Raw genomic sequence first — 65,137 nt, 5'->3', positions numbered from 1 at the left:
GGAGGGGTTCTGGGAGTGAGTCTGGACCAATGGGATATAGGCTGAAGTGACCTGTGCCACTCTCAGGCCTGGCCCTGAAGCCTCTCCTGTGCCATCCTCCAGCCTTCTCTTCCCCGGTACTGCAGCCTTGGAAGTTATGGGATCCAGGTGGCGAGGCTACAAAACAGAGGCAGGCTTCGTGACCTGCCATGGGGACAAGAGTGGTAAACCTCCTGAAGGAGTTCCCTGGTGGCTTAGCAGTTAAAGATTCAGTGTTTCCACTGCTGTGGTTCAAGTTCAATCCCTGGCCCAGGAACTTCTGTATGCTGTGGGCACAGCCAATCAATCAATCGAACAATAAGCTTTCTGTAAAGCCACTGAGTTTGGGTGGTTATTTGTTACTATCGTAGCCTCACCAAGAAAGCCCTGTTCTCCAGGGAAGTTCTGCTTCCTGCCAGTGAGACACTCTCTAAGTCTCTTGAGATAGATCCTGAGGCCAGGTGCATCAGCTGCCACCACCACTGAGTGGCTGGCTGTGCCATCGCCCTTCTTGAAGCCATGGCCCTCTAGGCACATTACTTGCAACCCACTGCGATGAAGACCAGAGAGTGAATTTTCTGCATAAATATCTACAGAATAAATACTTTTGCTTATGCTTGTATCCTTCAGGATTCTTTCCAAATGATGATTAAAAAACCCTTTATCATTCATTCCAAAAGGATTTGCCTTGCACTCACAGTAGTTTGGCTGTGCATAAAGCATTGAAGACTGGGGGAAGGATGTGTAAGCAAAATCTGAAAAACTTTTTTTCTTCCTTTCTTCCTTCCTTCCTTCCTTCCTTTCTTGCTTTTAGGGCCACACCCGCAGCACATGGAAGTTCCCAGGCTAGGAGTCCAATCAGAGCTACAGCTGCCGGCCTACACCACAGCCACAGCAAAGTGGGATCTGAGCCTCATCTACCACCTATACCACAGCTCACGGCAACGCCAGATCCTTAATCCACTGAGCCGGGCCAGGAATCAAACTGGCATCCCCATGGACACTAGTTGGACTCATTTTCACTGAGCCACAATGGGAACTCCCTTTCCTTTCTTTCTTTTTTTTTTCTTTTTTTGTTTTTTTTTTTTTTAGGGCCTCACCTGTAGCACATGGAAGTACCGAGGCTAGGTGTCGAATCAGAGCTACAGCTGCCAGCCTATGCCATAGCCATAGCCATAGCAACTTGGGATCTGTGTCACATCTGTGATCTATACCACAGCTCATGGCAACACCAGATCCTTAACCCACTGAGTGAGGCTAGGAATCATACCTGAGTCCTCATGGATACTAGTCAGGTTTGTTATTGCTGAGCCACAATGGGAACTCCAGAAAAACATTTTTTTCTTGATCTTTGGTTGAGAGCAGAGAAAAATATCTTTCAAAATTCTCCATCCTTATTTTCTTTTTAAAGCTTCAATTTATTATTAAAGACAGAGCTGTGAAGTTTTGCAATAAAAACCCCAACTCCCTTAGCTCATTTATTTAAATTCCCCTCCAAATCAACAATTATCCTAGTGTTTCACTTTTCACAAAATGTTCTAAGAATGGTATACTTAATTAAATAATGTGAAGTAAAGTTTTTTTAATGTGTCTGAAAGAGCCAGGAGAGGTGGGAAGGCTTCCATCAGTGCCCAGGTTTGGGGTGTCACCTGGTTGTGCCTAGGCAGACAGCCACTGTCCCTTCCACAGCACCACCTGCCCTCACTTCCCTCTCCTGAGGGGTCAGGGCATTTGGAGGAGGGATATTTGGCAGGTAGCCCAAAACAACCAATTCTGCATTGGATTCATTAATCTTCACTCTTAGGGATCTCTCTTAGTGTCATTTATTGCCTTGTAATGACAGTCAACTTCCTTCATAATTTCTTAACCCATTTTATTATTTTCTAAAATTGGAGAGAGAAACACATGGAAACCCAGCTTTGCTTTTTCTCTATGTGTCTCACTCACAGATATCTCAGCTGACTGAGCAGTGACTACTTCCTTTAAAAAGGCTGGGGACTCTAGGCGTTCCCATTGTGGCACAGGGGAAATGAGTCTAACTAGTATTCATGAGGATGTGGGTTCGATCCCTGGCTTGCTCAGTGGATTAAGGATCTGGTATTGCTGTGAGCCATGGTGTAGGTCACAGACATGGCTCACATCTAGCATTGCTGTGGCTGTGGTGTAGACCAGCAGCTGTGGCTCTGGTTCTATCCCTAGCCTGGGAATTTCCACATGTCATGCACAGGTACAGCCCTAAAAAAAAAAAAAAAAAAAAAAGCCAGTACTTTACATGATTTCAAAGGAATAGACAAAGCAGTTTCATTTCTAGATTTGTTCTTTCTCTTCTAATGTGACAGAATGTTTCCATCCTTTCTCTGGCCTCCCTCAATTACCTCACAGCACAGCTATGGCCAAACCCACAGGTATGGAAGGAGTTGGGTGAGCAAAATGGCCTGAGTGGAGATGGTTCCGATTGTGTTTACAAACACATTTCTCTGCAAGAAGCTCACTTCAAGCCTTCTTATCTCTCTCCTGCCTTGCTTCCAGCCATTCTGTGAATCACATTAAAGTTCTTTATCTCATGAAACACATGCAGGTCAATAGCTACACTTTCTCACGTGTTTAATGTCTTCTGAGGAAAGCTGCAGGGACTACTGACTGTGGGTACGCTGGCCCTCAGTTGTGGCAGGAGATGCAAAATGAATTCCCGGGAACCCTACCATTGGATTCAAGGTGACAGCTCTCTCAGCCTCATCTCATCTGACTGGTGTTTTTCTTATGAGGTAGTCCCATAGCACATCCAAAGCGTCCTATTTTCAGAGGATTCCTAAAGAAATTTCCTTCCAGTCTTGATCTGTTGTTCTTCTTCCAAAGAACCACGGTTCATTGTTTGTTTCAATGATGGTATCACCCCTCGCCCCCTACCTGTACTTTATTCATTGAAAAGCCTAAAGCCACAATTGTGGCATCTAGGATTTCAAGGATACATGTTGTGTCCTAAACACTAGCCTTATCCCTGCCTGGGTTTGGATTCCAATGATTTTTTTAAAAAATTTTAAACATATTTACCTGTTGCTTCCACTTCTGTTTTGTAATCATTTTATGAATTGTATATTAATTTAGAAGTTGCTTTAAGTTTTTTTTTTTTTAATAAAAGTGGGATATAAATTTTACAAATCCATGTCCTTTCATCATCCTAGGACCACAAGAGCATAAGGAGAGATATAAATAAAATATAACCCAATCTTCAAAATGCTCTCACTGTAAATCAATTCTGTTTTGTCCACTGTTGAATCCCTCATCCCTAGAACAAGGCCTGACATGTGCTATACCCTCGATAAATCTTTGTTGAATGATGAGGGCCAATTTTCAACCCTTCTTTCTATTCCAGAGTCCTGACTGCTGCTAATTTCTACCGAAGTCCCTACTCTCAGTCCCCTTCCTACCATCATGCATGTACCCTTCCCCTTGGTCTCCATCTAACCATAAATCTACCAGGCCTTTCACTCCTTCATTTGAGGAACGGAGGGTGATGCTGAGACACGAAGTCTACTGTACTGCCACAGCTTTCCAATACTTTGCCAGTAACTGCCTTCCACACTCAGGAGATGCTGATGCTGGTTCCATGAATGAATCAAATGGCTCATAAGATATTAATTAAGCTTCAACCACGTGCCCTACAGGAACAACATTCAGGGCATTGACCCTGCTCTTAGAACTTCAATCAGTTTCCTAAAATCACTGGAACTATGCTGCCGCTGACATATAGATCATTTTCTCAGTAAGTGAATGAAAATTGAACCAGCTCGTTGCAGTGGGAAAGAGATTTGGTTTAAGCCCAAACTCTCTCTCTCCCTCTCACCCGTTCTATAATGTTGGGGCAGCCCCTGACTTTCCCTGACCTTTGTTTTCTGATCTAAAGCCTATCTAGCCATCCCAGACTCCCCTGGTACATGAACATAAATAACAATCATATTAGATTTAGTTTCCCAATTTCAATGACTCTTCATAGTCAGCCCCCTGTCAAAGAGAGAACCAAGGCCTTTGCTCCCTACCCTAACCTCTCGCCCAAGTCCCTCCTACTTCATTCTGGAAGTTTGTAAGTCCTCCTGTTTCCTAAGGAACAAATCTGCTATTCCAGCACCCACACCAAGGCAGCTCATAGCTTACTTGCCTCTGAGGCCTCTGTGCCATGACTGCTTTCACAGTAGTCAGCCCCCTGCCAAAGAGAGAACCAAGACATTGCTCCAGCCCTGCCATAGGCTCTAAAATGCATCAGCCTGTGGTAGACTGAGGGCATGCGTAGAGAAGAAAACATTCTGCCATCTGTGCCTCCAACTAGCCTTGTGCCTGTCATGTCACACATTTTTCAGAAAAGCCTCAAACCAGACCCGCAAGCTGAATGCAACCCAAAAGCCACACATGGGATGGCATTCCCTCTTCTCTCCTCTCACAAATCCCTCTTCTCTCCTCTCTGGGTACCCACCTACAAAATGTCCTCCTCTGACCCAAAAGGTCATGCTTTTCAGCTGGGTCAGTGTCTCCTTCATGCATCCAGAAGGGACTCTGGCCTATGATCTGGAGAGTCGGGACTGAATCCAAAATTTCATTGCACCTGAAAGACCATCCACTCAAAAGCTCTCTCCAATCCCTCGTGACTAAAACAGCTAATGATTTGAAGGAACCCAGTGCTTCCTGGAGAGCACAGTCAGGCCAGGTAGGGCAGTATGTCACTGGGAGCTCAGGATCTGGCTGTGCAGGGCTGAGCAGGAGACACCAGGACCTGTCCGAACCTGATGGCCCCATATCACTGGCATTTGCAAGTCTGTTCTGAACAAGGCCCCGCCATGCAGACCAAAGAGCCAAGTTATAGCAGTACTACTCCTCGTTTTTCTTTAAGCAGTGAAAGGTTTCCGGCATATTTATTAAATGGCTCCTTTGGAAATTGAAATTTTCTGTGTAGGGCAGCTTAGGAGCTTGCTAAATCTGCTCCCCCCTCAGACAGTTCAAAGCTGCATTTTCAACACTTTTTGAGTTACAAATACTCCAGATTCCACAATAAATTAATCAACGCCTTCAGCTGGGATATCCCCCTGGCCCCTGTTAAAGGTAAGGAGCGCTATATTGACTCAGCAAGGTCACAGGGCCAGAGGAAGGCCAGTGCGGGCTGATTTAGGTCTGCAGGCTGGCCATGGAGAGGTGCTTAGGGACCTGAGGAGGCCAGCTCTGTGGGGGTGGGTGGAGGAAGCAAGCATCCATCCTGGGGAGGGCAGGCGCCTTGTGTGCAGGAATTTCACAGCAGATTATTGAAATGAAATGTCATGGCTGGACTGATGTTAAGGAGGGAATGCTGGGGCCTGTTAAGAAGGGCTAGGAACAGAGACTGGGCAACCAACAAGGACATTTTACAGAAACTCACCCAGGAGATGAGAGTCTGACTCAGGCACTGGAGAGGTGCAGAAGTGTTTGTGGCAAACTATCCAAGGTCTGATGATTGACCCAAGGAGTGAGGAGTGAGCAACAGGCTATCTGGGCAGTATTCAGAGTTGAGTTAAGTTCTACAGCGAAGTCTCTCTCCCCTATTGCAGTGGCTTGAATAAAATCTCTCTTACCTCTTTTAAGAAATGTCAGGTGAAAAATTTTTTTCTGTGTGGCCGAAGACTAACCACCCAATACTATGAAGGGGGTGAGGTGTGAGAAGACAGACGTAGGACCAGAGCCTCAGAGGTCGTGCCCATAGTTGAGTGAGGGCAGTCAGAGGAGCCGTGTTGGAGAGATAAATGCTTGGGAGGTGTCTCAAGGAGGTGAGAAGAAATAGCTGGGTAAACATACAAGAGGCCAGGTCTTCTGCCTTCAAATCCAGCAGAGCTAAGCTTGCTTGTGATTGCAGAGAGTATGGTGTGGATAAGTGCAAGTGGGGAAATGCACACCCGTGGACACACTCACAAGCAAACTAGGCAGCCACCTGTGTGGTACAGTGTTAAATGGAGGTGGAGAGGGTTGAAAACTCCTCCTTTCCTCCAGAAAGTCGACTTTCTCATTTCTTTTCTGACATATGAAATTCTTTTATTAGGAAAAAAATGCTTTATTATATAATTAGAATTAAGGCTTATATGGTCACTCTGGGAGAGGTATATATCTACATATAGACACTTTTTTTTTTACAGTGTCAATAATTGCTGTTGGAGCCTTTTTTAATGGCCAGTTGTGATTAGGAAAGAACATGGAAATCGAAAGGAACCACAATTCACTTTTCTCTTTGAGAGGGTGAAAGGGCACAGATTTATTAGATGGGCATCAAGTGTTAATCTGCCAATAACAGAGTTGCTTAGTTGAGGTTTTTGTAAGGAAAAGAAACCACTCTGGCAAACTGAAGCAAAGAAATGGAATTTATTGAAAGAATGAAGCATCTTACAGAGCACAAAAATCTTACTGACCTCCACAATCCAAGAAAGACTCAAGGACTCCAGGACCCCAGGGTTTGTGATTAGTCCCTACAGACCTCAACCACTAATTGGATTCTCTCACTGTCATATGACCATGCAGTCCAAATACATATTCCCCAAATAAACAATCAAGCCTGTTTGGGACAAGATGCCTGAGTCAACCTGCTATAACTGTGATGGGGTCATGGCAGACGGATGGCCTCTAGGAACTCTCTATGTGAAAACGGCAGTGTGATCAGATCTGGAGAAGGTATAGTACACCTGGGCTCCTTCCATACATTACTCCCCAGCCATGTGGCTCTTCACCATTTATAAGCCAAGCACCTTCCCACAGCTATTCTCAACCTCACAGTTATCAAATAAGAAGGCTAAGCAGGGACTCTTTCTTAGGATGTAGTGATGCCAGGTGAGGAAGATGAGGCTTACAAAGCTTAGTGGACTGACCCAAGGTCAGAGATAGACTAAGTAGTGTAGGCAAAGACTTAAACCTATGTCTCCTGAGCTGCGAAACCAAATATGTGAGTGTGGGTATGGGAGAGATAAGTGACTACATGGGTAGGAATGCTTGAGTAATGGGTGAGCGGTGTCTGGATCAGAACCACCAGAAGCTATTTACAGTCCCCTCAAAGGCTAGTCTCCCCCTTATAATACAGTAAAAACATTCCTAGTAGAATAAATGGCTACCCAGCTAAGGGTTACATTTTCAACCTCCCTTCCTAGTAGTGGTCACACATGAGTCTAGCCTATAGGGTGTGAGCAAAAGTGACATATGCAAATGCCATGTCATGCTCTTACCCCTTTCCCCTTTACCCCTTTCTCCTTTCTACAGTCTGGAATGCAGAGTTAATGGCAGGAGGTGAAGCAGCCATATAGGACCATGACGTGCAAACCAAGAATGAGGATGGCAGAGACACAAAACGGACAAAGCCTGGGTTCCTAATGATTAAGAAGCCGCATCTGCAACCTACACCACAGCTCACGGCAATGCTGGATCTCCTTGGCCCACTGAGCAAGGCCAGGGATCGAACTCTCAACCTCATGGTTCCTAGTCGGATTCGTTAACCACTGTGCCACGACGGGAACTCCAGACTTTTTGTTTTCTTTTTAAAGCCACGCTAACAGCATATGAAGTTTCCTGGGCTAGGGATCAAATCCAAACTGCACCTAAAGGCCTGTGCCACAGCAATGCCAGATTACAAGCCACACCTGCAAACTATGCCACAGCTTGCAGCAACACTGGATCTTTAACCCACTGGATGAGGCCCTGGATTGAATTCACATCATCGCAGACATTTTTTTGGGTTCTTAACCCATTGAGTCACAATGGGAACTCCAGAAGATTATCTTTTAAACACTTTGGATGACATGGCATTAACTTTTAGACCAATATTTTTTCTCATGTATGTCTCAAAAATGTTGTGTCTCCACTGCTATACCTTAAGAAAGACCCATTGAATAGTCTTCTCTCATTTTAACAGACCTTAAGTAATATGAAGGATTATGACTTTTTTTAAAATCTTACACATTTTCTACTTCATATTATTCTTAAAATCCACCCATTGAATAGTCTTCTCTCATTTTAACAGACCTTAAATAATATGAAGGATTATGACTTTTTTTTAAATCTTACACATTTTCTACTTCATATTATTCTTAAAATCCAGCACAATTTGTATTTTCTCAATAGCTATTCGTTATTGTCATATAAGACATAATTGAGAAAAAGATATCACTTATATTTGGAATCTAATATATGGCACAAATGAACCTTCCCACAGAAAAGAAAACCATGGACTTGGAGAATAGACTTGTGGTTGCCAAGAAGGTGGCGGTGGGAGTGGGAAGGATTGGGAGCTTGGGGTTAATAGATGCAGACTATTGCCTTTGGAATGGATTAGCAATGAGATACTGCTGTGTAGCACTGGGAACTATGTCTAGTCACTTATGACAGAACATGATAATGTGAGAAAAAAATGTATACATGTATGTGTAACTGGGTCACCATGGGGTACAGTAGAAAATAAATAATGTATTGGGGAAATAAAAAAATTAAAATAAAATAAAAGACTTTCTTAATTAAAAAAGGAAAAAAAAAAAGCCACCATACAAATCAGTGCCAACCGAGACTTATTTTCAAGTCCAAGAAATAATTTTATTACATTTGTATTGGAGAAATAATATAATGCCATGCATCGTGCAGTATCATAGTAAGAACTGATAAATGCTAAATATTTTCATGATCGATATTCAGGCCAAAAAAAAAAACCAAACATAAGGAATTAGTGATAATTTATGCCTTCATCTATTTAAAAAATTTTAGTGGTTATATATCAATAGTGAAATTATTAATAAACTATATTCCATCAATTGAAAACTTTAAATGTTTACGACTTTTGATACAATTATTCCTCTTTGAGGAATTTTTTTTTCCTCATAGGGAAATTTTTAACAGAAATTTCTATCAAACACACAGCTACAATGACTGTAATTATATATTTTTGGATCTTATATGAGATTTTTCATAGACTAAATTCCTTTACAATGCAAATTTTAAATTGCTGGTTATGAACATTAAATATTTTTAACTTTTTATTGTGGTAAATTTCAAATATATACATAACTAGAGAAAGTAATACAATGAACCCCTCTATACTTATTACACATCTTCAGCTACTAACTCCTGATCAATTTTGTTTCATCTTTAGGGTCTTATCCACTTCCAATCCTCCCCAAGTGGATTATTTTGAGGCAAATTACAGATATCATTTCATCCATAAATATTTTAGTATATATCTCATAGTAAGGATTTTTTTTTAAACATGATCACAATACCATTCTTTTTTGTTATCATCAAACATACTATGCTTAAATTTCCCCTATTAGCTCATAAACATTTTGGCAGGATCCAAATAAATTCCATACATTACAATCAGTTGCTGCATCTCTTTTAGTGTATAGGTTACCTGGATTGTTATGGGAAGGACCAGCAATCTTCTGGTTTGTTTAAGTCATTGTTTTTTGTTTTTTGTTTTTTTTGCTATTTCTTGGGCCGATCCCGCGGCATATGGAGGTTCCCAGGCTAGGGGTCTAAACAAAGCTGCAGCCACCGGCCTATGCCAGAGCCACAGCAACGTGGGATCTGAGCCGCGTCTGCAACCTACACCACAGCTCACGGCAACACCGGATCCTTAACCCACTGAGCAAGGCCAGGGACCGAACCTGTAACCTCATGGTTCCTAGTTGGATTCGTTAACCCCTGAGCCACGAGGGGAACTCCCCTTAGGTCACTGTTACTTGCAGTCTCTCTGCCCCAGCAAGGACCTCCTAACACCTCATCTCCCCACTGGACCTGCAGGGGCTGGAGTCCAGAACACTGCAGGCCCCGTTTCTCTGGGCAAGCTCGTGATTCATTACCCTGGTCCCCAGGCCAGGGCTGACCCAGACAGGAGCGGGGCAGAGTCCAGCCCCCAATCTGTCTTCGTCCCAGATGTTACTAGTCCTTTTCAGTCCACCCATCAGCCGGGGCAGCAATCAGGACGTGTTGGAAGTACCAGACTTCCTCCAGAAGCAGTCCAGGCCTGGCTCACCTAAAGCCTGAATTTTTTCCCCAGGTTGCAAAGGTGCTATGCTAAGAATTACTCAGTTTGTAAATTGGCGAAGAGACCACCTAGATCAGGAGTCAGAAAACTTTTTCTTTTCTTTTTGTCTTTTTTTTTTTTTGTCTTTTTGCCATTTCTTGGGCCGCTCCCGCGGCATATGGAGGTTCCCAGGCTAGGGGTTGAATCGGAGCTGTAGCTGCCAGCCTACGCCAGAGCCACAGCAACGCGGGATCCGAGCCGTGTCTGCGACCTACACCACAGCTCATGGCAACGCCGGATCGCTAACCCGCTGAGCAAGGGCAGGGATCTAACCTGCAACCTCATTGTTCCTAGTCAGATTCGTTAACCACTGTGCCACGACGGGAACTCCAGAAAACTTTTTCTGTAAAGGGCTAGATAGTAATTATTTTAGGCTTATCTGGTCATGTGATCTCTATCACAACTACTCATCTCTGCTGTTGAGTGTGAAAGCAGCCACGGACAGCATGTAAACAAATGAATGTGGTTATGTTCCAATAAAGCTTTATTTATGGACACAAATTTGGATTTCATATGATTTTTATAAATATAGCATACATAATTACATAGTATATCTTAGCGTCTCAGGATATCTTGGTATCTTAGTACATGTTAGTGTGTCTTAATGTATACTATTATACAGTATATCTTAGTATAACATAGTGAATTGTTATACTATGGAATAGTTAAAATATCTTGTGTCATGAAATATTGTTATTCTTTTGTTTTCAACTTTTTTTTGGCCATGCCCATGGAACGCAAAATTCCTGGGCCAGGGCTCAATCCCACACCACAGCAACAACACAAGCCACAGCGGTGCCAACACCAGATCCTTAACCCACTGAGCCAGTGGGAAACTCCTGTTTTCAACCATTTAAAAATGTAAAAACCATTCTTAGCTTGTTGGCCATACATAAAAAGATGGCAGACCAGATTGGTTGGTCCATGGGCTGTAATTTGCCAAGCCTGGAGTTAGCCTAACCTTCTCATCTCTTTTAGAATTAAACTGAGGCCCAGAGAGGTGAATTAATTCACACAAAGTCACACAGTAAGTTGATGTCAGAGGCCAAATTAGAACCCTAAAGTTACCAAAGAGTAGAATAGGCAAGAACAATGTATTCAAGAACTGTTTGAAAGGCCAAAGACAGGGAACCAGAGCTTATACTCAATGCCATATGGATACATAATGACAATAGACGACAGCCTGACTGCAGTGCCCGTTTCCTAGTAACCACAGCCTCTCTGATGAAAGATTGCTCCCACTTGTTATTTATAACTTATTTCCCAATAGGGAGGGTGAGTGATTTTTTTTTTTTTATATTTAGTTACAAGAGCCAGGGAAATCCTGATCTACCATCTTAGTATAGACACAAACCTTACAGCCACAGCTGCCAGGAGATGGGAGAAAGCAAAGAAAGCTGCAATGTACTGTGTTGTCCCTGTTACCAACAACAAGGGTCACATATAGCAATTACTGACTGCTTGACACAAATAACAGATGGTGTGAGGGGAGATGGGAGGGAAGGGATGCATTCCTATTTATACTCTACGGAGGCAGTCATTATGAAAAACCTTTCTGCACCTTGTTCATTACTGGGAGCATCTGTTAATTTTGCCTGCCTTTTGACTTTGATAGAATTACTTTGCTTCTGGTTCCTAGAATTAGGCTCCTGAGAATGAATTCTGCTGTCTCTGAAGGGGCTTTCTTGATTCCATAGAAAATTGGATGATCTAAAGTCTGGGTAGAGAGCACAAAGCATTACAAAACCACAAAACTAGAAATAGAGCTGAGTTCATGGACCTGAGTCAAGAGATGCCACGTGAGGTTGAGCAGAACGACAAATTAGGCCAAAATTAGAGAATGTATGCACAGAAGGGGCTATCTAGAGATTACCTAGTGTTGTCTAACCCCTTATTTTACTTTTTCAGGCTCAGAGAGGGTAAGTGAATTTTGTAAGACCACACAGCAGATTAAGTGCACGTATATTATTACTAGCTGCCCCATGACCTTTCTCTTGCCATAACAGCCTCTAAAACAAGTCAGAAAATATCTCAAAGCAAGTAGAAGTGAAGCACCAACATTTTGATGTAGAGCCTTCACTTCCTTCCATTCACAAATGTAAATAGACAATTATGTGTCGTTGCACAATCTTTGTTAAAAGAGAGGAAGACAAACCCTAATACCAATAACTCATCTCTATTTGTGTGGTTCTTTTCAGTTGACAGAGACCTTGTATCCTCCTGAGTTTTGTAACAACTCTAACAGGTCAACTAGGCATGAATTATTATCCTTATTTTGAAGAGAAACCACTAAAAGTCATAAATACCTGTTATGGAACACTGTTCTAGATGCTTTTTGGGTATTAATGAATACCTTATTGTGACCCAGTGATATGGTTACAATTATTATCACCATTTTTCAATAGGAACTAAAGCACACAAACTCATAGACATGGAGAACAGACTTGTTGAGACTTTGCTGAGGGGGAAGGGGAGGTAGCGGGATGGACTGGGAGTTAGGGGTTAGCAGATGCAAACTATTGCATTTGGAGTGGATAAGCAATGAGATCCTGCTGTATAGACAGGGACCTGTATCTAATCACTTGTGATGGAACATGGTGGAGGATAGTATGAGAAAAAGAATGTATATATATACATATACATATACATATACATGGGTCTCTTAGCTATATAGCCAAAATTGACAGAACATTGTAAATAAACTATAATAAAACAATTTTTAATGAAAATTTTAAAAAGAAAGAAACTAAAGCACAGATAGATGAAATGATGGGCCCAAGAGCCATGCCAGTATCTAGATATGGTGGTCACACCCTTGGGTGACCCTTCCCACAAGTCAAATTTCTATGTAATACCTTCCCCTTGAAGGTGGGATTGTAAATTGCTTCTTATCAACAGAATATGAGATTAAGAGAGCCATTACGGAGTTCCTGTTGCGGCAAGCAGAAACGAATCCAACTAGGAACCATGAGGTTGTGGGTTCAATCCCCGGCCTTGCTTAGTGGGCTAAGGATCCAGCATTGCCCTGAGATGCAGGTCGGGTCTGGCATTGCTATGGCTCTGGCGTAGATCGGCAGCTACAGCTCCGATTGGACCCCTAACCTAGGAACCTCCATATGCTGTGTGTGGCCCTAATAAGACGAAAGACCAAAAAAAAAGAGAGAGAGAGAGAGCGAGCCATTACATAATGGGGTCAATTCTCCAAGAATATATAACAATTCTTAACGTGTGTGCATAACAACAGAGCATCAAACTTCATGAGGCAAAAACTGATAGAACCGTGAGGAGAAATAGATGAATTCACTATCATAGTTGGAGATTTCAACATCCCTCTCTCAGAAATGGGCAGACCTAGCAGGTGGACAATCAGAAAGGACCCAGTTCAATTCAACAGTGCCATCAAATCAATTGGATATAACTAACATATAGGATATTTCATCCAACCAAAAACAGAATATATATTTTTCTCAAACTCATATAAATCTTCATCAAGATAGACCACATCCTGGGCCATAAAACATACCTAATGTAGTATAAGATGTTAGGTTGGTGCCCACATTCTGGTCCATGAAACAAATCTATCTAACTGGTTAACCAGTTGAACTCAGGGTTGTTAAAAAACCTAACAAATTCAAAAAAATAGAAATTACAATGTCTACTCTTAGGCTACAATGGAATTAAACTAGAAATCAATAACAGAAAGATAACTGGGAAATCCCCAAATACGTGGAGATTAAACACACACTTCTAAACAGCATGAAGAGTCAAAGAAAAAAATCTCAAGATAAAAGTTAAAACATTTTAAACTAAATGAAAATAAAATGCAACTTATCAAAATTTGTGGAATGTAGCAAAAGCAGTACTTTTTGCCACGGTTTCGTCTAAGCACTGCTTTTGCTACATTCCACAAATTTTGATAAGTTGCATTTTATTTTCATTTAGTTTAAATAAGAAAAAAAGAGAGGGTACAAATGACTATTATCAGAAATGAAAGAGCGGACATCACTACAGATCTCATGGACATGAAAAGGATAATAAAGGAATACCACAGTATAAGCAATGAGATCCTGCTGTATAGCACTGGGAACTATATCTAGTCACTTATGATGGAGCATGTTGGAGGATAATGTGAGAAAAAGAATGTTTATGTGTATGTGTGACTGGGTCAATTTGCTGCACAGTAGAAATTTGACAGAACACTGTAAACCAACTATAATGGAAAAAATTAAAATCATTTTAAATAAATAAATAAAGGAATACTACAAACAACTCTATGCTCACAAATTTGATACCTTAAATGGAATTGACCAATTTCCTGAAAGATACAATCTTCCAAAATTTACCCAAGAAAGTGACCATCTGAAAAAGCAAACAGACTACGACCAGCTGAGAGGGTATCACTCTCATGATTGTTCCTTATAGGGTAAAGGTGAAGAAACTTTGCAAGTGTAAGTAAAGTCTCTAATCATTTTGACTTTCAGTTAATCAATAGGGAGATTATTCTGGGTGGGCCTGACCTAATCAAGATAGTTCTAAGAGAGCTTAGGCTTTTCCCAAGATTAGAGACTTGAAGCAGCAGAGACACCATTTTTCCTGTTGGTCTTGAAGAAACAAGTTCTGTCAGCTTAGAAGAGGACCCTGAGCCTGGATGTGAACTCAAGGTCTAGCCAACACCTTGATAATAGTCTTGTGTGATCCTGAGCAGAGGATGCTAAACCATGTCTGGACTCCTGACACATAGAGACTGTGAGATAATAAATAGGTGTAGTTTTAGGTTGGTAAGTTTGTATTGTATGCAGCAATAGATAACTAATAAAGGAGAGGAGCAAAGATTCCTACCCAGTCTGATTCCAGATTCCTCCAATCTGTCTTTAAATGCTGGCTCTCAGATTCTTTCTGACACCAAATGAAAAGATTCCCCTCCCCATCCCCCAAACCAACTTATTCTCCAGTATTTCTCCAATACTACCTAGGTGTTCTGCAGTTGAATTTTAACTACCTGGAGTTAGACTCCACAGGTATAAGATCTCATCCCACCATACCACTTTCACTTCAGACATCAGTAGCAAGAAAGCATCAAGTCAACCGTACTCCTAAGGAACCAGCTATAAATTAAGTGTTCCTCAACACCCCCCCCATAGGTTCAGCAATTTGCTAGAATAGCTCATAGGACACCCCCCCCCCCAAATACTTTACTTCTGCTTCCCAGTTTATTATAAAGGAAGGGTCAGGTGAAAAGGTATGTAGGATGAGGTCCAGAAGTGTCCCAAGTATGGGAGTCTCTACCCCAGTGGAGTTGGGGTGTGCCATCCTTCTGGCACATGGATGTGTTTGCAAACTGGGAAACTCCCCATATCTCATTGTTTAGGGGTTTTTATGTGGGTTTCATTACATAGTCATGATTGATCAAATCACTGGCCATTGGTGATAAGCTCAATCTCTAGGCTATCTCCTGGAAATCAGAAGGTAATGCTGAAATTTCCAGGCTTATCATCAAGGACCAGTTTTTCTGGCGACCATCCTCCATTCTGAAGCCATCCAGGGGCCCAGCCAAGCCTTGTTAGAATAAAAGATGGTCCTATCATTCTTGATAGGCAGGAAATTCCAAGGGTTTTAGGAGTTCTATGACCTGAGTTGGGGACAAAGATACAATATGTATTTTCCCATATGCCACACTGGTCTTTAAGATCTTTCGGAATAGGGCTGGGGCCCATACCATGGACTAAGTGACCAACCAAAGACCATATGGCCAGTGACCAAGGGACTGAGTCAGGACAAATGTCCCAGTCTTCACACTTTAGGACTTTTGACTTCCAGCTCTATCTCAGGCCTGGGCTGCCACCCCTAAAATACATAAAGGCAGAAAAGGTAAAACTTCTATTTTTATTTTTATTTATTTTTAAATGATTTTTATTTTTCAATTATAGTTGGTTTACAGTGTTCTGTCAATTTCTACTGTACAGCAAAGTGACCTAATCATACATATATATATACATTCTTTTTCTCACATTATCCTCCATCATGTTCCATCACAAGTGACTAGATATAGTTCTGATACTGGAAAGATGATACCAGAATCCAGGTTCTTGTTCATAGCAGTCTAAGAATGAACTCTGCAAACACATAGGTAGCAAGCAAGCAAAGCCTCTATTAAAGGAAAGCAAATAGCTCCCAGGGCTGCTGGGAGGGGGGAGAAGAGCCACCATTCTCTATTGTCCTATAGGGGTTTTTTTATTCCTTAAAGGTGGGGAGGGTACTAACATGGGGTCCAGAAAGATGCGGTTTTTTTCTCCCATTGGCCTTGCTCAATTACCTGTATCAGTCCTTGTCCAATAGGGTCTTAAGGGTGGAAATGTCCTCATAGGTCTCAGAGTTTCTTTGCCCTTTTCTTCCCAGAAACAGAGTCACAGGGGATTAGGGATTAATGTCCATCTGGGCGTAGGTACACTCCTTATAGAAAACAAGGAGTGGGGATGCTACTCCCTGGGTCTTTTAAGACACAAATGTTAATCAATGGCCATATCAAAGAATGGACAAAGCCCATGCTCCTACCCTGACTACCTGAGTTAATATTCTACCTCAGTTTCCTGTGCTATAGAGCAGGATCTCACTGCTTATCTACTCCAAATGCAATAGTCTATTAACCCCAAACTCCCAGTCCATCCCACTCCCTTATTTGTTTTTTGGCCAAGCCCACCACATGCGGAAGTTCCAGGGACAGGGATGGAACCTACACCACAGCAATGACAACACCTGAACCTTAACCTGCTGCACCACCAGGGAATTCCAGAGGAGAATTTTTAATACATAAGATGCAAGAAAACATTGGTTAAAGGTTAAGAAGTTTCACGCATGTCATATTCATTATGATTCTATGACATAAGTCAAAGGAGAAACAAAATGAAGCTTAGAGAAACTAAATGAATTCTCAAAGTACAGTCCTGGGGGAGGATGAGTTGACTCTGGACTGGACACCCTTTTTCTCTTCCTTCCCACACCACCAAAGAACCAAAGGGGAATATATCAGCTATCTTCTAGTTTCCAGTGGATTGGCAGAATTCTTTAAGGATGGACAATAATCAGGAAATTTCCATCTCCACAGAAAGAAGAACTAAAGAAAATGAATGATAATTAAAGCATAAAGGATTTAACTTAATCCTAAGGAAGAGCTTTCCACGGGTAAGGTTAATTAAACACTAACGAGATCTTGCTTAAGGAAAAAAAAATCAAAAGGCTCTGAAATAACTGCTTCCAGATTTCTGTTTATAAAGTCTTACGAAAACAGCAAGAAAGATTGGGGATTTTGCAAACTGGTCAAAATACTTGCAAGCCCAAGGTTTTCAAATTTGACTATAAGGCTGAATTGAGTAAAAGACTATAAAGATCAGTCATAGTTTTCTGGGAAACTATAGCAAATGCTAATAACATTAAATGTTTACATGTTAGTTTCCAAGTTTGGAATAAAAATTAGCTTTCTCAGGAAATCATTGGTATTAGTTTTCAAAATTATCAACAAAGAAAGCAAACAGATTTCAGGCATAGGTTTCTACAATTATACAGTGGGTTTCCTTTATAAGTAAATGATTTCAGACCCTCCACCATCCCCTCTGCCCCGTCACAAAATTTTCCTCCTCCTCCATAGCTCCAGCTTTATACTTTCTCTTTCCTTTTGCTGCTGCAGATCCAACTGCTGCATGAGACCAAGTATTCAGATTTTTTGATGCACCAGGGGCAGGCTTGTGACAGGGGATTTAGCTGATGTCAGGTGCCATGGGGTGGGGGCAAAGGTATTGCAAAGTGAGGGGGACAACTCCCAATTCTAATATGTCTGTATCCGTCTCCAGCCCTATTTCTCCACATCTGGCCCAGAATCCCCCAATCCAATCTTTTCTTTCTACCCTATTTCTTACCTCCATGCTCCCACCCTAAGGGGGACAAAATACCCAAGAGAGTGGTGGTTTCCTCTGGAAGTAGCTGAATCGCTTTATTAACTCCTGGGAGAGTCCGGAGACCAGCTCCTTCCAATTTTTTTTTTTTGTCTTTTTGCCTTTTCTAGGGCCGCTCCCATGGCAGTATGGGGGTTCCCAGGCTAGGGGTCTAATCAGAGCCGTAGCCACCAGCCTACGCCAGAGCCACAGCAACGCAGGATCCGAGCCGTGTCTGCAACCTACACCACAGCTCACGGCAACGCTGGGTCCTTAACCTACTGAGCAAGGCCAGGGACTGAACCTGCAACCTCATGGTTCCTAGTCAGATTCATTAAACCACTGAGCCATGACGGGAACTCCCAGCTCTTTGCGTTTTTAGACTACTTATCAACATCGAACTGAAAAGGGTAAAGGAAGGGAAGTAAAGACAGCACTTTATTTATTTATTTATTTATTTAGTCACTGGAGCGTATGCTTCTACCTTTACAGAATTCTCTGCAAACCAGGACACAGACAGCCCCAAATATACGTACTTAATGATTCTTAAGAAAAAAAATGTTAAAAAAAAGAAAAAAGAAAAGAAAAGAAAAAAATGTTTCTCTCAGTTATTCCACTTTCCTGGTTTAGGGTTGTTAAATTATTTAAATGACAGATCCAGAATTAATTTTTAATATGACCTTCTAAATAGGAAATTCTAAAGCATTTCTCACCTTTACATTATTTGAGGGCAAGGGTCAAATAATTTTTTTTTATGGTTTTTCTATACTAGGGATTGGGAGAGTGCTCAATAAATACTAAATACTAATGCTACCATTAAAAGTATAAAATTATAAAGCGGAAAGCAGACGAAATCTTTTCTTTTTAAAAGAGGATTTCTGGTTAGGGCAGGGGAATAAAAAAGGATTTCTTTATGCCTTTTAAAAATACTTCATTTGATGGAAAAATCTTTATGGCACCTGTGAATATGAAATGGCTAAACAACCACCAAGAATTATTTTGAGAAACTGGAGGTAGAGCATATTCCCAAGCACAATTGTTGTCATCTAAAACCACCTCTGGTTGATGCAGTGACTTGCAGTGCTCCAAGGTCTTTACAATATCACATATAACCAATCCCTTCAACCCTGATCATAATAAGCCCATATAAATCTTTGCTTTACCTGCTTAGCTTCCCCAGAATTTTACAAAATTCATAATTAGAAAAGTCATAAAGTAACTTCCTGTTTGAAAGGTTCAATTTCAGATTCAACTAAGTCAGAAGAGACAGAGATCCTTTTACTGGTAACCGGTATTTGTTTTGGATAAACACCATTGTGTTACTCAGGGTTCTCCAGAGAAACAGAACCTATTACGTATGTGGATCTTTCTCTCCGCCTCTCATATATATCACATGTAAGAGATTTATTTTAAGGAATTTGCCGCATGACTGGGGGACTGGCAAGGCTGAAATGCGCAGGGCAGGCTGGAGACCCAGGGAAGAGTTGATGTGGCAGCTCCAGTCTGGAGGCTGCTTAGAGGCCAACTTCTTTTTCCCCTCAGTCTTTTTTCTTAAGGCCTTCAACTAATTGGATGAGGCTCACCCACCTTACAAAGAATAATTTGCTTTACTCAAAATCTACTATTTAACTGTTAATCACATCTAAAAAAAATACCTTTATAGCAACATCTGGTATTTGACCAAAAACTGAGTATCATAGCCTAGCAAGTTGACACATAAAATTAACCATCACAACCATCAGTAATTTTTAAAATTTTTTCTTTTCTAATGGCTGCACCCACAGCATATGGAAGTTCCCAGGTCAGGGATTGAATCTGAGCCACAGCCAAGGCCTACGCCATAGCTGTGGCAACACCGGATCCTTTAACCCCTTCGCCAGGCCAGGGATCACAAACCGCTGCAGTCAGATTCTTTTTTTTTTTTCTTTTTTTCTTTTTTACCTTTTTAGGGCTGCACCTGTGGCATATGGAGGTTCCCAGGCTAGGGGTTGGATTGGAGCGGTAGCCGCCAGCCTACTCCACATCCACAGCAACCGCAGATGCGAGCTGAGTCTTCAACCTACATACACCACAGCTCACGGCAACACCACATCCTTAACCCACTGAGCAAGGCCAGGGATTGAACCTGTGTCCTCATGGATACTAGTCATATTAGTTTCCACGGAGCCACGATGAGAACTACTGCAGTCCGATTCTTAACCCACTGTATCACAGCAGGAACTCCACCACCAATAATCTTTATTATGCTAGTTATTACAGTTATAATTCATACAGCTAACATGAGGAGACATACTTTAAATTTCTCCCCAAAACAAATCAAACCAGTTCTTCAAATCATGTAAGATTCCTGTGTGCTAAAATCTATACAGATATTTGTCTGCCGGCCAGTTTCTTCTTTAGCCTGCATACTACCCAACAGTAGTTGATATCCTTTATTGGTATCAACATGATGGCTTTTATTCTCTTTGACTACGTATTTCCAAGGAGGCACCACAGTGTAAAGTGCTATCACATTCCACCAACATGATACCTCTCATCAGTTAAATTATCCCCGTTGCTTTGATACAGGTAAGTAATTGCCATCCCTTTGTTTATAAATCTGTGTCTTGGATTAAACATTCATAGCATCTCTACAGTGAAGAAAAATACAAAAGGATTCCACCTCTAATGAAAGTTTAATCATGATCTGATAGCAGGGGCTTACCAAGAGCCCAGAGCCTCAACTGTGTGGCGTGATCTCCTCACTGGTCAGAAGCAGGGGTTACACACACATCCCCTGGGCATATGTGCAGCCATCTCACCTCACTGCCAGACCACTCTCTCCCAGCTGTACGAATTCCTTCTTCCAATTCCTTACATCATGGAAATGGCTATGGAGCCCTTGGACCAGGAACAAAGCTCCCAAGAGCTAGATTTGGAGGAGGTAGCTAGGAAGATTTCACTGCTTGACAGATGGAGGGAAATCTTTAGCTATCACCGGTAAGATGTTCTCATTGTCTCATTTTTCCGGAACCAGAGGGATTTTAGGCATTTAAGTAATCAGCTTTTATGCTTGTCATGTAAGAAGTCTCCATTACAGATTTGCATTGACAATGCTTCAGGTGTAACTATTTGCAGAAAGAGACATCACTAGCAAGGTTGAGGTTAAGGAGGATTGAGGGTGGAATTCAGTGAATAATTTTCGTGATATTTTCTCTTTCACTTATAGGTTGGGAACCAATAACACAACTTCTCAGGTAATTACTTTTCTCAAAGACTATGTGTTTTCCTCTAGTTGCTTCTTCAAACAATCACATTAACAGCATAATCTGCATTTATTCTCTGTGCATGCCACTCAGACATCCAGCATTTAATGTGTGAAATCATAAACCTAGAAAGCATATTGAAGATTTTTTCTCGTGCTTTCTTTTTTCATAAAAAAAACCCTTTTCCTACTTTTAAGAGCTACTTTTTTTCATCATTAAAAGCACCATATGGTTATTATTTTAGGAAAAAAATGAAATATAGAGTTCCTACACTTGTGAAATAAGACTAGATTCTGACATCAAGCGCTTCAGTGATCCTGAAGAAAAGTAGTTCTGAAAATAGTTATCATCTTGATTCAGCTTCTGAAAAATTGTTTTCCTTTGCCATCTTCAAATAAGGAAAAGATGACTGAATTCAGGTGTTAAAAGGTATTTTTAAATCTGTTATACAATATAGGATGAAAGATACTTTCTCTCCTGTCACCTGAAAAGGTTAGAAGGTAAAGATATTATATTTCAGATATTAATTCAACCACCGAATCAACACAGCACAAGGTGTGAAGGTGATTTTCCTGGCACTAATGTACGATATAATCAAACAACTGAATTATTAATATTTTAACTATAATACTGAAGCACCTCGTTCCAAGTAACCTGTGATCAGAAGCCTTATTATTTGTGCTGAGACTCTCATAGCCAGTCTACATTAGAATCAGGGAGATAATGCTTCTATTTTAGTCCTGTAAGTATTCAATGGAGCTACCGATCATTTGGAGGAATAGACTAGTCAAAAGATAAAACAATCTTTACAAAGAAAAAAATAAATGTCAAGTTCTGCTTTACAAAAAGTGGGGGGGAGGGGAGACCCACTGCCGCAAATGTAAAGATTTTCCATGCGATTTGCAAAATGCATCTTATCCCATCACTTGTCTGTGACTTGGATGCTGTGTTTCTGAGATAAGAAAGCACCTTAGCCTCTAGGAATCCAGAACAACTAGGAGGGCAGTTTCCTTCATGTTTCAGCTACCAATGGGGCAGATTTGTTTCATGACATTAGGATAGAAGTTAAGTAAAATGGAAGAAGAAATGATGCTAACTTATATTTAAATGCTATAAGAATCAGTTAAGAAAAGTAAAAATCAATTTTTTCCTTAAAGGTAGGGGGTGGATTTTTTTTTAAAAGAAGAAAATTATTCTACTCACTTGCTAGAGGACAGGAATCTGAGAAAATTAAAAGGAGGCAACCTGACTTTGTTTATTGGCCAGTTAACAAGGTAAATGAGAAACACCTCATATAGACTAGAGTCACTCACTGTTTATAAAATGTTGTCTTCTCAAAACAACAGACAGTGACATTTACATTCTTCTATAAACATAATTTCAAGCCAAGGTCTTGATAGCATTAATTATGTTTCCATAGTTACACTTAACCTCTCCGAGTCACAGAAAACTTAGGCGAAACCCCTTTGACACAGACACTGGGGTTTTTCTGCCTCTTTTATTGCTATTTATGACAATTTTCAGACATCTTTCAAAGGGAGACAACGTTTTCCAAACACCGATATTTCAGAGAGAAAGAGAGAAAAGAGGGAAAGAAAGGTCATTACCAGCTCTGCTTTGTTTTCTGGTGGTGGCATTTTACACAGAATCACGAAGGCAACCGTATATCTGCTGGTGAAACTGAAGACGGAACAGGGACACCTCGGCCAAAAGGACAAGGACTTTTGCCATCAAATAGCCTTTGTTCTATTCCCAAACCCTCTATCATCTCTTCAAAATCAGGAGGCTTTCCTATCTCCCTAGCAATGGCCACAGTAAGTATAGCTTGTCAATTAAACATGAAAAGAAACGTTAATCTTCCCCAAACAACAAGGCTGGGGAATCTTATCTGCTGTCATGTGAGAGTATTATGGAAGATAAGACTACAGACGGTTGTTATTGGTAAAAGGAGAATATAATTAAAATGACTTATTTATGGTCTTTTTCAAGGACACTGGTAATGTTACCGTCTTTTCCTCCCAAAGTCTGCGAGTCTCTATTTACTTCCTCAATGTGATAACAAAATTTGAAGAAGTGAGGTAGTTAAATTCAAATAATTTCATATTTGAGGACAGCGAACGTGGAAGACAAGGTAGATGTGGGCAGGAGGGAGAGAGATGGGGGAACCCATCCAGACCCAGTCCTCGGGAAAAGAGACGATCTCAAGAAAGAAACCCTTTCTGGGCTTGCCAACTAATAGGGAGATCTGAAAAGTACCTGAAGTTTGAGATCCAAGTGGATCTGGGAGCTGCTGTTCTCAGGGATCATTTCCTCCATTCATAACTTGACTAGGGAGGAGGCGAGGGGCTGAAGTAGACACCTCACAGCATCTCATTGGCTGGGCTGGAAGCAATGCCTTGGCAAATGTGCAAAGGACCAGCTGTCCTGGTCAAGGAGGCATGATTGGGCATTAGGGAAGCGAAGCCAGGGGTCGAGCCAGAGAAAGAGCACCAGCTGGGATGAGAGATCTTTCCAATTGGATTGTCCTCTATGGCAGCCTGTTCCAGCATAGTGAAAATCCAGGCTTCTCAGGTCAATTTCCCACAGTCACCCCAGCCCCCCAACCTCCAGACTACATTCTAGAGCCTTAGGCAGAGATCTCTCCTCAGGCCCTGGGAACAAAAGTTGGAAGAAGCATTTCCTCCCTGGGACATGCTGCCCCAGCCTGGGCACATTTGTACAACCCACCCAGGACCAGCGTGGTCAGCTGGGCAAAGACCAACACCCGCTTGGCCTGCAGTCAGGGCCACCGGGGACATAAAGCTCTGCAGCCTGTGCCCTGCAGGTGAAAGGGAGATTCCATCTGTTTTTCTTTTGGAATCCCAGGGCCAGGCTGGCCCTGAATGCAGTATTTTCGACCCAGTATAGCCATTCCTTAGACTCCCAGATGGGACAGTCAGGGACTACAGTCCCTACATTCTTTTTTTTTTGCTTTTTAGGGTCGCACCCGTGGCATATGGAAGTAACCAGACTAGAGGTCAAATCAGAGCTACAGCTGCCGACATACACCACAGCCACAGCAATATGGGATCCAAGCTGCATCCATGACCTACACCACAGCTCACAGCAACGCTGGATCCTTAACACACTGAGCAAGGCCAGGGATTGATCCTGCATTCTCATGGATACTAGTCAGATTGATTTCTGCTGCACCACAATGGGAACTCCCCCCACCCCATATTCTTTTTTGTCATGCATATCCTCACAGGCTTCACCGCTGCTCTCTCCACGGTTATAACTGCAGTACTGGGAGGCCCATTTGCTCTTTCTCAGCATCACAGATCTTTCCACATCTATCCACGTTCCCTCTTGTGCTCAAATGCAGATGTCACAGGAAGACAGATGGGCAGGGCTCTCTTAAGATGCTACACTTGGCCCACTGGCCTCACCACTCCTGAATGGTGCCTTAACTTGTGTCTTACGTATCTAGTTAATCACTCACCTTTTGGGTAAACAAGACAGGTTATGTGTAATCATGTTAGAGCCTCCAGCCTTGGTAGTTATTCTGCCTACACTGAGTTACAGAAGCAAAAGTCAGAGCAACTACAGTCATTCCTCCATATCCTTGTAAGATTTTTTCCTGGAGGCCCCCACTCCCCCAGCCTTGTGGAAACCAAAATCTGCCAGTGCTCAAGTCCCTTGTATAATATGGCCTAGTACAGTTGGCCCACAGATACCAAGGGCCAAGTGTATGTGTATTTTACTGTACAAGGTTTTTAATGAACAGTCTTTAATTTAAAAAAAAAAGTAGGAGTTTCTCTTCTGGCTCAGCAAGTTGAGGATATGACATTGTCTCTGTGAGGATGCAGGTTCGACCCCTGGTCTCACTCATTGAGTTAAGGATCCAGAGTTGCCGAAAGCTGCAGTGTAGGTCACAGATGTGGCTTGGATCCAGTATTGCTGTGGCTGTGGTGTGGGCCCAGTTGCAGCTCTGAATTGGGCCCCTAGGCTGGAAACGTCTATGTGCTGAAGGTGAAGCCATAAAAGAGAAAAAAAAGTACTATTGGCAATAATACATTTCTATGGAGAATGTTATTTTAAAATTTACACAGGGAGGTCCCATCGTGGCTCAGTAGAAATGAATCTGACTAGTATCCATGAGAACACAGGTTTGGTCCCTGGCCTCACACAGTAGGCTACAGACGCAGCTCAGATCCTGCGTTGCTGTGGCTGTGGCATAGCCCAGCAGCTACAGCTCTGATTCGACCCCTAACCTAGGAACTTCCATTTGCCCCAGATGCAGTCCAAATAAATAAGTAAATGAAATTTACACATATCAGGAAATAGGCTACCTTTTGTACGGAAACCAGAGGAATCATCTGTGTGATTCTACATTGGTACTGCATTTGCCTGTATATGCACATAGCAATTCCAGAAGACTCCTAAATGTCACAGTTGGGGAGGGAGAGGGACAAGAGACAGGGTGGAGAGAATCTTCTCAGCATAGTTTTTTGTACTCTCAGGATTTTGAACCATATGAATGGACAATCTATGCTTAAAAACACTATGACATATTTTAAAATCGGGGGTGGGCAAGCATTCACAGATGTTTCCCAAATCTTCTGGTTCCTCAGCATATCAGAGAGGCAGTAGAGTCTGGGTCTGAATTTTCCCTCTTGTCTGCACACAAAGATGTGATACCTTTGAAGACCTTAGTGACTTTTCCAAGATAATTCTCTCTCTTTGGAAAAGGCTGGGAGACAAAAGAATCAGACTTGATGGAGTGTTAAGGAAGTCCCAGAAGTAGAGAGAATTGATTTTTCTTCAAAAAAAAAAAGCAAATTTGGACATTTTCCCATTATGAAGACCAAATGACAGTGTGTTCCTTAAATAGCTGTGGCATTAATTAAACACACCCTGGGATTTCAAGATGATGAGCCTTGGGATTCTGAATATGTGTGTCCAGGGAGGTGGTTTGGAAGCTTGACCAATTCTAATTGACATTTCGGCAGTGCAGCTGCCTGGCAATTTAGAGCGCCTGGATCCTAATATGCACATGAGTGTGCCTTTTGTGGTCATCTGCTGTTCTCAACCCCCCACCACCCCCATTTGGAATTGAGAGGCATGGGATTTCCTGACATTAGTACCTGCTTTTGCTGGGACTCTGGTGAAAAATTAGGGTGTGGACAAAGCACCCAAGGCTCCTTTCTTTTCCCAGTTCTGTTTTTCACCTTTTGTTGCCCTATTCCCAATGCCACAGCCTTCTTCCTTTCGCCAGCCTCCCATCTTATATGTGTGTGTAGTGTAATTAAGGGCGGTCAAGGCTACTGGCCCAGGTGAAATTGCAGAGAGGTAAGCATCCTCCTCTGGGCTCTTCCACAGTCCACACCCCCTTTCCCGTCCCCCAACCCCCAGCTGCTGTTCTTCCCAACAGTGGCAGTTCCCATCCTCCTCCACAACCAGGCTCTTCTCCAGGACCCAGCCTGGAACACCTTCCTGTAGCCTCTTTCATTAGCGGCCAATAAACGAATCTCTAGTGTCTTTGCAATAACACCCAGAAGGACATATTAAAACTGTAATACTGGGAGATAAAAAGATGCTGAGGGAGACCCAGATGAGAAAGGCTTTAATAGAGGATAATAGGCAATGGGGCAGCTTTAGGGGAGCAGGAAGCACAGCCCAGTAACCCCAGCATAAGGTCTGGCTGAGAGATCAGCCACAGTAGATGTTTACTCAATTAACTTACTGCCTCTGGACAGTACCCAAGAGAGGCATCTCTGTACCAGGTATTGGGTACCACTCATGTGCCTCTTCAGCTCTGAGACTGAGGCTGTCTGAGCTGTAGTCACTCCATCAATAGGGCTCCCTCCTCTGACTTCCTGTTGACTTTGACCAATGGGAGCCCTGGAGGGAAGGGAGGGGTGACGTCAGGTTGTACAGAGCTGGCCAGATCCCTCTCCTCAGAGGGCAGGTCTCTCCCCAGGGCTCTCTCCTTCCCGCTGCCCCTGCAGGTCTCAGACACATGGTGACTTCTCACTCTTTCCAACCCAGGGATCCTGCAGCAGTCATTGTGTTTCCCTACATGCAACCCAGAGCTTTGTAAATAGTCCCTGAACTGAACTTCCCCAGTTAATTATCCTGACTTCAGTTTCATCTCTTTCCTGCTGGGACCCTGACTGGTACCAGTTGAAAGGCCTGCATTTGGGTCTTGACACTACCATTTACTAGATGTGTGACCTTGAGCATATCACCTCACTACCCTGGGCCCCAGGTCCTTGAACTTTAACATGAAAGGGCCAAGTTAGATTTTCTTTTTTAAATTCAACGAATACTTATTGTGAGCCTGCTATGTATGGGGTGCTGCACCAGAGCTGAGAAATCCTTGGTGTGTTCATGTTTGACCAAGTCAAGAGACCACCACACTGCTCGATGGGCTAAGATAAAAGTGTCTTCTTAGGGCTCACAAATTCTAAACTCTGAATCCATGAGGGTCCAGAGATTTCTAAGGCAGGAAAAGATTTACGGAAGGAGCTGCAATGAGAATTATTCTACCTCAAGTTGTGGGGGGCAGGTTAGGGAGGATCTGGGAGAGGACTGGACAGGGACAGGTGGTCACGTGGAAACTAAGCCTGGGGACAAGGAACAAGGCAGTTGAGGTAAGGAAATGAAACCTGCTGGGGAGAATGATCTAGGACATGTGTGTGTGTGTGTGTGTGTGTGTGTGTGTGTGTGTGTAAGAGAGAGAGACTGAGAGAGATAATGATCACATCATTATCATCATCACAGCAATCAGGAAAGAGAGGTATTCATTACAAATCCTGGAAAACTAACAAAGTGAAGAGAGAAAAACTACCAACTGCACTTGATTGTGTTAAATAATAACAGTCATTACAGTCATTTATTAGAACCATTTACCATTTGTGTCTGGTTACCAGGCAGCACAGCAACGTATGCGTATCACTGACTGTATGTCAAGTTCATCTTGCTATAAATGATATTGCTATGAAAGCCAGTGTTACATAGGTGAGGTGAGTCATCTTTGCTGTCATTCTGGCCAGTGGGGGCTGCCTGGAGAGGCCTGCAGCCCCCTGTTCTAGGCCCCCCCCAAGGTTCATCCAGACAGTGCTGCTCCCTCAATCGGAGGTGGCAGCTGGCAACAGAAATAGGAGTTTGGTTTGGCTTGCAGAAATTTTTTAAATTGAATTTGAATTCCAAGCTTTCTTAGTCACCACCGTCTTACTCTCTCACATTCTACATGGCTCCTCGTCCCTTATTCCTGCCAATCTCTGGTCTTTTTCCATCTGGGCTAGGATTTTCTTCCATGCAGCATAAGACCTTCCAGAGTAGACAGGCTGTGTTTTCATAAAGGTAATAACAGCACTCATGGTTCCCTCGGTCCTTTCAATACTTTTCCTCCCTCACTTTTTTTCCTTTTTATAGCTGTGCCTGTGGCATATGAAAGTTCCCAGGCTAGGGGTTGAATCGGAGCTGCAGGCCTACACCACGGCCACAGCAACACCAGATCCGAGCCATGTTTGTGACCTACACCACAGCTCACAGCAATGCTGGATCCTTAACCCACTGAGCGAGGCCAGGGATTGAACCTGCATCCTCATGGATACTCTACCAGGTTCTTAACCTGCTGAGCCACAATGGGAACTCCCACACTTCTCTTGCAGGAATAGCTTTCAATTTCAGAGATGGGAACTGAGCAGGCATTAGCCCCATTTCAAGATAAGCAAAGGAAGTCTTAGAGAGATCTGGAATCTGCCCCAGTTCACGTGGTCAGCAAGGAGCAGAGCAGGGGCTTCTCAACCCTGGAGTAGGCAGTGAGCAGGCTTTCTTCTGTGCTGTGCAGTCTTGATATATCAGGGAAACACTTTTCGTTGACATTCAATCCTCTTCTGGGGATGTCCTGGGCAGGTGCCTTTTGTGACCATGGTACATACCCAGTCTGTGTCCTCCAAGAGCAGCTTCTGTGACTTTGCGCCCTCTCCTTGACAGACATGGGACAGATCATTTTCCTTCAAGTGAAATTCTGGGTTCTTGCTCACTCTGAAATACACCTGCCTCTATTCCTCTGTAGAGACAATCTTTTCTTTAGAAGGTGGGCGCAGACCAGACCCTGGTCTGACGTGGGAAAGACTGCTGCAGATGCATGCTTGCTCCTCCTGCATCTGTCCTTCTTGGAAACCATGAGGGCCTGCTCTGTGCACAGCTGGGAAGAGGCACCTGGCTCTGGACCAGTGGGGCTCCATGTTCCTTCTGTCCACACTCTTCGACTGGCTCCAAATGCGTGCATGTAATATTCAAAGCCCTCCAGGATCAGATCCAAGGTATTTTCCAGTCTTAGCCTCCAGTGACCTCCTGCCCCGAGGACCCAGAACACACAAACACACACACAGAGTGTTCTAGTCCCACTGAAGCACTCATTATCCTTGGAATCCCAGCACTGTGTGTGTGTGTGCAGATCTTTCTCTCTGTTACTGTCTAGCCTCCCCTCCTTCACAGGCAATAGGCCACTGTGTGGTCTGTCCCAGAACGTGGGCTATGTGCCTGTGCTGGAGCATGGGGGGCTTTGGGGAATATGGGAGTGAGTGACATTAAATAGCACTGGGTTACCTCATGGGAAAGTCAGCCACTTCTCCACTCTGGCAGGTCAGGAAGAAAGCCAGGTAAGAGGCAGTATATGTTCACACCTCTTTAACACTTCTTACCTCCCTTTTAAAGTAAAAAACATGCAGGGCTCAGGCAGAGCTTTCACAGACAAAAGTGTCTAGAATAATTCAGCAACATCATTTATATCTATTATTTTTTTATTATGGCAAGTGATTTTGATTCCCACTTAAGGACATGATACAGAGTGTCCTTTTATTTTTTACTGTTTGATATAACTTAGGGGTTTTTTGGCTGCACCCAGAGCATGCAGAAGTTCCCAGGCCAGGAATCAAACCCACGCCACAGCAGTAACCAGAGCTACGGCAGTGACAATGCCAGATCCTTAACCCGCTAAGCCACCAGGGAACTCCTAGAGTGTTGTTTTAAATAAATGTTTTCTAAGCTATAAAAACGTGGCCCAAACTAATTAAAAAATTAATTCAGTAATGATCAGCACACAAAAATGACAGCAGTCATAAGGATGGCACATACAGGATTAAATTAGGGGTGTGTGTGAGAATCAATGATGTTAATAGGTGCAAATCCCAGCTCTACTTCTCCTGACTGGGTGAACTTAAGCAGATCCTTTCCTGTAAAAGGAGGAGAATAACAGTACCTTCCCCAAAGAATGAAATTACTATAGTGAGTACAAAGCACTTAGCCCCGTGCCTGGATGTAGAAAATGTTCAATAAATGCTCAAAGCCATTTGCCAGCCTCATTTAAATGCTGCCTCTTCCACAAAGTCTTCCTGAGTACTTCAGTCAGGAGTTCTCTCCTTCCTCCCATCTCTCCTGGCACTTTGTCTTATGGAATTTGATGCATTCTGTCTTGTACATAGTCATGCTATATTAGACTCTATAATTCTGTACCCCATGCAGGACCTAGCATTTGCTGAATGATTACTACATCTCTGATCATAAAGGGATTTGCTTTTTGTCAAGTGTTTGGTTTGCAAAGGCTTGTGCTCATTTTCCTGGCATTTTATAAAAGACCCTCTCCAATCTCAACATGCTATAGAGTATCCAGTACAGCCTGAATTATTCTAGGGCAAGAGAACAGAGAATGCTTGTTTGATATCATTTGCACAACTACTGCATTCAGGCTAGAATCACGGAGTCCTGCCTATTCCCTTTTTTCTGGAGCAAGAGCCAAAGATCCAAAGGTGGGAGAGAGTGGTTACAGAGCCGTGGATAGAGGAACATGCAGCAGCCCATCATGAACTATGGGCATAAGCAGGGGAGATGGCGAGCAGGTGTGACAGACACAGGGACAACAAGTGAGGGCTTGACACCCTGAGCCCTCAGGATAAAATGTCCTAAGTGGACCTGACTCAAACCTTTGGCACAGGACTGGATGATTACAACCGGGGAATAATGTGCAAACCTGACTATGAGAAGGGGAAGTGCCCACCTCCGTGATTTCACCGCCTGGCTTATGGCCATTTGTTGAGGGCTGTGTCTAGAAGAATTCTCTGTTTGAACCACTTATTTCCCCTCTTTTCAGAAACTACGCCAGAGCCTCTTTGGAAATACCATCCAGGTCTTCAGTTATGACTGGACAAAGGCTTATTTCAGGTTTCATGATCCTTTTTCTGACCTGGCTTTTGCTTTGGAAGTGGGAAAGGTAATAGCAGGTGACAATTTTTTTTAATTCCTAAAGCTGTGCTCCCCTTTCTGTGTTTTCTTCCACCCTCCTCCCTATGTTTTCATTATAACCATATGTAGACACATATTTATAATGTAAAATTTTCTTTTTCTCTCTTTTTTTTTTTTGCTTTTTAGGGCCACACCCACCGCGACATATGGAGGTTCCCAAGTTAAGGGTCAAATCGGAGCTACAGTTGCTGGCCTACACCACAACCACAGCAACGCCAGATCTGAGCCACATCTGTGACCTACACCAGAGCTCACGGAGATGCCGGATCCATAACCCACTGAGTGAGGCCAGGGATTGAACCCGAATCCTCATGGTTACTAGTCAGATTTGTTTCCGCTGAGCCACAATGGGAAGTCCTATAACTTAAAATTTAAACTTAAGTGATAAAATTATAACATGCTACCTAGGATGTAATGAAGTCTCAAACTCCTCCCCACCCTCTTCTGAATTCTCATTTTCCTGGCTCTTCTCTCCAAGTCCTCAGCATCCCTAAGAATTTAGAGGGAAGAAGAGAGCTAGGAATTTCTTTCTGGCTTGTTTAAAACCTTAATAATTCAGTGTTCCCATCATGGCTCAGTGGTTAATGAATCTGAGTAGCATCCATGAGGACACAGGTTCAATCCCTGGCCTTGCTCACTGGGTTAAGGATCCAGCATTGCCACTGTCATGAGCTGTGGTGTAGGTCATAGATGCAGCCCGGATCCTGCATTGCTGTGGCTGTTGTGTAGGCCAGCAGCTACAGCTCCTATTGGACCCCTAGCCTGGGAACATCCATATGCCACAGGTGTGGCCCTAAAAAGCAAAAAAAAACAAAACAAAACAAACAAACAAAAAAAACCCTCAATAATTCATATTATTGATCACCAGTCACACAGAATTTCAAAAGCTAGCCGACCAGTTCCTTACTTTCTGAAATTCTAAAAGCTGGATATAAGGCAGGGCCTGGTGAAGGCAGAGAAGAAGACAGGGCTCCGCGGAGAGGCTAGTCATTGCAGATTCCAGCCCAGCCATGGCTCCCCGCCACAGCCCAGGGGGAGTGTTGACACATGAAGAGAACAGTGTCCTTGTGCTCAGCTGAGGGGATGCTGCACCCAGAAAGGAAAAGGCTGCCAAGAAGAAAAAATAATGACATCACTTTCCAAGGCTTATCTTTTATCATGTGGGCCGTGAGGGCTCCACTGCAACTGTAAAGCCTTACCACTCACCCTCCCCATTTCAGGGAGGTGCCCAAGGCATTCAGATGGCTGTACAAGGATCCATCATTAAACACTTGCTGTTTACAAGGAAGGGAAAAGATTGTAACTTTCTCAGGTAAGAGGCCTATGAGAACTAGGTGAAAAGAATTACCCATTTCATGAGAATTTTTATAGGCTAAATAATCACTGGAGAAAATCCCCTGGGTTGCCTCAGGAAGGGGACTTGCCTCGTAAGAGAGAAATGGCTCTGGTTCTCCCAGAGGGGCTGGGTTTTGTAATTGGGGTGGGGGTGGGGACTCTCCCAGAGCCGCTCTCAGTGTTCAGTGGCAGGAATGATGCTGACAGTTTTTATGCTCCACTGCAGACCACCCTGACAGGTGAAATGAAGCCCCTGGTCACCAGGTGGGCTTACTTGACAGCATTTGATGGGAAGCCCCAATCTAACAATTCTGGAGAGGGAACGAAAGGGGTAATGAAAAAGCTAATAAATGATGGATTTGTTCTCCTATTTAACCAGGCTGTTTTTAAAGTACAGTGTTTGGTAGTTGCCTATTAAAAAATCGGTTCAAATTATTTTGTTCTTAAAGGTTATCAAACCCTTATCATGCACAAGGCTCTATGGTTGATATTAGAGGAAACAGAAATAATTAAAAGGCATCTCCCCGCCCTCAGGCAGGATAAGTTATCACCCAAAACAGGAACTGATGTCTAATCTATTCTAAGATCGTGAATTGCCAGGATCCTTAGAAGCAGAGCCAGAGATGGGAATGCTTTATGCAGGTGATTCATTAAGGGCATGAATGCCCTCAGGAGAAAAAAACCCGTAAGAGAGCAGGGAAGCAGACTAGGGAAGGTGGAGGAGGGAAGGAAGGATGTGGTTGCTATTGGTGTGTAGCTTCAGCCTGGTCCATGGGAGCTCTGGGGGGACAACTGCCCCATCTTCTGATAAGGGGGCGGGGCTTTGGCACCTCCCACCCCCATCAGGCATCCACTAAGGGCTATCTTCTGGGAAGGTGGTATAACTCCCAGTCACTTCCAGGGAAGGTGGCTCCAATTCTTCAGAGAAAGTCGAAAAGCCTGAGCCTCTACCAGCAGGACCCAAAGCAGCAGGGGCATCATGGCCACCAACTGAGTAAAAGGCATCCCAAAGAATCTAGAGGGAACACACACAACATTTTCTACACAAATAGAAGGCAGTTAGCACAGGACCCAGCATGTGGCAAGTATTAAATAAATGGTAATGAGGTCTTATTGACCTGCTCCATAAAGCCTTCCTGAACCTTCCCAATAGCAAGTTCTCTCTCCTACCTCTGTAGTCTCATAGCACTTTGTTTTATCTATTCTCATTCTACCTTGGACAAGGGATGTGGACACTGAGGCTCCTGCTGCTCATTTCCGGGTCACCACAGAGCTGGATGGATTCTAAAAACCATGGTCGAGTTCATTTATTCACCTCCATGACAATGTTAAAGTTGCCAATGCTAAATATTTAGAAAATTAGCCTAGGAAAGGTCTGTGACATAAAGATCAGCTCTCATTTCCAGGAAGTCTGGCAGGTAGGGTTTACCTGATGGAATAGAATGGTTAAGGACAGGGAGTCCAGAGGCAGACTGCCTCCATTCAAATCACTGCTCTGTTGCCTTAAAGGTGAATGACCGGGGGCAAGTTACTCCACCTGTCTGTCTTACTTTCCTCACCTCTAAAATGGGAGTAATAATAGCATCCACCTCGAAAGTTGTTGTAAGGATTAAATGAGGTGCTACGTGTTAGGTACAAGAGCAAAGCTGGGCCCCACGAGTGCCAGGCGAATGTAAGCCTCGGGTTAGTAAAGGCAAACCTAAGGAGGCCTCAAATGACTCGTAGGGTGTGATCAGGCAGAAAGGACAAGCATGACATGCATATTAAAGGCAGACAAGTGCATGAGAAAAAGCATGGAGGTGGAATGTGGAAAATATGCCTAGAGGACTGGTGCATCGGGAACAGAGGGTTTGTGAAATGGAAACCTAGAAGATAAAACGAAAGGATTGTTTGGAGTTGTGCTTGGGAAGGGCCTGTGTTACCGGGTTAAAGAGTTTGGGGGGAGCCTTACTGAAGTCTGGGAGAGAGGACAAGGTTGGGACTCAATGGGGGCTCAGGGGAACCAAGAGGAATAATGTGCTGGGGTGAGGATGCTGATCCCAGGGCCAGGGGCGGGGGTGGGGTGGGGACAGAGAGGATGAGGCCTTCCATGACATTCTCACAGAGCAGGCTGAGGGAGGAACCAAGCAGACCCACAATGTTCTCAGAAGGGTTCATGGAAGTGGAGGTCCAGGCTCTTTGCTGGGAGATGCTCATTGCAATGCGTTCCCACCCTCCTCCTGCGTTGTAGTTTGTGCACCATAAGCAAGCAGGAGCAGGAGCGCGCACTGGCTGCAGCACTAGCGGGCATCCTGTGGGCTGCAGGAGCAGCTCAGAAGGCCACCATCTGCCTTTTCACTGAGGACACTCACATTGCTCTGACTCCTGACTACTCCAGGGATGGTTTCACTGAACGGGTGAGTGCACGCCTGCCCCTCCTGCCAGATAAAGGGTGATGAAGCCTGGGTGAATACTAGACTCACCATGGAAACAGGCGGGACCCCACTGATGCTCCTGGATGGACCTCTATGACGTAAGTGTCAAACATACCTGCCAACGAGGCAAGGATCAAGGGCATAAGTAATTCAAGCTGCCGAAATGGAGATGCCCGCTGTGAATTTCTTCTCCCATAATTCACCATGATCAAGAATATTCCATACTCAACGGAAAAGCAACAGACTCACAGATACAGAGAATAAACTATGGTTATCAGTGGGGAGAAGGAAGGGCAGGTGCAATATAGCAGCAAGAGGATTAAGAGGCACAAACTATTAAGTGTAAAAGAAGCTACAGGGTTCCCATGTGGCTCAGTGGGTTAAGGATCCACTGTTGTCACAGCAGTGGCTCACATCACTGCTCTGGCACAAACTTCAATCCTTGGCCTGGGAACTTTTGCATGCCACAGGCATGGCCAGAAAAGAAAAAAAAGCCACAAGGATATACTGTACAACATGGGGAATATAGCCAATATTTTATAATAATTATAAATGGAATATTACCTTTAAAATTTTTGATTCAGTATATTGTACACCTGTACCTTATATAATATTGTATCTTAACTGTACTTTGACAAAAAAATTTTTTAAAGACTATCCCATGCCTGAAATCATCAAAAACTGCATTTCCATAACGCTTTTAAACATAGCTAAATTCTACCTCTTAGGGAAAAAAAATCTATTTATGGTTATACTGCTCAAGATACCACATTGGTTTAAAACTGAGTAATTTAAAAGTGAGGCCCGTGCCCCCCCCACCCCCACCAATTTTACCATGTTATGTTTTACATGGCCTTGTATAAGATAATATGTCAGCTTCTAGCAATGTGATTTTGCAATGAAACAAAGAACTCCTTTGAGGTATTAACAGTGAGTTGACATCTTCTGGATGTAACTTTCATCTTCCTTTTCATTTTTATCTTCTATTCCTGATTTATAGCTCCAGCTGTTTGAACTTCTAGAGAAAGAAGCCACTGAGAAATTCATCTATGATCATTTACAATGTGTAAGTGTTTAAGTGTTGAGATAATTCCTTTATGTTGAACTGATCTTACAGGGATCTTCTTCCTTTTATAAAGTGTATTTCTAATGATGCTTGTTAAGAAAACCGGGTCATTTTGAGGACTAAGAGAGGGCAGAATGAGAGAAAGAGAAGCCCGCCTCTCCCTCCCAACAACCTCGAAAGAGGCAAGATCACACACAGGCCCACTCACAAATGCCTCTTTCTCCTTCGCTAATCAAACCCAGAGAATAATCCTATAGATGGCATATACAGCAAGATCGCTTTTGAAGGAAGAGGAAAAGTTACAGCAGTCTTGCCTCATCTAAGGCATAAAACACAAAAATGATAGTCTAAATTGCCAAAATGACCATTCGCATTGGCTGAAAAACATGACTTCCAGACTGAAAATGGTGGCCCCTTTCACCTCTCCTGTCAGCACCTGCCACACAGTGCCCTCCCCAGCAATGAACCTTCCCCACTCACCCCCCCCTTCCCAGTGTGGGAAGGACACAAAGTAGAGGACGGTGATGGTGGAAAATGGAAGGTGCTTTTTAAAGATTCTTATCTGAAGACTCAGAACCTTACCTGTAGCAGAGGACAATGAGCAGAATAACCATGAAACCATATAATGGAAATACTTTCCATTTAAGCTCATGAACTCCATTCAAAACTCCATTCAAAAACTCATGACTCCATTCCTTTCGAAGGTCATAGAGATGGGAAATATGGGCATGAGTTCTCAGCCACATGCTAGCTCTATGATTGTGGTATCACTAGTTACCCTGGGCTTACCTCCCCTGCCATCTCTTGGGTCTGGGTGGTAGGCAGAAGGATGGTCCTCTGAAAGATGTCCACACCCTACCCAACTCGTGTAGGTTCCATTATATGGCCAAGGGGAATTAAGGTTGCTAAACAGCTGACTCTAAAATAGGGAGATTATCCTGGATTACCCCAGTGGGCCCAATGTAATCTCAAGGGTCTTTAGATGTGGACGAGGAAGGCAGAAGAGTGGAGAGAGTGATGTGATATGAGAAGGATAACACTGTTGCTGGCTCTGAAGGCAGAAGGTGGGGGCTGTGAGCCAAGGAATGTGGGCAGGTCTGCTAGGAGCTGGAAAGGACAAGGAAACAGATTCTCCCCCAGAAGGAACACAGGGCTGCTGAGACCTTGATTTTAGGCCAGAAAGAACCCATTTCAGACTTCTGCCTTTCAGAACTGTAAGATGATAAATCTGTATTATTTAAGCTACCAAATTCACCATAGTTTGTTAACAGCGGCAATATAAAACTAACAAAAGCTGTATGATAGATTTTAAATACCTGACATGAAATGTTAAATTAGAATCCTTTGTTGTGGAGGGAGATGTTTAATGTGGCTACAGAGATAGAGAGGAGCCAGGTAAGAAATGACGCTATTGGCAAACAGAGGCAAACTCTTCCCTCTCTTCCATCTCTTCAACTCAGCCCTGGGCCCGTCTGATTCAATGTGAAGGATCTTCACATATGCAAGGGCTTCTTGTACATAGTCAGAGTTGAGAATCAGAAGATCAGAGCTAGAACTATACACAGGTTTCCCCCCTCAAGGACTAAGAATTGAGCTGAAATAAATAATAAATGGAAGTAGAATCAGACTGCATGGCACAGGTGGGCTTGGCCCAAGAGCTACCCGTGTCAAGTAGACCCATGCTGACCATTACAATAGCCACACTGGGGAAGGGCTGGGCACCATTTCCTGAGGGAGGGATCTTGCTGCATAGGTTTTCCTCTGAAGGGCACACCCTGAGCTGGGAGCTTCATGTGTGATCAGCCCTTATCCAGACCTTTACCAAACACAATTCACTACCAAAATTCAGCAGTCCTGTGCCCCATCTTGAGGCGAAGATCTCAGGCTAGAGGTCTGAGGGCTACATGTGGGCAGTATACCTTCTATTATGGATAGAATTACACACCCCTCAAAAGAGATGTGTTCAAGTCCTAACCCCTATGTGAATGTATTCTTACTTAGAGGAAGGGTCTTTGCAGTGGTAATCAAGTTAAGACAAGGTCATGCTGGAATAGTGTGGGCCATAATCCAATAACTGGATTTTTTGTAAGAAGAGTGTGGAGCTCCCTCATGGCTCAGTAGGTTAAGGATCCAGCATTCACTGATATGGCTCTGGTTATAGCTGTGGCACGGGTTTGATCCCTGGCCTGGCAACATCCACATGCCATAGGCACGGTCCCCCCAAAAAAGGAGAGGGAAATTTGGTAATAGACACCTGACACATTGACACATGCAGGGAGAACACCTGTGATAATGGAGGCAGTGATGCCTCTCCCAAACCAAAGGACACTGAGGATTGCCAGCAGCCAAGAAGCTAGGAAGGTACAAAGAAGGGTCTTCCCCTAGGGCCTCAGAGAGAGAAGGCCCTATGACACCTTGATTTAGGGTTTCTAGCCTCTAGAATCATGAAAAAATAAAAGTCCTATTGTTTCAAGCTATTCAAATTTCTGACCATTTGTAGGGCAGTCCTAGGAAGCTAATACACCTGTTATGTATCATCTACAGCATTAGCTCATACAGTATTTGCATTTTAAAAAAAGTTGAGTCGAAGGGGGAGTTCCCATTGTGGTGCAGCAGAAATGAATCTGACTAGGATCCATGAGGATGCAGGTTCGATCCCTGGCCTTGCTCAGTGAGCTAAGGATCTGGTGTTGCAGTGAGCTGTGGTGTAGATCGCAGATGCAGCTTGGATCCCACGTGGCTGTGGCTGTGGTACAGGCTGGCAGCTGCAGCTATGATACAACCCATAGCCTGGGAGCCTCTGTATGCCGCAAGTGCAGCCCTAAAATAGAAAAAAAGAAAAGTTGAGTTGATGAACATCAAAAACAATCAGAGAAACCTAAATGTTTAGCTTTTCCCCCTAAATCAGAAAATCTGGCTGCTCAAAGTCTATATTCTTGCATGTCCTCAATTAGCAAATATAGGGAGCAGTGTCTTCCATTAGACAAGTTGTGACAGACTGGATGATATTACCCAACTGGTAAAAAGGATTCTGCGGATGTGATTAAGGTCAAGCTGTCAGATGGGGAGACTATTCTGAATTCTCTGGTGGGCCCAATTCATCATAAGGGTCTTGTAAGAGAAAGAGGATGGCAGAAAAGTCAGAAAAAGAGATGTGGGAATTCTCCTATGGCACAGTGGGTTAAGGATCTGGTGTTGTCACTGCAGTGGCTTGGGTTGCTGCTGAAGCAAGTGTTCAGTCCCTAGCCTGAGAACTTCCACATGCCATGGGTGTGGCCAAAATAAAAATAAAAACAAAAAGAAAAGAAAAGAGAAGTGACAAGGAAAGCAGAGGGAAGAGGCTGTGTGATGCGGAGTCACAAGCCAAGGAATAAGGACAACTTCTAGAAGCTGGAAAAGGCCAGGGGATATAATCTCCCATAAAGCCTCCAGAAGAAACATGAGCCAGCCAGCCGTTTGAATCAAGCCCAGTGACACCAGGGCTGGACACCTGTCCTCCAGAACTGTAACATCATGGATTCATGTTGTTTTGAGCCAACAGGTCTGTGAAAAGCAGCAACAGGCAACTCACACACAGGTTTTCCCCCATGCCTCCAGCCCCATCTCTCCCCACTTCCCCCACACCTTGCAGGACATCCACTGGGTTTTTGTCTGCCTCCTATGGCAAGGAAATTTGCTCTCCTGCCTGAGGGTCCAGGCCCTGCCAGGTCACAGGCAGTGAAGGGGACAACTTAATCTATAAAAGGAAAAGCACGTGCATTTTTAGCAGAATCTTTCCTGATGCAATGCCTTTAAAGAAGAGCCTTTAATTCTGAGTACCGTGAAGGCCAGCCAAGGAGCTTCTGTTCACCTGAGGAGTATTGACATAAAGCTAAGATAAGGCCAACCAATGGGAGGCCATGGATGTGGTTAGCTTTTATGCTGGATCTTACAGGGCACCTTTGGATAGTTGAAAGCAGAAGGGTAACTTGTCCAAGAAGAGAGACAGAGAAGTGCCTTAGCAAGGGACAGATATCAATTTTGCTGTGGTTTTAGCCTGTTATAAGAACTAAGGTGTGTACTGTGCTTTATTTCATTTAACTTTGACAACAACTCTAGGAAAAGGTCTCTGTACCTGCAATTGCAGATGAGATTGAAACTCAAAGAAGTTGGAGTAAGTTGGTTTGAACCTAGGTTTGTATAACTCCAATGATATTTCTAGAAAGCTTCTCTGCTCCCCCTGAGTTAACCAGGTGAGGAGGAGGAATGCACTGACTGTGGGGGGCTGGATAAGGGCCAGCCAGATCAGCTCTGAGGGCCTGGGCTAGGATGGATGCTGGAATGATGGGGAAGAAAGATACACTACATCTTAGCCATGATTCAAAGAGAATCACATGAGAAGCGGAGGAGCGAAAGATGGGTTGAAAACGAAGAGAATGATGGTGCCACTGGCAGGTATGAAGCAAGAAAGAAGGATGCATTTGAGAGCGAAGATGACCTAGGGAAGCAGAGAGAGCTTCTGCTGTCCTTTTGGCAGCTGGAAAAAAAAATCTCTCAAGCTGTAGATCCTTGAGTCCATGCCTATGGATACACAGAATGCATTCCTTTTAGGCAAACATATTTTTCCTTTGTTTTCCCAATAGTTCAAAGGGGAAGGAAGCCACGGTGTCATCTTGTTTCTTTACAGCCTGATCTTCTCCAGAACATTTGAAAGGTAAATTCGATACATATTTGCACAGGTATTTCATATAGCTCTGGGGTAGCATAAACAATATACTCTCATGTTGGAAAATATTTTCGTGCCTAATTGGAAACATAAGTGCATTTTTTTTCTAGTGAATACTCTTCTGTTGATGAGTCCTTTCTTGTAGATCATATTCATGAGAGAGTGGATGCCATCAGAAAAATTTGATGGCAGAATCCGCTTTTCTAATACAGTAGTAGTTTCCTTCTTCTTGTGGTTATAAATATTGGCAGACACCACCCAGGCTTCTTTGTACAATTTTCATAAATGAAAATATTTTATGATATCTATGCTCAATAAAATAGGGAGTTCCCATTGTGGCGCAGTGGAAACAAATCTGACTAGGAACCATGACGTTGTGGGTTTGATCCCTGGCCTCGATCAGTGGGTGAAGGATCCGGCATTGCCATGAGCTGTGGTGTAGTTCATAGACGAGGCTCAGATCCCTCATTGCTGTGGCTCTGGCATAGCTGTAAGCTACAGCTCCTATTTGACCCTAGCCTGGGAATCTCCACATGCCGTGGGTGTGGCCCTAAAAAGACAAAAGACTGGAAAAAAAAAAAAAAACTATATTCCACATGGGAGTTCCTGTCATGGCTCAGCGGTTAACGAACCCAACTAGGATCCAGGAGGATGCAGGTTCAATCCCTGGCCTCACTCTGTGGGTTAAGGATCCAGCGTGGCGTGAACTATGGTGTAGGTTGCAGATGCGGTTCAGATCCCCCATTGCTGTAGCTGTGGTGTAGGCCAACAGCTACAGCTCTGATTCAACCCCTAGCCTGGGAACTTCTATATGCCGCAGGTGCAGCCTTAAAAAAAGAATCAACAACAACAAAAAAACAAGAAAAACCTATATATCCACAAATATTTATTTTGCTTCTGACATGCAAACCCTTGTTCTTGGCACTATGGGAAATACAAGTAAAAAAGGATATGGCCTTGACCTCCTGTAGGGTCCAGTCTGGGAAAGACAAGGGGTTCACACAGAGAAACCAGGCAAGTCCCAGGTGATACCGATGTGCCAAATGAGGTAAAAACACAATGAATCTTAGTGGATTCTAGAGAAGGAGGGACCCCCAACAGAGAGGGTAGTCAGGAAGGCTTCTGGGAAGATGTGGACTTTCTTTGGGGCCCTGAATAAAGGCTAAGCTTTTGAGAGTAAGAGAAGTAGTGTGTGGAAAGGAGGAATTTCAAACTTGAAGCAGGGTTCCTGAAACCTGTCTTTTGCACATCATACTTTTATGACCTATGTTATTGTTGAACAATTTCCTTAAATCAACACACATTTCAGTGTAAACCTCTTCCTAAACGTTAACATCCTTTAAATCATCTTTGCTGTGCTAAAGAAAAAAAAATGTGTTAAACACATCATTATATATATATTTTTTTTAATGCTCATATCTATACTGCCTCACATCATGCCACAATTTAGGAAATGCTGCCCTGAATTATATCTGATGCTTGACCTGCGTCTTTAGGTCTTATTCACCTAATGAATAACCTTTCAGTTCTGTGAATAGGTTCATTCAAGAACATCCACAGCTCACATACTTAGTATCTCCCTCTGAGTGACGGCAAAAGCCGCTTTCCACTTTAGTATTATATTGTCCTGGGTAGAACCCTGAGCCCTGGTCCCTGATGAAATGGTAGATGGTGCAGCCAAGAAATGGGCTTAACTCCTGAACTGATCTTTTCCACTTGAATCATCTGTTCAGCTCTGCCTTGGGCTAGCACTCTGTGGAGTAGTCATGTGCCACCACTCTAAGCCAAGTATCCCTTGGCACTCAAAGCAAACAGTTTCTCTTCTGAGCCCAGCATCCACACACAGCCCATACCCAGGATTCTAACTTGTGAGGGCTGCAGCTTCTTCCTTCTCCCTCACCACTTATCATTGGCTTCCCCCAATGGCATCCAGAGCTTTCCTGATCACCCCAAAACATAGTCCTAGCTTTCCCAGTGACAGGTAGAAACATGCCAGGCACACGGGAAGGACAGTGACCAGGCGAGCCCAGGCTACGGCTGCTCTGAGTCAGAGGGGGCAGGGAGGAGAGGCTGCAGGTCCTGGGCAGTCATGTCTCTGACTGAGGACTGATGGCTCTCTCCGCTCCCATCTGCAGGCTCCAGAAAGATCTGGATGTCTCCACCACTTATCTGCTACAACCAAACTCTGGAGGCTTCCTGTGCAGCCAGGTAAGGTGGAAGACTTTGCCTTTTTATTAGAGAATCTGAATTAGGCTTTTTTTTTTTTTCAATTAAGAATATTTCCCCCTTAAGTGAAGGGTGATCAAATTATCTTTGAAACACTACGATGCTCCCCTAAGCCCAAGATCAGCTTATACCTTCCACTTTCCATTACAGTCCTTTCTGGTTTACCTCTGAGAGCCCAACATTCCTAAAAACATTAGAAAATATCTTGACAAGACCCACCAGGAATCCCTAATAACTGAAAGAAAAGTACTATAGACACACCTTATCTTCATGCATCTTAAATCACAGCTATGGAAACCATAAAAGAAATTAAAAGAAATATTAAGGGAGGAGAGACATGGGAAGTTATGGGGGATGAAGAGAAAAAAACATCAATAAACTCCTGTTTTCGCCCTATGAAACATTATGACGGGTATTTTTCCAGACCTATAGATTGTGGGATTTCATACTTTTCAGTAGAAATGGTGATTTTTATGGTTATTAAAAGAAAAAAGAGACTAGGTCCTTGGGTTAATACCACCTGAAATGTAAATATTTGTAAAATATATGTCATCTAGGCAGTTCTGAACATGGCTTTAACTGGAAGAGCAAGGCCGCATGTTTTTAATGGCTGCCAAAAAGGAAAGTCTCAGGAAATGTTACATGGGGTCCTGACCCGCAGTGATGTCGGCTACTTGCAGTGGGGCAAGACCACCTCAGAGGACAATGGGTTTTCACAGGTGAGTGTGTTGCAGTGTGTTGCAGTTCTCAACCACAGCATCAAAGTGCCAATATGTCAATATTTGGTCATCTTGTTCAGTATAGCAAGGCAATCCAATCTGTGCTTACTTCTTCCTTTACCTCTTTTCTGCATATGCCTCCCACCCACCATATACACATACAGACATACACGGAAATGTTTCCTGGTCTAAATGGAATTCTCCAAGTCTCCTTGCTTCCTATTTTACTTCATATATTTTATGTATATGGAATATAGGTAATACAAGTAATACGCAAATAATTTTTAAGCAATACTTGAAATACACAAAGTTCCCCTGCATCGCCAGCCATCAGAAATCAGTACTGTCAGTATCTTGCCAATTTTTTATTTATGCAAAGGTGAATGCATGTATTCTATCTATCGCTCAAAGCTCTAAAAAATATCACTAAAAAAAAAAAGGGAACCCCACTCATGATATGCCTCTCAAAAAGTTTTCCAGATGATGGGTTTATGACCTCTGACAACCAGAAAGTAGACTGTGCTGTTGAAAAGCACAACTGGAGAATTAAGTAAGATGTGATTCTGCAAAAACAACCAGGAGGGGAAGCCAACATGCCTACCCAAATCACAAATCAAAGATGCTTCTGTGACATTTTCACAAAAATTTCATCCTTGAACCCAAGAAAGGAACGGGAGCTTCCATGAAAAGCAACGCTCATTTGGAGTGACCCTGAAACCAGCTGGGATGGAATTTAAGGTGATGATGACAAAACCCCCTAGGCTCACCATCCACCAACACAAATGAGGAGCTCCGCTGCTCAGAGCCTGGCCTGTCCTTCACTCTCCTGGTTCTGGCTCAAAATCCCTTTCATACATGCAAGACTTCCCATTCTACAAGGTCCTTTTGTATCCACAGTTTCATTTGTCTTTCCTCCCACCGCTAGTTCCAGCTACAATGTGTTTGCTATTCATGAAATCAGTGTCACAACACATACAAATCGTGTCTGATGGCATTAGGAAAGTATGGCAGAATTAGTATATTTTGTGTACTAGTGGGTTTTAAAAGTTTACTTAGCATACCTGCACCTTGAAATCTTGTCCATCATGGGAAAACAACACCAGAAACTAACACCACATTGTAAATCAACTATACTTACATTTTAAAAAGAGGGGGGGAAATGAGAATTGAGAGATAAGCTAAAAGTAAAAGAAATGAACCCAATTCCATCACCCACGGTCAATCCTCTCAGAAATGCTTCCTTTTCTTTCTCACATAAATATTTCTATTCTACTCTTCTGAACCCTGCCTCTCTCATTTAACACAAAGGTCTTTCTATGTCAATGAATATATGACCTTCATCATATTTAATGGATGCAAAGAGTTCCACTGTATGAATGTGAAAGAATGTACTTTGAATATGCCCTAGACAGAGAATGGATTTGTTATTATTATAAAGTTCCTAATCACTTGTTCCAGATAACTTGGGAATTCAGTTTAGAATTTGCTATATATAATGACAAGGAAAACCAAGCCAGAAATAGGGAACTTAGAGATTTCATTTTACACATTTTTCTTTTCTTTCAACCACACATGGTCAAGCACTCTGTACCTATCGGGTCCAGTAATAGGCCACGACTCAGTCTGGCAGGACACATGGGACACAAGTTTAAAGGAGTGAGGGTGCAAAAGCCACAACAATAATTTTAGTGCTCTAATACTACAAAGCTTTTTTACAATATTATTTCGTTCTATCCTCATTACAAATTACAAAGATGGAAAACAGTATTTCTCGTAGTTCTGACATGTGAGTAGGTAGTTCACAAGCTTTGTCATATCTCTGCACCACCTCTGCTGCTATTTGCATAATGTTTTTCTTTATACTTTTTTTTTTTTTTTTGCCGTGCCTGAGGCACGTGGAAGTTCCTGGGCCATGGGCCGAACCCGCACCAAGCAGCGATCCAAAGTGCCTCCCAAAGTAGCTGTACCATTCTGTGTACCCACCAGCAAAGGATGAGAGTCCCTGTTGTTCCAGATTCTTGCCAGCATTTGGTATTGTCAGTGTTCTGGATCTCGGCCATTCTAATAGGGGTGCAGTGATATCTCAATGTCGTCTTAATTTATTTGCATTGCCCTGATAACCTATGATGTGGAACATCTCTGCATATGCTTAGTTGCCATCTGTCCATCTTCTTTGGTGAGGTGTCTGCTAGTCTTTGGCCCACTTGGAGAGCTTTTAAAACCATCAATGTCCAGGTCCTCCTCCAGAACAGTGTCAGCTGCATGTGTATAGGACCAGGGTGGTCATACACGGCCCCACACTTAGAAGGTCCTGCACGTGGTTTAATGCTCTGCTGTCACTGCCTTAAAATTTGTAACACTTTTTCAACAAAGGGCCCCACTTTTTCATTTTGTACTGGGCCCCACAGATAGCTGGTCCTACCCAATGACTCTTATTTATCTGGCCTAAAGAGCACCTGGGCATGGAATTTTTTAAGCCCTCAGGAGAGTCTAATGTGCATCCAGGTGCTTAACCTCAGCACCACTGACATTTTGGACTGGACAATTCTTTTATTTAGTTAGTTTTAGGGCCGCACCCATGGCATATGGAGGTTCCCAGACTAGACGTCAAATTGGAGCTACAGCTGCTGGCCTATGCCACAGGCACAGCAACAAGGGATCTGAGCCACATCTTCAACCTACACCACAGCTCACGGCAATGCCAGATCCTTAACCCACTGAGCAAGCCCAAGGATCGAACCCACAACCTCATTGGACCTAGTGAGATTCGTTTCCACTGCGCCATGACAAGAACTCCTGGACTGGACAATTCTTTGTAAAGGGGGCTGCCCTGTGCATTGTGGGATGTTTAGCAGCATCCTAGCTTTTACCCATGAAATGCCAGGAGCACTGCCTTCCAGTGAGACAACCAAAATTGTCTCCAGACATTGTCACATGTCCCCTGGAGGACAAAATTGCCCCTGATTGACCTACTGCTCCTTTTTTTAAAAAAGGGGGGGGGGGAGAAAAAAATCTCGTTAGGCTTAGCTGATTAAATCTATGGTATCTAGAATTGGAAAACTAGCTATTTCAACTGAAATTACAAGAAAAAATATCCTTCTTCAATCTGTACCAGAGAGATTGACAGCTTTCTGTTCCTTTTTCACATTTGCAAGGCTTTAGGGACAAACCTTATCTTAAATTAAAATTAACTAGGTGTTCACTAAATAGCTATTAAGTTGCTTGAGAAAAGGGCCTTTATCAAAGGCTATGCCCCCTAAAAGAGAGATAGAGGTTGAGAGAGAGAGAAAGCAAGCCTCACAGAGTCAAGAATTCACAGCGATTCAGCACTACCATTTCCCCTGGATCGCATTTCTTCCGAGACAGGTCAGCTCCAACCAATAGGGATGTTAAATCATGCTCTACAGAAAATTACCTGAAGAACCTAAAATATCCTCCAATAATAAAGTGGATGGTTGTCAGGACCTTAAAGTCAGTCAGGAGGCCGAGGCCTAAGGTAAAAAAAAATAAGAGCTTTCCTGCTAGGAAGAGGGCAAAATGTTCCCAACCACAGGACCATCATCCAAATGCCTGCTCACAAATTGGAAGTAGGGCAAAGGATGGTGACTGGTCGGGTTAGCTTTCAAATTTATGTAGAAATCAAATCTACAAAGCTTCCATCTTTTCTAAAAGTGACTAATGTGGCTTTTCATCTTTCCTTCTTGGAGTCAGTGTTCTCTCCCCAGGGAGATGCCTCTGAATCCTGCCCTCAGTGAAAATTGCCTGAAATTGTGCACTAATGGCTTGAAACCCTGAGGATGTTTATTATGTTGTCTCTGACATGCACTTGAAGTTTGGTTTCAGAACAAATGTATTAAAGAGCAAATACAGGCTGGCGGGTAGTATTCCGACTTGCACTGCTGAATATATGACTATGTTAGGCATCTACATGTGTACATATGAAGTTTATTTTATCTGATGGTGCTTTTTTATTCTTTCCATAGCACCTCATTATATTCTGGAATAAAAGCAAGCCATAGCTCATCTATTATTATTAAAATAATCTTATATATAGAATAATTTGATATACATAAGAATTTTATATTTTTTCACCATCCCTGAAGATGGTAATTAAGGTATTTTTCAAAGCTCATTTAGTAATTTTAATGCTAACAGACACTGTGTAGAGTATATACTATGCGCCAGACTCTCTCTAAGGTACAAACAATGATATCTTATTTCATTTAACCCTCACCCACACTCAAAATTTTAATCAATGTTAGTTCTAGTGCATGGCTGTTGTTTGGTCATTCATTTTAGAGATGAGAAAATCCAGACTTAGAAAGGTGTAGGAAGCATCAGAGCTAGGATTATGACCCCAAATCTATCTACATTCAAAGCCCACCTTCAGCCCATGGTGCCATCCTGCCAGTCATAATCATCTTTGCTCATTTTCTGATAAAGTGTTAAATGCAAAATGTCAGTTTTGGAATTATACTCTATCAGAAGTGCTTCTATAATCTATCATATCTGTGTACTGACACAGAGATATAGATTTGCATGATATAATCTATAATATCTATTATAGATACACTGATGCTGGACTATAGCACTTAGATGGTGGCAAAACCATGGCTCAGTGTTAGGATGTGTGGTAGTTTTTCTCAACATCTCAAACTTTATCCACTGACTTCTAGGTTAAAGCAGTGGTGAGTTTGAGTTGATTGTGAACTGCAGGTGCTTGTGGCACTTTAAATCCGTCGCTCTTCACCTGTGGTTGGGCAGACCATGTCTGTCACATATGTGCTAGAGGACAAGCTCAAGGGCACTCAGAGTCCTGCTACCCAGAAGCCCCATCTGACTGCAATGCACACAGATATCTAATATTTCAGAATATTTTATCACAGAACTTCTTGCAGAGTAGCACTTTGCTCAAAGAAGAACCAGATGTGGTTATAGGAGAGTGCTTTAGGTACCCCTGGATTAAGGACCCCACAGTCACTCCCCTTTATTTCTGCTCTGAGGCATGGTGACTCTGTACAGAGCCCATCAATATACCAAATGCTTATTTCATGGGTATTTAGGGACTCCCACCTAGGGTAGCTGCTATAAATTGGCAGATTATATGCACACACTGGGAACAGAAACCTAAAATAAGAAAAGTTTCCAAGTTCAAAAGAAAACCAGAGTGCTGCCTTAACAGTTAGCTTCTGCTCTCAAGCTGAAACCCATCCTGTTATTCTGCCTCTGTCTTCCCCAAGTGAATCCCTTCTTACTCTGCAATAAAATTGCAGAGACTGCAAAAACACACGTCTTTCAGCCCCAATGTCACAGCCCAGTGGGTGACATTTAAAAAAAAAAAAAAAAGAGCTTCATTAGATGACATGGCAAGCCCCCCAGAGCCCACCAGACTGACGGTTCCTGCCACACACAGCCAGCTCCCTGCAAGTTAAGGCACTATTTGGAAGCCTCCCGTCACTTTTCTATTTGGAGGTACAGGTTTGAGTGTGAGGTTCCAATACCTAAGTGAGAACATAAAGCAGTTTGAGTCTAACACCATCTGGAAAGCCTTGGGAGATTCACATTATCTTTGCACCTGCCACCGAGAAGAAAAATCAACTCTGGTTTTTAGAAGGGACTGAAGCCATTTAGGTTTTGTTGGAATTATTCCCATGGCAGCCCCGGCAAGAGCACACCACTATTTGAGTTCCACTCTCTTCCTTCTTTACGTTTTCCCCTTAAAGAGACTGAGAGAAAGAAATCCAATGGTTAAAGTACCAGATAAAGCTCCACCCACTGCACTCTACCACTGAGTCACAGAAAAGGGGATCCCTGCAAACTTGGGGAGAGAAGTGACATCAACTGGTGTTCCAGCTGGCAGAGATGAGAGCCAGACCATGATCAGTTATGTGCATGAACCGTCACTGGGAATCAGCAAAGAAAGCACAACATTCCAACACGTTTCTCCATTCAGATCACCAGATGGGGGCCTTGGGACTTCACAATCAAGCTCCTTATGCAAAGGCACACTCTAGGCACCATTGTTCTAGACGGCATAAGGGGAACTACCTGGATTCCATCCTCATTCTCCAGTGTTTAGAATTTGTCTATCCTTCTTATCTTCATAATTTCACCTTAAATGATATATGTTCCAGGAGGCTTGATTGCTGCATGTAAGGCTGAACCTCCTGGGCTTATTACACAATGAGTGAATTTAAGGAGAAAGGTATTTTATTTATAGCACCACTGTATCACCATTTAATTTCCTTTTTACCATGGCAACATGAGGCAACACGCACAAAATCTGCACTGGTGGAATCTCACCAGTAAAACCTATTTAGAAGCCTCCTTTGGGGGAGGTTAGCTGATAAACTGTGTCTACCCAAGAGCAATACAAAATCTTAACTGAAAATTCCAGTCAAACAGATCACGTGCTGCGCTGAGAAAAGAAGGAGGTAGAATAGGTGTCTGGGTTCAACCAGGAGGTGCTTGGTTTTGTTTTCACAGGACTCACTTTAAACCAGATGTGTTCTCAGCTGTAATCCGAAGGCTCGCCTCTTAGAGTTAAAACCCAAAGTGCCGTGACAGTCAGGTGTGACATTTTCCTCTTGACCAGAATCTCCCAAGGCAAGCAGGGCTCTGCCTGCTCAGTGTGGGTCTATGGATGGTTACTTTGGCCACTGGAGACTATAACTATGTCATTTTCTTCCTACTCTAATAAAGTCATGAACAGCTTTGAGTTCAGGAAAGAAAGCTGCTGCATTGTTGCCTTAAAGTCACAACTGCCTGATGTTAGCACCTTGCAGAGTATGGATCTGAGCACCAGCTCAATTTTGCCTACGTTACAAAGATTCTGTGAAGCAATACCGTATATGTTCATACTCTATTACATCCACCCACACATAATTTACAGGAACTTTCACTGGTTTAATATCAGCCAGAACATCCATTTAAAGTTCAAATGGAGTGGCATTTTATTACAAACAACCCTCAGTTTCCTAATTAGTTTATTCCTGTTTTCCGACACTAATAACTGCAGATCATATTTTAATTAGATATAAACCTTAGTACAAAAGGTACCATTTACCATTTTGAGACAGCCCAAGGAAGAGCTTTTTTTTTTTTTTTGGACCCACCCATGGCATGAGGAAGTTCTGGGGCCAGGGATCCAACACGTGCCACAGCTGCGACCTAAGCCACAGTAGTGACAATACTAGATCCTTAACCTACTGTGCCAAGGGAACTCTGAGCTTCTTTTATAACTAATGCATGGTGACAAAGTTCTTTGGAACTTGGGGGTGGATTCTGGAATGTAAACATATGCGGCTACTCCAATGGCATATCCTCTGTGTTTTATTTTCGAGGTGGCCAGTGGGCGACTTGTCCCACGTTTGGTGTGTAAGATGCTCCTGTTATATTCAGCCCAGAGGGGCGAGTGCTGGTGTGAGTAGATGAGTAAACCCTGTGCCCACTATGAGCATGTCTGGATTGGGGATCTGGGCCTGCACCCCTTTATTCAATTATCAACTAAAACTGAGGTCATTCCTTTTCCACATAGTATATAATTTTCCTCTGGTAGCTAAAGAGAAAAGTTTAAAGACAAAAGCATCTCTGATTCACCCACTCACCCACAACTGAAGAATTTAAACTCTGGAAAAAGGAAGAGATTTGAATAGAACTATTGAGAAATCAAAATGTCAAGTTATTAGCCTTTAATACTTGAGTTTATGGAACACAAGATTTTTCAAAGCTGAATCTTGCACACAACAGAATTTGTTCCTGAAGACACAGTACACCTCTGAGGACTGAGAAGAAAAGAAACAGAATCAGATTTCTTGATGGGAAGACAAGCCAGGGCTAAGGGTCCCCAAGTGATTCCTAGAAATGATGGGGAATTCAGTGCAGTTCTTGTTTTCCTCTTTAAGTAGGAAAAAAAATTGTTTTTAACATTAATGAGTTTCAATGATATTAAAAATATGTGTGTTTCCTGCCTCTTTGAACAAAATGGAAGATATCATTAGTAATATCATGATATCATGTAATATCGTGATACCCTCAGGGGCTACTGAAGGGTACAGGACCCAGGGTGGTGATTTTGTGAATCTAATTCATTACCTGTGAGAATTCAAGGCCAAACTGACAGTTGCCTGGAAAAGCCAGGTAAGCCGATAAAAATGTGAACTTAATATTATGTGTAATACACTCAGCTCGAAGTACATTTTCGCAAGTGATCTACATGTCAACATGCAGATGTGTGTATATCTGTGTGAGTGTATATGTTCCCCTCATTTCCCAGAAGACTTTTTTCTGTATTCAAAATATTCTCTATTTCCAGATTCTAAATATTCTTTCTTCTATATTCTAAGTGGTTAGTGTTGCCGGAGTCACCACCTGCTGAATGCAATATTGTCCTATCCTCAGAATGGAAGGAAACACAGCAGTCAACAACAAAGACCAACTGAAGTTCTCTTGTCCCACCCCTAGTTCAGTTTATTCTATTTCATTTTATCTATTTATTCTCTACCTCACTTCAAAACCAAACTGAGGCTGTTCCACCTGCTCCATGAGCCCACCCTTAAAATATTTTAAAATAAAGTCCGTGAGGAGAACTGCAGCATCACCACCCCACCATTCATACATGTAAATTCATTCATGATGAAGCCCTTGTTTGAAATCTTCCTCCACGCACAGGGCTCTGCACATCTACAAGCGCTGAGCCTCTGAGCTGCTTTTTGATGCCGTCACAGTGCGGCCAAGTCTCTATGCTCATCTGCCATCCCCCCTCCCTTTGCAGGTGGGCAGCATGCTGAAGACTCCCAAGTTACCCATTTGGCTGTGCAACATCAATGGAAACTACAGCATCCTTTTTAGCACAAACAGGCAGCTCTTATCAGACTGGAAAATGGAGCGCTTCTTTGACCTGTACTTCTACAGTGGCCAGCCTGCACAAAGCAAGCCTGCACACTTGACAGTAGGTGAGTTCTCATGTGCTCAGAGAGACAGTTCACACATGTGGATGGTCATGCTAGCGCTGCAGGAAAATATGCAGGCTTGATCTCTGAAATGAATCCTAAGCTTCAGTCCCAGGGGCCTAACCCTAAGCAATGTAACCTGGGAAAGCTAAACCAGCTTTAAATAAGGGCAGGGGGTCTTGAAGGAGGACAGAGGAAACAACTCTTAGGGAAGACAAAAAAAAAAATGATGGAGTTCCCATTGTGGCACAGCAGAAACAAATCTGACTAGGAACCATGAGGACACGGGTTGGATCCCTGGCCTTGCTCAGTGGGTTGGGGATCCCGTGTCGCTGTGAGCTATGGTGTGTAGTTTGCGGACACAGCTCGGATCGATTATTGCTGTGGCTGTAGCATAGGCCAACAGCTGTAGCTTGGATTCAACCCCTAGCCTGGGAACATCCATAAGCCATGGGTGCAGCAAAAGCAAAAAAAAAAAAAAAAGCTATCTTTAAATAAGAGCCCTTTGGACAAGAGAATAAATGTGATGAGACTGGGAGACTATATCTGGTACCTTGGCACTGTGGATGGAGGCTTGCTTTCCCTTATTTTATTTTTATTTTTATTGAAGTGTAGTTGATTTACAGTGTCATGTTAGCTTCTGGAGCCTGGTTGATTTGATGACTGACTGCATTTAGCATCATAAGCCTGGTGTTAAATTTGGAAAAGTATCTTGGTAACTGTTTTATCTGTGCAGCTCCTAATTCTTTTTATTTATTATATATCTAAAATTTAGTAGGACATTGACAATATGCTCCTTAAAATATATTGTTGTTTCTACTTTACCCTCTTCTTTCAGGAAAGCATCATTTTTTTTATTAGCTCACATGCATCCACAAGCATTCTGTGCTGGGCACTGTGTTGAAAGCTTTACGTTCATATCCCATTAAATTCTTTCAACAGTCCTATAAGGTAGGAACTATGATATCTGTTTCACATAGTAGGAACTAAAGTGTCGGCAAAAGAGACTTCTAATTGAATAAATGAGGCTGAGAGATGTCAAGTAGCTTCTCAAATGTCATTTGAGACAAACTTGGGCCTTGAACCCAGTTCTTAACTACCTCACTAGTATACTTTGCCCTTCACCTCAAACTGCAAATGTACTCTTAGAAGCACTGAGAAGTGGCCAGCTCTCCCTTTTCTTGTTTTTCCTGACAATATCCGGTGACCCACAACCGGTTCTATCTGTCCCATGATGGCACTGGACCAGGCATGCCATTTCACAGTATCAATATTTAGGTTCCAAAATCCACAACAACCCAAATTACCAGGGACTTGTTTTCTATGGGGCATGTCTATGCACCCTCTACTGGAATCCCCCTCTGCTTAACCAGTTCTAGGAGCACAGCTTGTGAGCCTAGCCCCTGCCCCCACTCCCATCCTTGTTTACTTCCTTCCTGGCTTCCTCCGAAATGGTGACCATAGGCTGGGATCTGAACACTGGCTGTTCCTCCCTCAGACACTCACTCCCATCACTGGGAAAGGGTCCAACGTGAAGATGAACACAGACCAGGAAGATGGTTTTCTCCCGTGGAGATGACAATCAGAACCAAGTGGAGAGAGGCCACCATCAACTGGAATGGAACTGTTCCCTTTTTCTAAAGAGAAAGCCAGGCTGTGCCATGACATCTGAAGTGTCAGCACCACTGGGCTACAAAGCCTGATTTGGGGAGAGATCATTTCACATCTACACTCCTCATTCGTGAGCCCCACAGAGACCTCTCCCCAACCCATTAGCAGTTGTTTTTCTTTCTTTTGTCTCCATGAACTCTCTGCGGTTGCTATCAGTGTTGTAGGAGAGACAGGGCCCTTATAGCAGGGTCTAGAAGGTGGCTCCCCTCTATTCACATAGATTGGTCCCTTCAGCACATTCAAAAGAGAAACTGAAGTCAGCTTCCTTCATGTTATTTCCAAATTACTCTCTTCTCTGTGTGATTCTCCCCAAGGACCATAGAGGCAGGGAGATAGCTCTCCTTTGGGGATGAAGTCATCAGCAATACATTATCAGATTTTCAGTTATGGCAAGAACTCAAGCCTTCTCAAAGATTTCCTGGTACGGAGGACATTCTTTTCCAAGGTTACATTTCAAGTGCCCACATTAGCAAGTTCTTGTCATTAAAATAGTAAATGGACTTGAAGCGGGGGCTATTCCTGGTAGGCTGGCTGTTGCAGCTGACTGTGGGGTCAAGCCCTCAAGGAGAGCACACAGAAAGAGACCATCTTTCTATCGGTGCTCTATTTGCTTTGTTTCTTTCTAAGCTGGATATAAATACACAGAGAGACAAACAGATAAACCAAGAAAGACTTCTGATTCCTTGATAAAATAAAATTATATACAAAAATAAAGTTCTCTTCATATGTCATTGTTCAAAGGGGAAAACAATTCTTTTTAGAATATGATTCTTCCTGGTCCTATTGATGCCTACACCTTTTCTGAAGAAATACACAAAGCAAGACATGTATTCTTTCTTAAAGAAGCATATGGCAAACATCTAGATCTTTTTCCTCTCCACCCTACTGGTCTACCAACTCATAGACTTAGGGCTTTGTACTCACAAGCAAAGGTTAGTTTGCAAAGAACAACTTTTCTGCAGCCATTGTCCAAATTAATTTGTTAAATGCATTTTAACTTGGCTCAAAGAATAATGTTTTAACTTAAAACGCATGGAGAAAATGAAACTTCAAGGTGAATAATAAATAATGTCAAAAGAGAAAGCCAGTTTGGCTTAGATTGCCGATGACAGTATCCTTACCATGGATGCTTTTTTATTTGGGATCTTAAATACACTGGGCAAATGAGTGGATCCCTACAGACCCTCAGCATATTTCTTAGTCTAGCAATATTGTGCTTTTCCTGAAGTGCGGGTCTGATTTTGTCTTGTGGACACCAACTTATTTCTAACTAAATCTCCCTTTTGGTGTGGATGGCTGGAAATCTTGAGCCTAATGAGAACCACAGCAAGTGCATCGGTCAGAAAGCTCACAGCCACAAGTAAGAGATCTCACTAAAAATGTCTCACACAGCAAGGATATTCCTTTATAACAAGAATGGTCCAGCGAGGGGTCTATGACTCTCTTAGACCCACCACTGTTCATCCTCCAGGACTGAGCATAGGACATTTGATACCAGAACATAATCAGGGCCCTGTAGAAGGAAGGGCAGGATGACTGTTGTGTAGACAAGCAGCAGTGTTGCCTGGCAGTGTATCAGTCCTTCCAAAAGGCATTTTCTAATTGCTCTCATTTCTGAATCTATTTTCTATCCCTACCCTATTTTCTTTTGAATTTTTAATTTACTTATAATTTATGTTATTTTGACATATTTATGTGCTATTATAATGTCTTAAATTATTCCTGGAACAAATATATTAATAAGTAAAACAAAAGGAAAGATTAAAAGCATGTTTTATGTATAACTGTATGATAATTTTGACACAGAAAGGTATTAATCACTTTGTATGTCAATGTTCAGTGAAAATGACTTTTCATTTCATCTTATAAACAGGGTACCCAATAATATTTGATTTTTTTTGTAAGGTGGAAACATGTTGTTTAAAATTAGCAAAATTTCTAGAGCCAGAAGTTCACCTTTGAATTATGTTTTCACACAAATGACTTTAATTAGGCTCATCAGCTTCTAAAACATAAAGCAGGAGAAAAATATTTGTTTGAAGATAGAGATAATTTTTCTGAATAGTTTCCTAAACTGGGAGTTCCCATTGTGGTGCAGCAGAAACGAATCCGACTAGGAACCATGAGGCTGCAAGTTTGATCCCTGGTCTTACTCAGTGGGTTAAGGATCCGGCCTTGCTGTGAGCTGTGGTGTAGGCTGCAGACGTGGCTCAGATCCCACGTTGCTGTGGCTGTGGCGTAGGCCGGCAGCTGCAGCTCCAATTTGACCCCTAACCTGGGAACTTCCATATGCCACGGGTGTGGCCCTAAAACAAAATAAAACAAAACACACATTAATGAGTATAAACATGAAAACTGAGATAAATGTTCAGAGGGAAGGGATTTCTGCTGATAATAAAAGCCTGGAAGTTCTGGAAATGGCCTCTTTGAGGAATAGATGGTTAAGAAGGCTGAGTGGAGACTGTAGCTGAGGGGCAGAGGGACAGTGGGTGCCAATCCCTCCAGTGAACATGCCTGAGGAACAGAGAACCAGCGGGCCTGCCTTGTGCCAGGGAAGGACCCACCATGAGGCACTGCAGACTAGGAGGCCGGTGCAACCTTTAAATATTTTAAGGGGTCGAGGATGACGTACATTTTGAGGAAATGCTTTAGTGTGGAGAATGGATTGTAGAGAGCCCAGCGTGGATGCAGAGACTAGTCAGAAGGCTAAAGCAAGGGTCTTCACAGCAGATGACCAGAATAGAGTGGCGGCAATAAAGGCAGACCAAAGTGGGCCATTCAGGAGAAACTATGTGGTGGGTAAAGCAGACAAGGCCAACCATTGATTGAAGAAGCAGGAGATGAGGGAGAGGGAGGCAACAAAGATGACCTCTAAGTTTCTAGTGTGAAAGTTGGATGGAGGTTTGTGCCTTCACTGAATTTAAAAACACTGAAAGAACAACAGGTTTGGAAGGGAAGAAATCTTAAGCTCAGTCTTGGATGAGAAACATTCACATAAAGAGGTAGGATAGTAGGTTCAAAATAAGGATCTGGAACTCAGAGGAGCGGTCTGGAGGACGTAAATACTTTTGGGAGGCACTGGTGGTACCCCATGTGATGGCTGGGAGTAAATTTGGCTGAGGAGGATATGAAGTAAGAAGAGAGCTGGGCCTAAATCTGAGCCCCAAGGAATGCCATTGCTAGTGGTCGAGTAAGGTACCATGAGCCTGGAAAAGTAGAGAAGGGGTGGCCAGAGATATAGGAGGTGGCTCTTAAATGATATCTAAATAAAAGGTATTTTCAGTCAATGATGCTTCGTGTCAAAACAACCGGAGAGAATCAAGTTTGAAGAAATATAGTCAGTTAGTTTCAGGATAGCCTGAAATTAATTCTGTTGAATATACACATAACCCATCTCCTTCCAAGAAGGGCTTGAGAGAGCTGATATCTCATAAATTTTCTGGAGAACTTGGGTGTGTCTCTTTTTTTCAATCATTACACCCAATTTAAAAAACTTCTCACTAATGTCCACAAGGTGGTGCTATGAGAGTGACTTTTTCAATCAAATTATCAAAAAATTATCAAAGTCAACGTGGTCAACTTAGTCATGCACACAAAAGAGTAAATAATTATGACCGATGTAATGGATATTTAACCTTTGTGATACTTAGAATTGGTGTCACTAAGCCTGATGGGTAGTATTGCTCTAACTTAGGAGTCTTCTTTTCCACTCCAAAGGGGTTGGGTGGTGGGGGGCCACAGGGGAGCAGCTAGAACTATAAATGTTAGCTCTAAAACAGCACTATTTGCATCGCCATCTTCCTGGTGCAGACACCACTGTTTCTCACCCAGATTATTAAAATATTGCCCAAGTGCTCCCCTCATCTCTCTTGTCCTCTTCTCATCCTTTTTCAACACAGCAGTTATCTTTTAAACATATGAATCTGATCGTATTACAGCAGATTCATTTTTATGAACTTAGGACAAAGCGCCAAAATCTTAACATGATCTTCAAGAGCCTGTGGGATTTAGCTTCTGAATGATCTCCTGCTCCTCCCCTTCTCACCACTGTGCTCCTCCCAAGCCAAGTTCATCCCCACATGAGGGGCTTTGCACATGCCTTGCCTTCTGCCCTCAGTGATCTCCACCCCAATCTCATTTTTCAGAGCTCTGCTTAAAAACCCTTTCCTCAGAGAGGCCTTCTCTGACACTATCTCCCATCTAAAGCTCTCCTTGTTTCTCTCTCTTACAATTACCTATTTGTATGCTTATGTGTTAAATGCCTAACTATCCACCAGACCAGTGCTTCTTAAACTTTTTAGTCTCAAGACTCCTTTATGCTCAGAAAATGTATCAATGACACCAAAGAACTTTTGTCCATCTGGGTTATTCTATTAATATCTATCCCGTAGATATTTTGAGATTTTGTTTAAATGTTTATCTATTCATTAATTTAAAATAACAATAATAAGCCTATCACATGTTAACGTAAAAGAATATTTTATGGGGAAAAAACCCTATATTTTCCAAAGGAAAAAAAAAACTAGTGAAAACATTGGCATTACTTTAGATTTCTATAACTCTTTAATGGCCAGCTTAATATGAGACAGCTATAGTCTCATGTCTCCCTCTTATTTTAATCTGTTGTGATATGCTTTAAGGCTGAAATACATGAAGAAAATCTGGCCTCACATAGATACTTAGCTGGAAAACAAAGGAGAAATGTAATAGTTTTGTGGCTGTTCTTCTTTGATACTACACCAAAACTCTACAAGTAGTCATCTCTTAAGGGTCACTTGCAATGTGGAAAGTGAAACCATATCGATGAGTTTTTCAGACTATTATATTAAAATCCATTGGTATATCTTGCACTTTCAATGCATCTTCGCCATGCATTAGTCATTTTAAAAATGTTGGTTTGTTGAATGATGAAGATCAATAAATGTTGTCATAATTTATAATGCCATATCAAAATCTCATTTTAGTTGCTAATGAACTATTGCTAAATGCAACAACATGGATGGAGCTTATAAACATAATGTTGAAGGAAAGAAACCAGACAGGAAATTGTACATGCTACATGGTTGCATTTACATACAGTTAAAAAACAGACAAAATTAATCTGTGGTGATAAAGGTTAGAGGAGTGGTCACCTTTAGGAGCAGCAACTAAGAAGAGTACAAGGTGTTTGTGGCGTGCTAGTAATGTCATATTTCTAAGTATGGGTGCTGGCTACACAGCTGTGTTCACTTACAAAAATTTATCAAAATTACACATTTAAATTTATGCTCTTTTCTAAATATACATTATAGTTAATAAAAAGATTTTTCTGAAATAGGACACTTGAAGATAGATATACAGATCAATGGAAGGAGATTATGAGTCTAGAAGTAAACCCTAAATTTCATGGTTAGTTGTTTTTTGATAAAGCAGTCAAAATGATTAGAGGAAAGAACAGTCTTTTCAATAAATGGTGGTGGAACAGCTGGATACTCACATGCAATAAATGATGTGGAACCCCCATCTCATACCATACACAAAATTTAACTCAAAGTGGGTCATAGATTTTTTTTTTTTTAAGGGCTGCACCCAGGGTATATGGAAGTTCCCAGGGTCGAAACAGAGCTGCAGCTGCCAGCCTATGCCACAGCCACAGCAATGCAGGATCCAAGCTGCGTCTGCAACCTACACTGCAGCTCAAGGCAAAGCCAGATCATTAACTCACTGAGCAGGGCCGGGGACTGAGCCACAACAGGAACTCTCATAGATATAAATGTAAAAGCTAAAACTATAACACTCTTAGAGGAAAACATAGGAATAAATCTGTGATTTAAGATACAATACCAAAAGCATAAGAAATAAAAGAAGAGACTGATAAGTTGATTTTCTCAAAATTAAAAACATTTGTTCTTCAAAGAACACCATCAAGAAAAGACAACACAGATTAGGAGAAAATGTTTGAGAATCATGCATCTGCTGAGATACTTGTACCCAAAATATATAAAGAACTTGTGTAACTCAATAATAAGAAAACAACCCAGTTTTAAATGTGCAAGTGATTTGAACAGAAATTTTTCCAGGAGTTCCCGTCGTGGTGCAGTGGTTAACGAATCCGACTAGGAACCATGAGGTTGTGGGTTCGATCCCTGGCCTTGCTCAGTGGGTTAAGGATCCGGCGTTGCCGTGAGCTCTGGTGTAGGTTGCAGACATGGCTCGGATCCCGCATTGCTGTGGCTCTGGCGTAGGCTGGTGGCTATAGCTCCGATTCGACCCCTAGCCTGGGAATCTCCACATGCCACGGGAGTGGCCCAAGAAATGGCAAAAAAGACAAAAAAAAAAAAAGAAAGAAATTTCTCCAAAGAAGATCTACAAATGGCTGAATAAGCATAAGAAAAGATTATCGATGTCATTAGCCATTAGGGAAATGCAAATCAACACCAAAGAGATACTACTTCATACTCACTAGGATGGCTATAATCAACAAGACAAGTGTTGGTGAGGATGCCAATTGGTTACATCCTGGCAGAAATGTAAACTGGTACAGCCACTCTGGAAAAGTTTGGTAGTTCCTCAAAATGTTAACTATAAAGAAACCACATTAGCCAGCAATTCCACTCCTAGATACATACCCCAGGCAAACAAAAACCTTGGTCTACACAAAAACTTGTACACAAATGTTTATATCAGCATTATTCATACTAGTCAAGAAGCAGAAACAACCCAGAAGTTCATCAACGGATAAACAGAGAAACAAAATATTGTATATCCATACAATGAGTTATTATTCAGCCATAAAAAGAGAGATAGAGTACGTAGATGGTGACATCATTGTTGACTATAACATAGATGAACTTCAAAAAATTATTTGAAGTGAAAAAAGTGAGTCAAAAAGGCCACATATAAGATCCCATTTATATAAAATGATCAGAAGAAGCAAATCTATAGAGGCCAGGAGGTAGACAAGTGGTTGCTTTAGGCCTGGGAGAAGAAGAGAGTAGGTGAGGAGGATGGGTGGAGAGTGACTAAAGGAGGTACAGAGTTTCTTTTGAGGGTGATAAAAATGTTCTAAAATTAGATCATAGTGTTGGATACACACTGTACATACAGGAAAGAAATGCAAACAGGTGAACTTTATGGAATGTAAATTATATCTCAATAAAGCTGTTTATTAAAAAATAGCTATTTAGGGAGTTCCTGTTGTGGCTCAGTGGGTTAAGAACCCAACACAGTGTCTGTGAGGATGTGGGTTCGATTCCCGATCTCGCTCAGTGGGTTAAGGATCCAGCTTTGCTGTGAGCTGTGGTGTAGGCCGGCAGTTGTAGCTCCATTTCAACCCCTAGTGTGGAAACTTCCATAGGTCACAGGTGTGCAGGAGCGTCCCTAAAAAGAAAAAGAAAAAAAAGCTATCTATAAGGGGCACTAACACCATTTATTTGCAAGGGGCCGGAGTAAAATAATAAGGATCTGATAACTTTGCAGAGCCAAAAAGTCTTTGCCTCTGACCAAAAGCTTTTGAGGGGGCCCGACCTGTCTGTGGAGGGAGAGGGTGAAAATGTCATCACCACCCCCCTCTCCCCAACATAATCAACACAGTTCCCTAAAAAGAACTGGAATTTTGGCCTGTTTCACACCCTGAAATCAAACCTCCCCTACTTGACTAAGCCCCTTCACTTCTAATTAGCTTCTGTTTTGCATGAGATTATAACCCCACGGGTGGTGGAAGGAGGGGGTGCAGCTGGCTCCTCCCTCTCCCAGGGGACCCCAGATTCACTGCACTCTCTCCCCTTCCTCCCCTGGGTGCCTAAATGGCTGAGTACCATCCGTGTGAGATGTGCTGCAGGAAACAAATAGGTACCCCTCAGCAGCAGTCCAAGAAGTCACTTGTGCAAGAACTAATCAGACTTGACTGGGCAGAAAGACAGAGGCAACCTGACGGGCAAACCAAAAGTGGCAGGTGAGCAACCTGCTTGATTGCTACTTAAAAGTAAGACAGATTCACTAACTAAGCAGTTTGAAGCCACCAGGGAGTAAAGAAGTGTGCAAGTGAGCTGGCTAAGCAAACTCAACTGTCACCCTAGACAGTAAAAGAGCCCTTGGCTATTGGGTGGTTCATGGGACAGCCTCAGAGAGCAAGCAGTGAGGGATCCTGGGTGAGGTGGATGCCAGCAGGCATGCTATGACTCATTTCTGAATGGCGAATCCAGCTCAGAGGAAGATCAGATCTACTCCAGAGCCTGAATTTCCAGGATAATAAAAAGGCAGAAGGTTATTAGGTGCACATAGGTGCCATCACTGCTTAAAGTCATCTGTAGCTGCCCCAGTTATTGGCATGTAAAATGAAAAGCCACTTTAGAGTCTTTCCCATAGAATGAGATTTCAAATGGGAATTTCAAAAAAGGAACAGTACACCGCAGAAAATACTTTGCTCCTTGGAATGATCTAGGTCACTTTGCCCTGCCTTCTCAAACTGCGGCTACTAGCATAAAGGAAAGGATGAAATAGTTATCCAAGAATCTAATAGATCCAAGGATGTAAAATGTGATGGATCTCCTTGCTCTGCCCCTCTGTACCTTTTCCAGGAACAACCAAAGAAATTTGTGTGAACAACTGCCATTCTGACCCACTGGCCTTGCTGGTTTTTTCCCAGTTTTTTCTCCTCCAAATCCTCAGAGAGATTTTTGATAGTTTTTTTTTACATGGAGACTGCTACTAACTAAATAGCTTTCCTTTTTTGTTTTAATGTTATTTTTTAATCCTTTTTTTTTAAAGTGAAGAATAGTTCATCTACAATGTTGTGTTAGCTTCAGGTGTACAGCAGAGTGATTCAGTTTTTTATATATATATTCATATATAAAAATTCCTTATATATTCATATATTAAATTCCTTATATATTCATATATATATTCATATATATATATGAATCTTTTTCAGATTCTTTTCCATTATAGGTTATTATAAGATTTTGAATACAGTTCCTTGTGCTATACAGTAGGTCCTTGTTGTTTATTTTATACATAGTAGTGTGTATCTGTTAACCCCAAACTCCTAATTTATCACCCCCAACCCCCTGCTATCCCCTCTGGTGAACCATAAGTTTGTTTTCTATGCCTATTAGTAAATAACTTTTTAAATTTTTTTTATGGCCGCACCCACAACACATGAAAGTTCCTGGGCCAGGGACTCAATCCTAGATGCAGCTCAGCTGCAACCTATACCTCCTGGATCCTTTAACCCACTGCACTAAGCTGGGAACCTGCACCTCTGCAGTGAGCCACTGCAGTTAGATTCTTAACCTGCTGTGCCATAGCAGGAACTCCTGCCTCTGAGTAAATAACTCTTAAAGCCATTCAGTCCCTCCACTGTCCTCTGGCCCTCCTTTTCACACACTGCCTTTTGAGTCATCTTTAGGTCTAAGTAATACAATCAGTCATTCGATGTTGACAGAAAGGTGTCTTTGTTGATTTAATCAAGCCAGTTCCCTTTTTTGATGAAAAGCTTAGGGAATGAAGCAGGGTGATGTGTGAAAGACAGACAGACAGAGAGAACAAACTTCCAGAGTATCTCAAAACAGACATAAAGGGCAAGCAGCCCAGAGAGCTAAACTGAGAAGAAAGGGAACAGTACAGCCCAGTAATTGAGCACATATTTTACAGAAAGGTTTACATACCTACTTAGTCAGAAAAGCTGACTTCTTGTCATTGGTCCACCTTGACATTTTGCATCAGAAAAAAATAGCATTCCCACGTTTGAACTTCAGTTTTTTCCTTTTTAAATAACTACAACCCACAACCTATATCCAAAACTACTAGAATGACAGCAATTATATTAACTACTTTAGGCTCCTTCAGACAATAGCAAAACAATCATCAAGGAAGAAAATAAAAATGCTTCATCCTTTAGTGAAAGTTTAATAGTTAAGAACTGGGCATATGTTTTTAAACACAATGTGTCCACACACTTTAAAGACATGGTATTAAAGACTACAGCTGTTTCCTAACACTGACAGCTCCACGCACACTGCCAATTGCTCTTTCTCCTCCCCACTTCCATCTCTCCAGGTATAAAGATTTTTTTAGTTACCAAATTTTAAAAGCGATCATTTCATTCAGGCAAATGCCTGGATCTTTTTAGACAAGCATCAGTAAACATTGCCAGCATGACCAGAAAAGGCTGCCTAGGAAATGGTAGCAGCACTGTGTATCAAGCAAATAATGGCCCCAAATTAAGTTTGCTATTAAGTTACAGCAAGGGGCATCTTGTGTGTGAAATTTAAAACTATTGGAAATGGCTTTTCCTTTAAAATCCACATAATGGAATTTAATGCAAGATGGCAGAAAGCTTAAGACCTGTAAAAAGGCCGCTGTCCACATTGACCAGGTCCTTCCCCCAACACTTTTGCACCTGAACATTCTGTCACCCTGCTCACCTGACCTGAGCCCCTGAGCCCTAAGAGACCCTCATCCTTCCTTCCAGCAGCCAGGAATAAGGAAGCACCCACTGCAACTTTCCTCTAAGGTCAAATC

At 42.5% G+C, this 65,137-nt stretch overlaps 1 protein-coding gene across 1 annotated transcript; it reads left to right on the top strand.

Annotated features, from left to right (window-relative positions):
• Positions 1–20,682: 20,682 nt before the first annotated feature.
• MINDY4B (MINDY family member 4B) lies at positions 20,683–54,604 on the top strand. The gene is made up of 12 exons (XM_047754959.1): positions 20,683–20,988; positions 21,218–21,245; positions 22,901–23,068; positions 31,396–31,515; positions 32,768–32,859; positions 35,113–35,278; positions 36,297–36,362; positions 40,985–41,055; positions 43,203–43,275; positions 43,851–44,012; positions 52,786–52,966; positions 54,462–54,604. Exons 1-12 carry the CDS (start codon positions 20,870–20,872, stop codon positions 54,602–54,604), a joined length of 1,389 nt encoding a protein of 462 aa, XP_047610915.1. The 5' UTR covers positions 20,683–20,869.
• The last annotated feature ends 10,533 nt before the right edge of the window (positions 54,605–65,137 follow it).

The sequence above is a fragment of the Phacochoerus africanus genome, chromosome 1 (genome assembly GCF_016906955.1).
Source record: "Phacochoerus africanus isolate WHEZ1 chromosome 1, ROS_Pafr_v1, whole genome shotgun sequence".
Lineage (NCBI taxonomy): Eukaryota > Metazoa > Chordata > Mammalia > Artiodactyla > Suidae > Phacochoerus > Phacochoerus africanus.
Note: the sequence above shows the minus strand (reverse complement) of the source record. Positions and strands in the feature narration are given on the sequence as shown.

Bases quoted from the DNA above. Each gene is read 5' to 3' on its own strand.
- MINDY4B (XM_047754959.1), top strand. From the start codon at position 20,870: ATGGAAATGGCTATGGAGCCCTTGGACCAGGAACAAAGCTCCCAAGAG. The intron at 20,989-21,217 runs GTAAGATGTTCT...TTTCACTTATAG, and splicing joins GAAATCTTTAGCTATCACCG to GTTGGGAACCAATAACACAA. The intron at 31,516-32,767 runs GTAATAGCAGGT...TCCCCATTTCAG, and splicing joins TTGCTTTGGAAGTGGGAAAG to GGAGGTGCCCAAGGCATTCA.